Raw genomic sequence first — 72089 nt, 5'->3', positions numbered from 1 at the left:
AAAAGGAGTTACGACCCGTAACTCGACAACTAACCTCGGAAAAACGCCGGATATTTCTTGCGCATATCCGCTTACTTCCATGTTGCTTCCTCATCTGATGGTTTGACCATAATACTTTGACTAATCTTAAATCCTATGTTTGAGTACTTCTAACTTTACTATCAAGGATTCTTACAGGTCTTTCCTCGTAAGTCAAACTATCATCTAATTCAATGGTCTCAGGTTGCAGCACATGAGACACATCCGGAATATACTTCCTTAACTGAGATATATGGAAAACATCATGGACTCGACTTAAATATTTGGCAAATTCAACTTATATGCCACTTTCCGATCTTCTTTAACACCTCATATGGCCCGATATACTTTGGTTAACTTTCCCTTCTTCCCAAATCGCATCACCCCTTTCATTGGAGATATTTTCAACAATACCTTTCCCCAACCTGAAACTCTTCATCCCTTCGCTTCAAATCAGCATAACTCTTTGCCGTCTTGAGTGCTTTGATCTTTTCTTGAATCACTTTCACTTGCTTCACTTTCGAGGAACTCGGTCCAAGCACCACTTTTTCACTAATATCATTCCAGCACTAGACTTCTACACTTCTGACCATATAAAGCCTCAAACAAAGCCATACCAATATTGCATGATGACTGTTGTTGTAGGAAAAATTCTATCAAATCCAAATAATCATCCCACGAACCCTGATACTCCATAACACAAGATCGCAACATATGTTCTAAAGTCTGAATTGTTAGTTCTGTTTGCCCACCTGTAGCCGGTGAAAAGCTTTTAATAAACAAATTAGTACCCAAAGCCTTCTCAAACTCTCCAAAAGTTGGACAAGAACGTGAATCACGATCAGAACAATGTCCTTAGGCACACCATGATATTTCACCACCCACTTCACATATGCTTTAGCCAATTGATCCATCGACCAAGTATTCTTCATAGGTATGAAAGTTGCAGATTTAGTTAGACGATCTACCACTACCAAATTGTATCATTTCAGCCTTAGTTCTTGGTAATGCAGACACAAAATCCATTGATATAGAATCCCATTTCCAACTCGGAATATCCAGAGGTTGAACCTTCCCTTGCGGCCTCTTGTGCTCAAACTTGACCTTTTGCAATGTGAGACACTTAGCCACGAACTCTGCTACCTCTGCTTCATGTTTGGCCACCAGAATTTCTTCATGTCCTTATACAACTTATCACCACCTGGTGTACTGAATAAGGTGAGCTATGAGCTTCTTCCATTAATTTCCGCTTCAACTCTTCTCTATTACTTGGTATACACACCTCCCTTGAACCGAATACTTCCATCATCGGCTATCTGGAAATCCGACACCTAACCATCCTGGATCTTCTCTCGAATCTTTTCTAAGTTTTCATCCTAATCTCATCATAGATTGAGGGTTGAACTGACAAAGAACCCAAAATTCTTTAACACTCTTCTTCTAGTACCTCAATGACATTTCTAAAATCGACACATAACTGACTTGGACACCATTCATTAACTGAATGACTCGACTTTCGACTCAATGCATGCAAACAACATTAGCTTTCCCTTCATGATACTGGATCTCAATCATAATCTTGATCAACTCCAACCACCTCCTCTGCCTCATGTTCAACTCCTTCTGAGTGAAATGTACTTTAAGCTCTTATGATCTGTGTACAACTTACACGTTGCCCCATACAAGTAGTGTCGCCATATCTTCAAAGCAAACACTATTTCAGCTAATTCGAGATCATGAGTTGGATAATTCACCTTATATGGTTTTAACTACCTAGAAGCATAAGCGATGACCTTCCGATTCTACATCGATACACATCCTAGCCTAAATTTCGAAGCATCACTATAAACTCATACTGCTGCTTTCATCAGGTAGAGCCAAAACAGGTGTTGTAGTCAACCTTTCCTTCAAGCGAAAAACTTCCTCACACTCTGGAGTCCAAACAAACTTACATTCTTTCTTCATCAGGCTAGTCATTGGTCTCGATATTTTGAGAAATCCTTTACAAATCTTCGATAGTAACCAGCTAACCCAAGGAAACTCCTTATATCAGACACCGTCTTCGGTGTTGGCCACTCGCGCACCGCTTGAATCTTAGCAGGATCCACAAACTCCTTCCTTTGAGATAACATGTCCTAAAAATGCAACCTCATCCAACCAAAAACACACTTAGAGAGCTTGGCTACAACTTATGCCTCTTAGGGTGGACAAAACTTCCCTCAAATGCAGCTCATGACTCTCCTATCCTTCGAATATATCAAAATATCATCTATTAACACAATCACATATTTGTCCAAGTATGACTGAAAAATCATATGCATTAAATCCATGAACACTGCAGGTGTATTGGTCAGACCAAACGGCATCACTGTAACTCATAGTGACCATACGCGTCCTAAACGCAGTCTTAGGAATATCACCCTCAGCAATCCTCAATTGGTGATAACCTGACCTCAAATCTATCTTCGAGAAAATTCCCGCTCCTTTCAACTGTCAAATAAATCATCAATTCTCGGAAGCGGATACTTATTCTTGATCGTCACATTGTTCAACTCCCGATAATCAATGCACAACCTCAAACTACCATCCTTCTTTTTCACGACAATACAGGTGCACCCAGGAGACGAACTAGGTCTTATATACCCTTTTTCCAATAATCCTCCAACTGAACTTTTAATCTTTCATCTCAGCTGGAGCCATTCTATACGGAGCCTTTGAAATAGGTCCGGTTCCTGGCATCAAGTCTACGTGAACTCAAGATCCCTAACCGGTGGACATCCGGTATCTCTTCAGGAAACACTTCAGGAAACTCATATACGACTGAGACCTCCCTATTCTCATCTTCATTTTCAATCCTCTGAATGCCACATAAGAATAACGGACACCCCTTCTTCACATAAGATTGAATTCTCATTGCAAACACTATCTTCATTCCATTCTCCTTCCCAAGCTTCTTATAAGTCACCCTTTCTTTCTTAGGCCGACTAAGGACACCTTTTAGGCCTCACAATCAATCTGAGCCTTGAATCTTCCCAACCAATCCATCCCCAAAACACATCGAGGTCTGACAACAAACTCAACTAAGTCGGATGGAAAGTTCACCCAACTATCACTAAAGGTACTTGACTATGCAACTAGTACAATTAAACATTTCCCCTGATGGCAATGCAACTAATGAAATAGACACTGGACTGCTTAACTGGAGCTTTTCTACTAAAGTGCTAGAAATAAATGAATGAGATGCTCCTGAATCAAATAACACTTTGACAGACAAGGAATTAATGAAAAAGGTTCCAACTACTACCTCAGAAACATTCTGAGCCTCACGGCGGTTCATGACGAAAACTCTGCCTTTAGACTGATTCCCATCCCTGGTTTAACACCAGCATTGGAAGAAACTAACTTTGTTGATCATTCTGAGGGCCTTACTACTCGGGTCAGGTTTATGCAGGTTCTCCACCAGCTTTTCTAAAGCACTCATACTCACGGTGCCCAATTTCTGACAATAATGGCATGTCACCAAGTTGCCTTGACAATCTTTTAGGGTATTTCTTATCACACCTTTTGCAGAAAAAAGGTTCTCTCGCTTTTCCATTATTTTGGTTCCCATTAGGCTTCCGACTAGGATATATTCTTTCTCAGTTTGGTTAAATCCACCATTGGCTTAGGCTTCTTATCTCCATTTGTTGGTTCCCATTGTTGTTAATCTTCCTCTTTTCTCCAGAAGAAGGTCCCTTCAACTCTCTTTTTAATCCCATATAAGTGAGCAGCTCTACCATAAATTTCATCAAGAGTCTCAAAAGTTACTCCTCCCACTTACTTTGGAGAGTTAAGGTTAACCCTTGCTCAAATTTGGGCCTTCAAAGTCTCAGATGGTACTATCTCAGGTGAACCTCATTAACTCCAAAAATTTGCTATAATATCATTAACAGACATAGTCCCATCTCAGATTGGTGAACTCCATAGCCTTTTGCTTCCTTAAGTACGCAGGATAAAACTTAGTCCTCAGGTCTTTAAACTCGTTCCACCAAAGTTCGGATCCTCTAAAAGATCATCTTTTCTTTGTTTCCACCATAGGTCTGCCTCATCTCTCAAATAATAAACACATTATTAACTCTAAGGTTTTCAGGGACACTATGGCATCAAAAAGCTTATCAATTCTCGATCAGTTTTCTAAGCTAGCTGGGTCTCTTTCCATGGTAAGTCGGAGGTTTGACAGCTGCTACCTCTTAAAGACCTCACCAAAATATAGTCTCACTCTGCTTGGTTTCTTGATTAGCTATCACTTGAGTGATGTTTTCAGTGATCTTTGCTAGCCTACTAACCATTGAACTTATAATCCTTCTCCTTCTTTCTGCCAATTTGCTAGATATAAGGGTGTTTGAGGATAAATTTCAACTAACATTCATAGAATATGTTAACTACCAAACAATTCAATAAACATGTAAGTATAACTATTCAAAACATAGCAATCACTTTCATATATCATGGCCAAATATTAGGCCTTACACATAACAACTACTAGAATATCTGAGTGTATCGAAATATTCTTAAGACAATTAAGCCGCTTCATGGCCAAAACTATTTATGTCTAGGTTACTGAAGACTTCAAACTCTGGTACGTAGTCTGTTATTCTCCAGCTCATCAATGGCCATATAATCAAACTGGCTTGAGTATTTTCGAGAGGTAAAAAAAAAAATACACATAGTACTACTATTTGCTCGCCAATGCAGCATGATTCTTGCTTTCCCATACATAGGGAATAACATAAACTTTTTCCTCAACTTGCAACAACAATCATATAAAAGTAAGAAGAATTGAGATATCACAAGACAACATCATAAAAGTAATATTAATATATGTTAACAAAAAATATATCAAAATTTGTACTAAATGCACCACTATGGCTTAAAATATTTATTTAAAAATTTTAAAGTGTACTTGATTTCAAGATATAGAATAGCCAAGGTGATTATAGCTCCAGGTAAGGAAGTTACCCACAGCGTCGGGGAGAGCCTTCCTAATCCTAGACAGAGCTTGTCACCAACATATCTACACCCTTCATCTTTCAAATAAAATAAATATAAATATTATATACCTTTTTGTGGACTAGCAAGATGCATCTATACAAATCGTCAAAAAAAAAATTAAACTTAACAAAAACAATTTAGAATGCAAATGCGAAACTCTATATGCCCATCTTATGTCTACCCATCAATTTTAATGTTCAACTTTTATCTTTTCAAGACCTGAAAAACTGATACCACTTTGTAACACCCCCAAATTACTCACTTTTAAATAAATAATTTATTAATAATATATTGAGTAATTTAGGAGTATTACCGCCACGTGACTAACACGCTTTCGGCAACCAACTACTAACTAACCAAAATAACTTGCAGCGGAAGACTTTAACCAAAAATAATAATACTTCTTTATTAATAAAGTAAATATTGTCTCAATACTCAAAATAAGAAACATCTAATCTAGGTGAAGATCCCTTCCTAGTATGCTCCATGCACATCCAAAATTCACCTGCAAATCTGCTTACCAAAAAGGTAAACAGGGCAAAGCCAAATAGGAAAAAGGAAATACGCGTCAGTATAAAACTGAGTACGAAATGTACTAGATAAGTAACACATTTGTTAGTTCGTAATAATTTTTCATTTCGAAAACTCCATACCAATAATTCAAGAATAACTCTTTAAGAATAAACTATTTTCAAACACTTAATAATAATTCAAGAAAACATTTTAAGAACAAACTCTTTCCAAACACTTGAATAATAATTCAAGAACAACCTTTAAGAACAAACTCTTTCCAAACACTTGAATATAATTCAAGAATAACCTTTTAAGAATAAACTCTTTCCAAACAACTTGGATTAAAAATAATCCTGAAAACAATTCCTCTTCTTATCTCCCCTTCTATTTTGCTAAGTGTGCACACCCCCAAGCTAGTCATCCCATCACGGAGCTATATCAAGGGTAACTATAATTGCCAACAAGTGGACTTTGAAGCTCTTGATGTTAATCAAGCGGAAATAATAATGATATGACTTGTAAGTCATGAATAAACCTCCTTCCTCATAAACAACTTTTTGAACATTCAAAGTTCATAAAAACCAATCAACCTTTCCTTGTAAAATAATTTAATTTTCCAAAAAGGATAACAAAACTTCTATATAAAATGATTGATAAAATCATTCCTTCTTTTCACTTTCAAGAGTGAATAATAAAATTGTAACCATTTTAAACCAAATTTCTAAACCAATCCAACCAATAAAATTAATAAACAACTTTATCATATAAACCACATTTTAAAAGATCTAGCTACATAACGTACCTTGATCTTGCACAAAAAGTATACTAGTATCTTCACTTATTCTTATACTTGAGCTTTCTCATAACCAACCAATAAGCAATTTACCACATGAACTTAATCATGAATTTAAACATGAATGACTTATCATGAGCATAATATTTTTGAGTAAGAAATATGAAAATATTTTTCTTAAACAAAGAAAATTGAAACGTGAATAAGAAATATAAAACTAGAATAGATAGGAAGAGAAAGAAGAACTTTGAAGTAAGAGAATATGCATTCTTCAAAGTTTTTGTGTGGAAAAGATGGCTTAAGGTATGGGGTATTTATAGGAGTAGAATAGGTAGTACTTAATTTCAAAAATTAAATAGTTTGTAACCTTCACCATAAATTAGGAGATTAAACCAAGATTTGTAACCTCCATCATAAATTTGGAAGTTATAGGAAAACAAAACTCCTCCAATCAACCATGAATCCCGTAGGAAATATGGCCCAAAAAAAATTTTTTTTTTTTTTTTGGGTTTTCTGAATTTTTTGACTAGGATTTTATATCAAAAGCTTAACAAATCCAATTTTGGTGCCATATTCCCGCCAAAATAATTAAAAACATTAAAAATACTAAAATACCCTTTGCTTAAAATATTTATTTTAGAAAATAAATATTTTATTATTTAAATAAATACTAAAAATATGGGGTATTACATTATATTTCTATATTTAGCACATAGCATATCACTAAGTTAGAGCATATTACATTTTAATCTAAAGTAACTATTCTAAGAAATTATAAAATAGAACTTCATTCTTGATTCTTTTTTCTTCAAAGTCTTCGTTTATCAATTTCTTTCTTCATGCATCTGTTGCAACTGTTACATACTTTCATGCTATAACATATTATATTATTTTTCATCATCAAAACAGAACATGTGCATATAACATAACATGTACATAACATGTGCATAAAACATAACATGTTCATGCACAACAAATTCCCCCTTTTTGATGATGACAAACCATAAATATAATATTGTTAAATAAACATTTGTTCCTCTTAAAGTATGCATATGGTCTTTTGTTCCCCCTCAAAGTATGCATCATTAATCACATTAGGGAAAGTAACATAATATCATTCACATACGTTTTCACAAGTAACTTGGTAACCAAGATAATTTCATTCAATAGTCTAAGTATTATACCCATCTTCCCCCTTTTGACATTATCAAAAAGGATAGCATCAACATGTTTAGCGAGTCAAAGTGAGATATAGTCAGTAAAATACTTCAAGTAGCTCAAGCAATAAATACTAAGGATGCTGGTACTATGTCATAATCCAACTCACAATCCGAAGTCATTAAGCAAAAATATAATCCAACTCACAATCCGAGTTTATGATGCAAGAAATAATCATGAAGGATCATGGTTAATAGCTAAGAATGTAAGATGGAGATGGGTAATGCAAGCTTAAAGATTTGAAATGGCAATTGGCTCAACAAGTGCTTAAACCCCTTTTTTTTCAGATTTCCAACTTCCGCACATAAACATCATATGACTTTCTTCATTGTGGCACTGTGTGTGGCACTGTGCTACTGAACAGTCTATTTCCTTTCCAATATAATAATCTTCGAATATACTGGAATCCAAAATGATGATCTTCAAACCTTTGATAATATTTTTTCCATCTATGAATTGAACTCTAAGATTTATCTAACACAAGTGTCTTACTCTTCTTTTCTTCTCTTCTCTCTTTTTTTTTATTTTTTTTAAGAGAGTCAGACCATACAATATTACTAGAGTCAATCAATAAGATATCAAAGGTGAAATAAGTTAATTCGAACCTCATTTTCTTCAAGATACATCTCATGGCACTGTGCCCCACACAGTTTGAAACAGTACTTTCATTCTTTCAAGCATTTGTGTTTCTTCCAACCTTTTCATGTTCCCCCTTAACTAATGCGTCTTCTTCTTTCACCATCTTATCAATATGTCTATGCTCCATATACCATGAATCAAGATTAAAAGCACTTGTTGAACTTTGGATGAATGTGTGAAGAAAAGAAGGATAATAAAAGGGAAATGAAGATAAGGTGGGATATATGAAAAAAATAATGATGAGGCACAAATGTCAAATTCATGAATAGAAAATCACAATTTTGGGCTAAAAATCAAGCTCGCTATAGGAGAAAGAATTTGCATTTCATAGCTCAAAAATTCGGCAACATAGGATCATATAGCTTATTAGTTCGGCAACTTAGGATCATGACATTAGGACAGCATCATTAGACCATTACGAGTCCTTTTATATCAAGTGGATCTTTACTCACAAAGCTTCACCAAGACATGCATCAATAACACTCTAATTAACATATTTAAAGGAGGACAATAGGCATAATACTCAACTAATTTCCAGAAATTAATCTCAAAGCCACGAGTTATCTTGTAAAAGGTTCATGCATGACATTCAACATAATTACCTTGATCACATAATTACTTTTCAAACCACTTACCACCATCACATTCTTTATGCAGTGTGTTAAAGATTTGTCGACATTTCAAATACCAATTTATCCTTTTTTGTTATTAGTGCCAAATATAACACACCCTCCATGGTAGGCTACTAGTGAGAGGAATTGAGATTTATCACTAGTCATATGTCTTGAGCAGCCTTTGTCAAGATACTATAGGCTGCTTCCTCTCACATTTGCCTACAAAAGAATCACTTGTTAGTTTTAGGAACCCAGATTTGTTTGGGTCCCTTTTTCTTACGCTGAGCATCAGGTATGTCTTTCCTAACCCATATTTGAGTAACACGTTTGATATTCTTTGCAATTCGATTTTTCTTTTTGTTGCAGTCGTCAATTAGATGACCATTATTTCCACAAAATTGCAAATTAGATATTCAGGAAGGCCCACGTATTTTCTCTTTCCAAAGTCTCTTTCGAAGGTTCTGGCACTGAGCCTGGCACTGGGTTGCTGGTTAGTATATCCTAATCCAGTTTTGTTCATGTTGTTTGTGGTGCAAGTTAAGTAATTTAGAGCATTCATCCCATTAGTCCATTTTTCGTGCATCTTTCGAGCAATAGAAAGTTGTGATTCCAAATATTCAACTGAGGTATTCAAATCACTACTTCTTTTTTGGGAAATCTCTAAGTCCTTTTTAACTTTATCCAGTTCTTCTCTTATCTTTTCATCACTAGGCAACATGAGTGTAACACTTCTAGATTGTTGTCTTGAGTTCTTAAGTTCATTCAACTCGTGATTTAAATTTTCAATTTGTTCCTCAAGACTGGATTTTTCAGCTTCAAACTCAGTGACTGGCACTGAGCTATTTACGAGGTTCTCAACTAGAGTATTTTCTTGTTTTAGTGTGTTTATCTCTATGTCTTTCTCGTCAATCCTTTTCATCAGAGTTTTGTTTTCTTTCAGTAAATCCTTATATTCTGTTTCTAATCCAATTTTTAGCCTAGTCAAGTTTTTTATTTCCTTTTTCATGATATCAAAATTATCATTCATGTTTTGACAATCATCAATTACGTTTCCTAGCAATGTTACAAGCTGACTTTTTGAAAGACGATGAATTGAAGGTTTTAAAGAAGTTAGACTTACCTCACTGTCTTCTTCCTCTTCAAGAGGGTTCGAACTTTTAGCCATTAAGCATAGATGTGAGTCGTCAGGGCACAGTGCCGTCTTCAGAGTTGTCTGTACAGCATTCAGACATAATTTGTCCTCGTGGCACTGTGCCTGGCACTGATCTTTGTCAGAATCCGAGTATCCCCAGACTGCCGCAATCATAGCTTTCTTGTACTCTTTCTTCGACTGCTCTCGTTTTTCCTTAGGCTTTTCTTCAATCCACAGAGGGCATTCTTTAATCCTGTGATCGAACTCACCACACTTGAAACAACCAGAGTTAGTAGCACTTTTCTTAAGGTTAGAAGTAGTGCCTTTACCTTTGAAGTTTTCACTTCTCCTGAAGTTGTTTCTCCTGTTCTTTTTTAAGAAATTTTGAAACTTTCTAGTTAGAGACGCTACTTCTTCATCACTTTCACTATCATCCGTTTCTACTTCAGTTTTTAAGGCCAACCCTTTATTCTTTGGTTCATTTGATTTAGGATCTAAAACAAGTTCATGGGTCATTAAAGAACCAATTAGTTGTTCTAGTGAGAGTTTTGTTAGATCTTTAGCCTCTTGAATAGCAGTGATTTTGGGAAGCCATTTATTAGTCAAACTTCTTAACACTTTTCTAACTAAATCTTCAGAAGAATAGAGTTTTCCTAAGGATCTTAGTTCATTAGTTATTAGTGTGAATCTGGTAAACATATCTTTAATAGATCCGTCCTTATTCATTGTGAACAATTCATATTCATGGACTAGTAAATCTATCCTAGACTGTTTTACCTCATTTGTACCTTCATGGGCCAATTCCAGTTTGTCCCAAATTTCCTTAGCAGTAGTACACGCCGAGATTCTTGAATATTCATCAGGTCCAATCCCAGATTGGAGAATACTCATAGCTTTGTAATTCTTTTCGGCTTTTCCATAGTCAACAGAATTGTACTCATCTTCCTCCTTGTCGATCAGGTTTCCTTCATCATCTTTGTTTTGAATAGGAAGAGGTCCAGTCTTTATGATTCTCCAGCATTGACAATCAGAACCTTGAATGTAGATCCTCATCCTAGTATTCCACCATCCATAATCTTTCCCGTTGAAAACAGGACACTTGGAATACTTGTCACGATAGTCATCTTGCGTGTTCATGATTTCTATTCTCTAGATGTTAGTCTTACGAGAATAGCCTGCTCTGATACCACTTGTTGGAACACAAGGTGACACTCAAGAAGGGGGGGGGGGTTGAATTGAGTGGTGAAATCTAATCGATTTTCGCAAAAATCCTTTTGTATCTCAGTGCCTGGCACTGTGCCGAACACTCGTAAATCGCTGATTTGAGTTTTTGCGAATAATAAACTAAAAGATATTAGATTTGACACGTAAACACAGGATATAACGTGGTTCAATCTCACCTCTGAGACCTACGTCCACAAGAAACAAAACTCTTTATTTCTTTGAATCCTAAAATATCAAACTCTTGATACAATAAGATTCCCCTCACTACTAACCCTAGTAGTGACCCCTAACACTTAACTCTAAGTGTTGACACTCTCTATAATGATAAAGTTACAGAAAAAGAACGATCCTCAATGATGTGCTTCTTAGTCAAGCAAGTAGAGGACAATTACAATCGTATAATAGTAACTTAAATCTGACTCGCTCAGTGTTATGCTTAGTGCCGGAGGAAATAGTTTTCAGCTTTTAATAAACTCGATTTTTCTCTCTGAAAACGTGAGATTTAAAAGTGAATTCAGATTCCCTTTTATAGGGCTTGGTTAGGACGAAAATCACTTAAAAATATCTTTATCTTTTAATCCTTGATTTAAGGGATAAAACTTTATCTTTTTCTATCTTTATCTTTTAAACTTAAAAAGATAAGTTTTCCACATCAGATTTTCTTTTTCAACTCAAAGTCTGTTTATATCTAAAAAGTATTTTTCCAAATCCTTTTAGAAAATCTGAAAACATGTTCTAATAAAATTCTGTTTTATAAAAATCTTTTGTTTGAAAACACGCTTTTATCAAAAACCAATTTTTATTAAAATCTTTTCAAAAACTCGTTTTTATCAAAATCTGATTTTTATTAAAATCTTTTCAAAAACTCGTTTTTATCAAAATCTGATTTTTATTAAAATCTTTTCAAAAACTCGTTTTTATCAAAATCTTTTAGAAACTCGGTTTTACAAAATCTTTTTCTAAAAACTCGTTTTCCTTAATCCCTTTTTATTTCTGATTTCGAAAATCTATTCCCTTTTATATAGATATATAATTTTAATATAATTATTTACTTTCTTAACTCAAAGAAAATGATAATTATACTAGCTTTATATTTCTATATTTAGCACATAGCATATCACTAAGTTAGAGCATATTACATTTTAATCTAAAGTAACTATTCTAAGAAATTATAAAATAGAACTTCATTCTTGATTCTTCTTTTCTTCAAAGTCTTCGTTTATCAATTTTTTTCTTCATGCATCTGTTGCAACTGTTACATACTTTCATGCTATAACATATTATATTATTTTTCATCATCAAAACATAACATGTGCATAAAACATAACATGTACATAACATGTGCATAAACATAACATGTACATGCACAACAGTATGCCATTAGTGGGTACCCCTTGTTGGTAAGTTCCAGTTGCGTGAGCAAATGGAGCTTGATTAGGGCCAAAACCTGGGACATTCTCGTAATTAGACGTCCCAATGATAGGTGGTTGGTAAGGCATATAAGTAGTAGATGAAGGGTTCCCAGCCATAGTTGGCTGATTTAGACGCACATATGCATGGTCTAGGTTTGTGTGTGTTATCTCCAAACTGTCCACCACCCATGAAAAAAGAAGGTTGGTGACGTCCTGACGCCTGGTGCCAGCCTGGCTTCACGCCTGTTGCCATTTCGTCACTTCTCCTAAAATTTCCACGACCATTCTCTCCAAGGCTTAAAGGACTTGCCCTTGTTTGACGTCCCTGAGAGGAAGTTTGTGGATCATTTGAAACCAATGGGTCTCTATTCTAGACATGGGAAAAATGTACCCTTGCTGGATAGGCAGTTGGGAGATCTGGCGTTATTCCATGATCCCCTTGTGGTCTATTTAGTGGGACTTCTTCTAAAGCCTTAAGCAGTTTCTCATTGAGTTGATAATGTTTCTCAACTAATGGTTCTAGACGAGTAACTACTTCAGTAGCAAGAGATGTTGACATTGTCGTAAAAGTGGCACTCATAGTATCATTAATATCTACGAGTATTCGATATATCTGCCTAGAGTTAATATCTCTATTTTCTTCACTTATCCTTTGAAGGATATCTGTGAAGACTCTGGCTAACTCATGGGCTAAATTTTTGTACTTAGAATCAAATTGTTGTCTTTGACTCTCCATGGCCTCTAATAGTAATTGTTTCACTATTTCAATGAGCTTTCCATATAATTGGTGCACGAGTGCGCGACCAGTACTACTTGGAGATGAGATTTTCCTTTGAGGAGTATCTCCTTGTGATTCTCTTGAGACTTGATGAATTGGTTCACCTTCATCTTCAGGTACCCTTGATTCTGAATGTATCGAATTATTATCTTTCATATTTTGGGAGATTGGTTCAACTCTAGGACCTTCTCTATGTCTTCGAGAACGTGTACTCGGCATTTATAAAACAAGAAAGAAAAATTAACAATAGCTACTTCAAATAAAAAGGCTAGTTTAAATAATCAACGAGGAAAATTTTACAATTTGATTATGAATATTTTTCCTCCCACTGTGGTCGCCAAAAAACCTGTTGGTGCAAAATCAGTTGGATGACTTTGCAAATAAGTCAATGCACACCCAATAGTTAGATACTGAATGTCACAGGAGTCTTAGTCCCTGGGGGTTATCGATTTTAATTAGATGAAATCTTGCTAACGTAGTTTGTCATAGGCTAATGTAAATAAACTATAACGCCTAATAAATTCAGGTGATTAATATTAAAGAAGTCAGTTAATGCAATAATTAATCTATTAATTAAAGCTGAATATTCCCACACATATCACAAACTTCTAGAAAGATTCTTTTATAACACACAGGAAGATAAGCCAGGCTGGACAATTAAAGGATAAACATGAAGATGTATACCTCCATGGTTTTCGACTAAAATTGGAGATTGAACAAACTTGTAACTCAATACATGCTCTAATTCTAGGCTAAGGACTAATTATAACTCCTGAAGGGGGTTGGCTAATCTAGGTTAAGCTACCTAGAGAAGAAAGTAAATTGCATGTTTGTTGTGTGTTGTGTTTGTTATCTTGTTATGATATTCCTTCTTGTATTTATACTACGGAGATGTGTGTAACTTCCTTGCTTCTTGGAGGGAAGTGTTTTAAATCATTTATGATTCAAATCACAACTGCCATCTTCTAGCGTCATAGTAGTTTAATCCTTTTACCCAAGTTCTTGCATGCTTTGTAATCAAGTTACCTTTCCAGCCACGTCTTCGTCTGTACTTTGACGTCGCTTGACTTTCATCTCTTGACCATTCTTGAATGTTTGACTTTCCTTTATGGGCTACTAAATGTTTCACTTTTATTGACTATTTATCGTGGGCTTCATTGTATAATTGGGCCTCAATGCTTACACAAACATTAAACATCAAAACCCTCTGGGGCTTGATACAATGTATCACAATAAATGTTATCTTAAATATAAAAATGATAGTAACAGGCATACACTACTCATGTATCTGCAAGAAAAATTCTTTTGATATTAAAAACATATTGGAAGCAATAGAAATTATATTGCTCATGTTTTTCAAAAAAAAAAATAGAAAAACCTTTTTTAACTTCACTATCATTGTATAATGGTAGAAAAATTATAAAGTCAGTCATTCCAATTATTGTTTGTCTCAAAAAATGGTAGAAAAGTTATTAAGTTAATAAATCCAATTATATAATGGTAGAAAAATTATTAAATCAATCAGTCCAATTATTGTTTGTCTCAAAAATGGTAGAAAAGTTATTAAATTAATAAATTCAAATATTGGTTGTTGCATTGACATTGAATGAATGAGAGTTTCAAAACATACCTTTTATTAATTCACTTGCTATATCATTATACATCTAAGTCGCCATGTCATGAGTGTTGCTAACCCTAAGGGTTAGAGAAACATATTCCATCTTAGAAAATGTATTAAAGGCTACGACCTACCTATAACATTTTCCAAAAAAAATACCTATAACATTTTCCAATTTTTTTTTGTAAATAAGCCTTTTAATTCAATATAAATAAGATAGGTGCGGAACCAAGATATTGGCCCTTCATGCTCCCTATTTATTGGCGCACGCTTCATATCTCCTGACTCCTCTTAAATCACAAAGAAAGCACGGAAAAGATTGACTACATATATTCTTCTTTGTTTTTTTCCTTTTCTTATACGAGTTCTTGCTGATTTCTTCTTATGATAAAGATGGCTAAAAGAGCAATGCTTGTGTTGTTGATGGTGCTTGGACTAGGACTTAGCCATGGAGTTAAAGAAGAAGAAGAAGCAGACCGGATAACATCCCTACTTGGTCAGCCTAAAGTATCATTTAAGCAGTTTTCAGGCTATGTTACGGTTAATCATATTGGTGGAAGATCCCTCTTTTACTGGCTCACTGAAGCTGTTTCCAACCCTCTTTCCAAGCCCTTGCTTCTTTGGCTCAATGGAGGTACCATCCCTCATTCCTCTCTCTCTCACACACTTACTCATTTGGTTCTATTCGAAAATATTGCTCTTTAATTACTTGTCCACCAACTTTTATGTGACCTAAACTTATACTTCATCCATTTCCAAGAATTCTTACTAATTTGACTATTTCGTCTCGCAAAAAGATTCCAATAGATTCAACAAAAGAAAACAAGTAATATCTGGGCAATGCTACATCTACCGGTGTCTAATTAACCCACTAGACATAGAGCATTAAAAAACTATTATTAGAATTGAATGGATTGGATCCCACTATTTATTTATTTCTATTAGTTGCGGATCAACGGGTAGATAAAGTTTTTTTCACTAATATCGTATTGTTAGGCGTTAAAATTTATATTCTTTGAATAACAAGAACTCATTCCTTAAACTATGAGCTCCTTATACCGTAAAATTATTTCGACATCACAATAAATTATTATAAATTCGTATTAAATTAGATTTTGTGTTGCTTTTTGTAAAAATGAATTTTTATAGCAAAATGCATATTCTTCATAAATATTTTTGTCTAGGTTGGTTCAATGAAAGTGGAAATGTACGTAATAATAAACAAACATCAATATGCATAAGTTTACCTGAAGTAAGAAGATTTTTTGTAATTATAAAAAAAAAGAAGAATTTTTGTTTTGGTGGAGAGTAACTTTTTGTTCACAGGTAGAGAAACAAGCCTTTTTTTTTAGTCGTCTTCAGTAGTCATTGATTGTATATTTACTGGGCTTTTCCTAAATTTTTGGCCTTTAGGGTAGATAATTATACCTTTTAGTTTACTTTCTTTTTTGCATGCTAGGAATTGATTCTAATACTTTTATGCATCATAAAAGTTATATAATTAATTTTAATTTCTTTTACATGTTGACTGTTGAGGTAGCTAAGTTATTGTTACATCGCGCGCATTGAAATACGCTCTTCTATCTATTTCTTTTACCTTTAAATACAAACTTTAACCAAATACAAATACTCCAGATAATTGATGTTTTAATATTTTATACTATAAACTTGAGGTTTTATTTATATATGCAAGGAACTAAGGAACTAGCCGAATAGTTATGAATTTTTCTTGGACTCAAACAATAATGCCGGAGAGTCTAGACTTTTGTTTTCATTTATGTGCATTCGCAAACGCAAAGTGTGTCACGAGTGGTTCGGTGTTGGTGTCACAAGTTCAGCCGTGGCGTCCGTTTGATAATTTTGTCAAATCTGTATTCAAGTTGTGTAGTCAAAAGTTACTCATATACAACCCTAAATATAACACATCTATATAGGTTTTAAACTTCTAACAAAGTGTTACATGTTCAGTTTGTATCTACATGCTCCATTACATTTTCCACCATCTTATAAATACATATGTTATAGGTGTTTTACTATTATCCACATAGTAAAAGAATTAGGATTGGTTTAAGAATTGAGTTTTTCCATCTCCCCTAATAAGCAATTTGCTTGGAATGTAACGGAAAATATGTTAGATATGTCTGGCTTGTATAGGTCTCTAGATAAAGACGCTCACTACGAAATAACCAAGATGATTTCTTCGTTAAAAATAATATAACCCCATAGCAGGTTTCGAAATAAAATCGGAGGCCATAGACAACTCTTTGTGAGTTATAATTCATTCGCAGTGGACAATCCTAGATTAGTGCTACCTACGAGTAGTAAAAAGGAAAGGGGAAGAGTGCAAATCTGTCCCTACCTTTCGCTCTTCTTTTTTATCACATGTAGAGCATCAGCGGTAAACAATTCCAATATTTCAATTCTTGACCTTATTTCAACTTCTTTTTGATGTACATTATTGAAGAGGTAATTTAGGAGCCAGACCAAGTCATTTAACACGATGCATGTTTGAGAGGGAAACCAACTTCAGTGGCTTTTTCTTTTTACTAGTTTTTTATAATCATATACTATAAAATCAATATCAAAGTTGTCTACAAAATTTATGGTTTAATTTATAAATCAGATTTCAAATTTTTTTTCACTCTGATGGATGGAATTGGAAAAAAATGTGGCCAATTTCCTGATTTATAAACGTTTTTATATTAAGAACGATGAATTGGAGTATTGTCTAATCTGTAATATGAAAACTAAATTATAACTTTAATTATTATTAATTTCATAAAGATGAAGTATTTATGTTATGGTATTAATGTATTATTGTATTTGCACTTGATATGAAATGATACCTTGATGAACATTTATAACATAAGTGTATTTAACTAACTAAGTCGTCTATATTATTTTGGCGCTTTTTTTTGAGTTTTGAGTTTTAATCCATTAGTAATAAAAATATTTTTCATCCAAAAAGAATTTTCGCACCAAAACATTGCAAACTAATTTTTAGAAAAAAAAGTAAGTATATTCCTTGGATTAATGGTTTTTCCAGATGTGTTAGAATCCAATCCTCTGACCACATGAATCATGGTGAGCATCTTTCCTTTGATATCTATAGGTAAACTGGTGAAAAAATGACTATCTTAGAGAAAGAAGCATTTTCAAGCAAGACCCTGCTTACCTTACATAAAAATGTCACAAAAGACAAAGCTTAGTGTTTCTAGGATTTTACTATCTCAACAACAGATAACAAGTACAAGAAGTCTTTGTTGTTTTTTTATGTCACATCATAAAAAAAAAATAGTGTAAACATTAAGGTATCATAAATCATAATAATGATATGTCCTAGGCCCGTTATTTTTTAAATTACAAAATGTTGACTTTATAATATTTTATGTGTTTCACTCAACATTGATCATAGTTTTGAGGGTTTTTCTTGGAAAGGGCCATTAAAATAGGTTTTTGTGGAGAAATACTATTTAAAATTATTTTTGGAGGGAAGGATCAATTAAAATACTTTTGTTGACAATTTAACACAGCATTATGATTTTCAGGCTAAATTGTCAACTTTCCGGCGTTGACAATTTTTTTCCCTCCAAAACCTCGTTATTTTTGTTTTATTTTGTCTTATTTTCCCTTCTTACTATTTAAAAGCCCTAATTTACTCAGATTTTCTAACTTTCCTCATTTTATTGAAGTTAAAGCTCTCATCCTCAACTTCGAAGTAGGTAGTAGTACTAGTTAGAGAACTCGGAGCAACTACACTCGTCCGAGTTCGTAAAGGAGAAACGGGTGAACCCAGATCTAAAATCAGGCTTGTTGTTATTGTTGGTAAATGAAATTCTGGAACAATGTGAGTGAGTCAGTGATTGTGTGAGGAGAGAGAAAGAGAGAGTGTTAATTAGTGAGAAGATGGAGAAGTGAGTAATAACAAGAAAAAGACGGCATAAAGATTTTTGAGAGAGAAAAAAAGATGGGTATCTCGTGAAATAAAGAGGAGAAAACAAAGAATGTTAGTTGACAAAAGAACAAAAATCAAGGTTTTGGGGAAAACCAATTGTCAACGTTAGAAAAATGACAATTTGGCCTGAACATTGTGATGTGGTGTTTAGTTGTCAACGAAAGTATTTACTTGATCCTCTTCCTTCTAAAAAAAAATTTAAGTGGTAGGTGTTTCCCCACTAAAACCTTATTTTTATTGGTCATTCCCCACAAAAAATCCTAGCTTTATCAATTAAACTAAGTACGATATATGTTAAATACTAGTTTGGACATCATTTTTAATTTATAAGCTAAGTATTTATGTGTACTAATATCTTTTTCTAAATAAATGCAACTGCATTTATTAGTATATCTAATCATGTATTTGTAAAAGTTATATAATAAAGTTGATATTGTGAAAATATTTATTGAAACAAATTTAATAATATTTTATATAATCATTTTTGTCTTCCCTTATATATTAGTAAAAAATGATCAAAATGAGATGAGTGAATAGTGCAAATTAAAAATTAAAGGTGTTATACTTAAAAATAAATAGAGTAAGTATGTATTAATAATCACTTCCATTTTTTGCAATTATAAAAAAAATCACTTCCATTTTTCAATTCTATAAGACTCTAATGGTTAATGTAACATTTTAAAATGAGATCCTTAATTGCTATGAATCTTCAGAAAACTATGCATCCATTCCCTGCTTTCTTTCTGTATCTCTCTAGTCTCTAGATCTCACTCAATGCAATCAAACTTGCATGTGTATAAATAGACAAAATCAATGCTTGCTGAGCAACCGAAAAAGCAGGCTCTCATTAATGAGGCCTTGACGTATGATGTTAATCTGACTGATGCAACTCTTTCAAGATGATCAATGCTTTAGCTGAATACGAACGTTATGTATTACCCAGCTACTACTCTCTACTCATAGCTAGCTAGCTTTATTTATTAGTACCCCATGTTTCTCGGAAATTATTTAGGTTTCATGGAGTTGGTAAACTGCTCCCTATCTCTAACAATGAGAAGCATATATATATATACACTCAAAAATGGATATGGTGAGATGAGGAGTTAAGAGTTATACCAATTCTTACTTAGAGTTATAGGCTTACTCCGTTCTTTTTCTATTGCAACAATAGAGTTTTCACGTTTGTCAATGTGCAACTTCAATTATAAAAATTTGATGTTTTGAAAGTATAGATCGAAACGAATCTAACAAGATCCCACAATGTCTATATTTTTCCTTACGTAAAAAATCACAATAAATAGTTAAAGGGTAGTGAGTGAATAGTGTAAAAACTCCAAACCAAACGCCCTTTATGAACATAATTGATAGGAAGCTTTACATCAATTCTCACTTACGGCAACAAACTTATAACAATTCTTCTTTAATGTTACACAATAATGACTTCAAGTCACCAGAGGAAAACAATATTTTGTTTTTTTATAGACTTACATCACTTGTTAATTAGAATTACCATTAAATCATGCATCAACCTAAATCAGGTTATACTGACTAACAATTTATGCACGTGATGCGTGCCTCACTTTTTTAGAACATAATTTATAATTTTGGGAATAAACAAAGGTAAAATTTGAACATCAGACATTTTTTTGTGCTACCTAAATTTGTTGATTAAGTCTATATCACTTAACCAAACCCGTTTTTTATTATTTATTTTATTTATACTTTCTTTAAGATTTTTAAAATTAAAACTGATGAGTGATTAAAGAATGTTACACATATTTATTAAGTATTACTTATATTTTTATCAACAAAGTATTTTGTTTTAATGAAATCATTTCACTTTGTTAATTGATTGTATTTTCCTTTCTGATTTACTACTTGATTGTGTATTGATTGATCAAATATTTGATTGATGTAATTTTTTTTTGTTAGTTTTTTTATGCTATATTTGAATATGATTTTCTTTCATATTTTTTTTTTTGGTAGAGCAGTTGATTTACTAAGGAGTAATTAAGTAAATTTATTTGGGGACATCATAGCTCTCCCCTTTTCTTATATAATAGATATTAATAATATACTTTTCATTTCAATAATTATCATAACTTACTAGTATATTCATTTACCCTTCATCTTGATCATACTACTCCATGTACTAGCCAAAGAACGTGGTCTTCTAGACATACAGAGCTGATAATATAAATGTTGGCTAAAATGGAAACTTCTGCTATCCAGGCTTTTTGCTTTCTCCAGGATAGGTAAAGATAAAAGCAGTGTGCATGATTCACTTTTTTCATATTAATTCTATGGCGGAGAGGTATATAGCTGGTTGCCTGGTTCTTGGACTACCAAGTCCCCAACTAGTTATAGAGGATTCATAATTGATCTGTCGAACTGATTTCACAAGCCCGGCTAAGCCAAAGAAGCCTAATGACGTGCGTATTAATTTTGTTTGGCAATTCAAATATTGCCCTCATTCCGTTAAGGTTTGGTGAATTAGAAAACTCATCCATCTTCTTAAATTTGCCAAAAAAAAAACTTTTACGCGTTTTATTTTTACGGAAAAAAAGCTTACAAAGCATTTTTTGCAAAAAAAACCAAATACAATTTTATTTTTGCGAAAACAAAACTAGTATCATTTTCCGGTGTTGACCATAGAATTTCCGGCGTTGACCACCTCTAGCCACCACTACTAACACCTGCTCCCAGTCCCCCACCCACCCCTACAGCCCCCACTTCACCCCTAGCCTAGCCCCCACCACCTGCAGCCCATCCCACCCTCCCCAGCAGCCCACCCCACCCTCACCAGCAGCCCCAACCCCTCCCTCCACCCCCCTCAGGCGACAATAAACCCCCACCCTCCTTATCCCCTACACTCTCTCCTCTCCCTTCTTCCCTAACCAGTAAAAGAGTGCTGAGTAAAAGAACATGCAGCCCGATCACGATCACAAAAACCAATAAGTTGCATATTACCTCAAGGACGCAACACAATACCTTAACCAGGATTTCATTTTATATAACACAAAACACGAAGAGCAACATCCCAATGACAAACCTGTAGTGCAATAAGAAATTGAGATAGAGTATGCATAACATAATTTAACTCAAAAGGAGTAACAAACAGATAGACCAGGCGTCCAGCTAGTTGCTTATATCTGCCATGATGCGCATATGGAAGCCTTCAGCGAAAGCAAGACGATGATTCTGCTCCATAGGTGTGTCAATGGGTTTACAACCTAACATGTCTGCTTCTATTAACACATCCAACAAATATTTGTGTTGTGCAAAATATCATGCTTTCTCCTAGCAACCTCAATGCCTAAGAAATATTTCAATATACCCAAATACTTAATTCATTGAAAACATGAACTCAAATATTTCCTAAAGTGAACAATAAAATCATGAGATGAGCCTGCAATAATCAAATCATCAACGTAAACAAGATTATGAAGAGCAACATGTTCCGACATGTAACTGAACAAAGAATAATTTGTAGCAGACTATTAAAAATCATAGGACTTCAATGCTTGAGATAAACTTTGCAAACCACTGTCGAGGTGCCTGTTTCAAGCCATACAATGATTTTCTTAACCTGCAAACCTTTCCTGGAGGAGCACCACGATACCCAGGAGGAGGTTTCATATAAACTTGTTCATGCAAATCACCATGTAAGAAAACATTATGAACATCCATCTGATGTAATTCCCAATCAAGAGATACAACAACAGCTAAAAGTAAACGTATAGTGCCCATTTTTGCAATAGGAACAAACATTTTCATTATAATCAACACCTTCTATCTGGCGGTTGTCATGCACAACTAATCTACCTTTCAATCGCTCATGTTGAAGTGTATTTTATACAATACACCCAACCGCTAGTTTTCTTACTTGGAAGTAGATCCTCCAGACTCCAAGTACCATGCGCTCAAAGCTCCTCCTCCATGGCTTTGCGCCAACCAGGATGTTTCATAACTTCTTGAAAACTTTGAGGCTCTCTTTCTTTAGTAACAACTGCCAGAAAACCTTTATGTTTGACAGAAAAATTATTAAAATCAACATAATAAGCTATATCAAAAGGTGTACATGAATAATGAGACGGAGAAGGACACACGGTAGAGGGTTTGGAGTAGGGATGGAAATGGATGGGATTCGGGGCAGGTGGAGCATCACCCGCATCCGTCACCCGCATCCATCCGCTCCACCCGCACCCATCCATCTGCTCCACCCGCACCCATCCATCCGTCACCCACCGGGTGAAATGGGTGGGTCGGGTGATAAACGGGTGAAACCATGTAGTATATTTTCTAATGAAATTTGTGATATGATATACATGATATAAAATATTTCTATCAAAAATATAAAAAGTAAGTTTACATGTAAAACTTAATAAATGGGTGATGGGTTGGAGGTTAAATGGGTGATGGATCGGGTGACGGGTGAAAAAATTCTCACCCACCACTCGCTTTCCATCCATTTAAATCGGGTTTTTCATCCATTTAAAAAACCGGGTTAAACGGGTGATGGATGATCCATCACCCATTTCCATCCTTTGTTTGGAGTCAATATTTTCATACACCACATTATGAGTCACAAAATCATGAAGCTTGCAAGATTGAAGTTTAGTACGATGCCCATGTCCTAACAGTTCACCGGATGACGACGAACTCCTTCAATTCAAGAGGTGTGGAGGTGTCACACATAACCTCACCAATACGCACATGAGTCGGAGAAGCATCACCAACTTTGCTTCAAGTGGGGTGTGGAGGCGTGGTGACCACATCATCCGTACGCACGCCAGCATGCCATCAGGCGCACACACAACACCATCAACAACACTACGTGCACCAACATCACCAATAGGTGCACCAACATTAGTGCCATAACCACTATCATCAAACAAATCATCCGGCCAAAGGGATGTTTGAGAAAAATATAAATCCCATTGCTTTTGTGCCATATCAGAAAGAATAATAGGATAAGGAAATTGATCCTCAAGAAAAGTAGCATCCCCACTCACAAAAAATTCACACGTCTCAAGGTCATAAAGCCGCCACCCTTTATTACCAAACGAATACCCAAGAACTAATCAATGATGAGATCTAAAATCGAGCTTATCGTTTATACGAGAATAATTAATTAACAACATAGCATAGACAAAAAAAAAAAAACACGAGTGAAATCATAAGAAGGTGAACCACTAAACAAAAATTCATAAGGTGTTTTGCCATTCAAATTAAAATAGCAGCAGGGTTAATATTTATAAGATGAACAGTTGTAAGGGCACAACCCCCCCCCCAAAAAAAAAAAGATTTAGGTAACTTAGCCTGAATCTTAAGAGCCCGGGCAACATTAAGGATATGACGATGTTTGCGCTCCACCCTACCACTCTTTTGGGCAGTATGAACAGAAGATGTCTGATGAATAATACCCTTCTGGCGAAAGAAAGATGCAAGACTTAAAAACTCATGTCCATTATCACTCCGAAGCACCTTAATTTTTTATTAAACTAGGTTTTAACCATAGCATAACATTCTTGCAACAATTGTTTTGCCTCTTATTTGTCAATCATCAAATAAACCCAAGTAGCAGGTGAATAACCATCAACAATAGTAAGGAAATAATGAACATTGCTAGTAGACACAATAGAATTAGGGCCCCAAATATCACAATGAACTAAATCAAAAATATATGTAGCTTTATTATTACTTAAAGGAAAATTATTTTTTTGGATTGTTTACCTTTAAAACAAAAGTGGCAATCAAGAGAACAACCCTTATTAGAATTTTTTACTACTATTTATAACAGAAAAAGTGGAAATAACTTGCATAGAGAATGACCTAAATGATGATGCCATAATATACCCAAATTCGAAGCCTGGGCAATATTTGCTTGCAAACCACGAGCACAAACAAGTTTGAAAATATAGACTCCATTAAACCGCCTCCTCTCTCCAATCAGATTATTCAAAGTGCGGTCCTGCATGAAACAAAACTTGTTAGTGAAAATAATAAATAATAAATATTTGATTCTTGAAAAAACAAAATTATGTAACTTAGAGTAGCTCTGATACCATGGTAAGATTTGGTGAATTAGAAAACTCATCCATCTTCTCACTAAACTTTAGTAATATATATACAACCTAATATCAAGAAACCTTATTGAACTAGAAATTCTAACAACTTTGCAGATAGAATTACATACTGCACTAACAGAACAAGACTCCTTTTTTTTTTTATCCACATGAGCCACGAAGGCAGTACAAAGAAGGGGAGTGAAATTCGTGACCTATCATTCACATCACCTAAATCTTAAACCACTAGGCCATGACATCCTTGGCAACTAGACTCCTTATTATCATATATTGTTATCATCGTAATTTCGCTTAGTCTAAAAAAACATCGTTTTTTTGTTTTGATAGGTTAGGCACATATATATAATGACTTTAAATTTTGCATAGCGCAACCTTAATCATTAATATCTTTAACAACATTTAACAAAAGAATAATTTATGACTATTGCATGCAAATAATTATTACTCCTTCTGTATTTTTTTTTGACAGGTTCTGTATTTCTTTTTATCTTTCCTACTTTTATCGTGCGCGTTTGTCAATGTATATTTTTGACTTTAAATATCTTTTCCTACATATTAGTAAGAATCATAATGATTGAATATTAATATAGTCTTCATTACTATTTTTTTCTTATATATTGAGAATAATATAGAAGATTATTGTGAATAGTTTCAAGATTTCAGATGAGAAAGATAAAAAAATACAGAAGAAGTTAGTTTATAATTAGATAATATTTAGCAAAAAATCAAATTAACTCAAAGATAAAAAAAAAAACATAGAAGTAACTAAATATTGGTGTCTATTTATAAAGAACAATATATATAATCATTCATGTATTTTTTGTCTTTTAAAAATTTAATTAATTAACACATTTTTCTTTGGTTAATTTGCAAGGACAAAAATGAAACACTTCATAGCCGTAGTTAGATTAGACGACATCATCAGTTGAATGACAACACAAAGATGAAAACAACAGCTCGTGGGCCCCATGAAATTTAGGACTTTACCTTCCAGTTTGCCAAGTGTCCACATCCCTTCCCTTTTTTACTTTACTGCAGCAAAAAATTATTTCACGTGTTCATGAACCAAGTCATACTAGATTTTCGATTTTGGGCCCCTATAGAGTATGGGCCCTGGGCAATTGCCCTTCTTGCCACCCCCCAGGGCCGGGCCTGCGCACATGCATGAGCACAAACCCCATATATTGAGATGCTAGTTCTTCCCCATTTTTGCAGGCTTCACTCCTCTCAGCTTTTAAACTTGTGGAACCATTCACTTCACCAATCTTTTGGGGGTACGATCAAATTTTTGCCCTTTCATCCAAGAAAAATGGAAAACTTTCTTCTCTTAATACAGTTCATGCTTTTTCTTTATTTCCTTGGTACAAAGACGTCACTTACCACACCATACTTGTTATGTAGTGTAAAACTAGCAAACTTATATCACACTCCCAAAGATAGGCTCTTAAAACTGGAGACTTGTGCAACAATGATTAGTTCAAATCCCGATGCTAACTCCTGACCAGCAACCTGCAAAAAGGGACCCACCCTGGAGGTTTGGGTGGTATTTCCCCTCCGATGCTTAAGTCAGATGTCAGGGATGTAAAGGAACTTTTAGAGAGAGAAAGTAGAGAGAGAGAGAGAAGAATTTATGACAGAGTAACAGTACTATGCTCTGAAAACGTACCTTTCACCCTGAAATCAAGGACTATTTATACTGTTTGAAATGACTGTTGTGCCTTGATGTCACCCTAATTTGGGAGCATCTGATTGGCTAATCAAAGTAGTGGGACACGTGGCAGATTAATTGGTCAGACACCTCACTTTCATAAAAGGTGTAGATCATTTTACTGGGCCTAAGTACAATTTTTGGGGCCAGAGAAGGACCTTTAGTACGCTTTCTTCAGAGAAACGTACTTTTAGGCCTGTCACCTTCAGGCCCTTTGTACTTTACTCCCCTGCATATATGCCACATGTAGGGCTCTGATGAGGCCACGTGTCAGCGCAATAGCCGTTGATTTTTAGGCTACAACATTTGCCCCTTAAAAGAGGGAGTTATTATCTTCTAGGCGCCAAGACGGTTAATCTTCCTCTTTTAACCGACCTGGAACTGCCCTTCCCTTTTTCAAAAAAGAGGCGCGATTTTGCCGGTCTCCACAGGTCAACCCTATACATAACAGTTACTTTTTACCGGATGAGGGGTCATTTTCACCCCTCTATAAATATGTGCCTTAGTCGCTCCGGGAATCATTTTAACATTGCTGAGAAATTTTCTAGAGAGAGAGACTCTGCAAATTTTTACTGAACTTTTAGAGAGAAGAATTACTCCCGTCCAAGCCCTTGTAATTGCTACTTTGCTCGTCCGAGGTCTCAAGTCATCTTTGACGCTCGTCCGAACTCTTCCTCTACAGGTATATTCTCAACTTTCTTTCTTGCTTTCACACATATTTTAAGAAAATGAGCTCGTCTTCTTCATTCAACAAACCCGGCCGCTCAAGGGTTGGTACTAGCCCTAGAACAGAGGGCCTATCTTCTTTGGAATCTTCTAGAGTTGGACCCATCTTGGCCGGACATGCATTTTTTTTCTTTTCTCATGGCCAACTAAGTCAGACGACCCAGTCTTTACCTGTGCAGGGTAATCTGGCTCGAGTCAAGCACACAGCTCGTATCAGACAGGAGTTAACCTGCCGGCCTCCAGCTCGAAATGGAGGCATCTACTGGGCGAAATCCTGCTGACGGGGAGCGAGAAGTCCAAAGCGCTCGTCCAGCAGTTCCAAATCCTTCCCCTGAATATGTTCAGGAGGAACAAGAAACCAGAGGCTCTCCAGACCCCAACCCGTCCATACGCGAGACGGTCTCGGATGAGCCAAAGACGACCAGCTCTTCCAACCCTGCCAGCGATTCAGAAGAGCCGTCGACGACTTCGTCTGAAATAAGACGGCGGCTAGGTCCCTTTCTGACCCTAGATTCATCCTGGCCGATAACACTTGGCTGGGACGATTAGGCTCGGACCTTACCCTTTTCAATGGCCATGCCATGCCGGGCTACAAATTCGTTCTCCCTGGCCGAGAGGATACCATCCTTAGTGCCCCTCCGGCCATTTTTCCGTTTATCGGCTGGCATTAGATGCCGGCCTTCGCTTTCCTCTCCACCCTTTCATCGGCCAGTTTTCCTATTATGGTATAGGACATAATCAGCTTGCCCCAAACTCTTGGCAAAACATCCTTACCTTTCTGGCCGTTTGCAATTTTAAAGGGAAGAATCCTTCTCTGGCCGCCTTCACCCACATCCATTACGTTGCCAAGGTTCCTAGAACCGTCGAAGGAAGCTGGCTGAGTGTATGCAACCGTCAAGGCTTCTTGACGTCTTGGGATAAGACATCCAAGATGCACTCTTGGAAGGGTGAGTTCCTCTTCGTCCAGGCGCCCAGCAAAGCGGTGGCTAGTCGGCTTCGGTATTTTAGCCGATCTAACACTAACACTGGACGGATGGCTTCGTATCTGGAACTAGAGGATAGCTCTGCCGAGGAGATGGTGGAGTATTTCCGGATTTCGGAGTATTCCATGGAAGACGTCTCTTTCAAGGGTCCGTCCAATTGGATCCCTTTTAAAGAGATGTTTTATCATGATAACTTTCTTGTCGCTGCCGGCTTGCGGCAGGACGAGGACAGAGGTATAATTACTAATAATCCTCTAAGTAAAATTCCCGGCTTGATTATCATTCGTCTAACACCTGCTTTTTTCTCTTTTTGCAGATTCAGCCAGAAGTAAACTCAGGAAATCTTGGATAGGAGATATGAGTTCGTCCAGATTTGCTGATACTCTCTGGAAGGAATACAGCAAGTCAGGTGCTGAAAAGAGGGCTGACACCTCTGGTAAGATTACACTTTTTTTTTTTTTTTTTAACCAATCGTCCAAGCAACAGCTGGACGATGTTTATTCGAGAGGCAACTCATCCAGGCTGATTTCTGACGGCTGCTCTTCAAGGAGCAACACGTCCAGACATCGACTGGACGAGCTGCTCTTTGAAGAGCAACTCGTCCAGTTATGGCTGGACGGGCTGCATCTTCGAGGGGCAACACGTCCAGACAATGACTGGACGAGCTGCTTCTTTGGAGAGCAACTCGTCCAGGTTATGGCTGGACGGGCTGCGTCTTCGAGGGGCAACACGTCCAGACAATGACTGGATGAGCTGCTTCTTTGGAGAGCAACTCATCCAGATTATGGCTGGACGGGCTGCCTCTTCGTGGAGCAACACGTCCGAACATTTTATGGTCGACCTGCTTCTTTGAAGAGCCTCTAATTCTTTTACATTTCTAATTTCTCATAAAAATGCCCCAACATCAAAGGCCTTGGCCGAGAAAGCTGCAGCGAAGAAACGGCCGGCTGGGACCAGCGAAGCTCCCCCTTCTAAGAAGGCAAAGGGGTTTACCGCAAAAAAGAAGAAATCGACACGGCCGGTTCCCAAGGTCGTGATAGACATCCCGGCCAAAGAGGAGGCCAAGGAAGAACCGGTCGAGATCGGCCCCATGGCTCTGGTGACCTACGCTGGGCCTGCCGAGCAGCCTGCAGCCCAACAACCTGACGAGGTTGTTATTTTGGACGATGCGGGCCAATCTTCTCAGCCGGACGCGGCTGCTGACGGGTCTGCCTTCTCTGGGCCAGTAGCCAAGCTGGTAGACCAGATGCCTACCGCCTATAGGACGGCTTCCCGTTCTTCTGGTGAGTCTTATTATTCAAACGTAGTTAGAACACTACAGGTTGGCGGGCGTCCAATGAGTCCGTCCAACAAACAAGCCGTTGTTATTCCCATCAGATGTACTGACGAGTCTAATCTTTCAAATAAAGGGAAGGGTCCAGCTGTTGACGGCTCCCCTAGCCTTTCTGACGATGAATCTTCTCCGGCTTTCGGAAAGATGTCATCGTCCGACCGCGAGAAGCTCAAGACGGAGCTTTTCAAATGCTTTCCTGAACCCTATATTAAGGGGTTGAGGGGAGCATCATCTGGGCATGTAGGGTACATGTCTCAACTTGCTGCCGAGGTACATCCTTCTTTCTTTAGACGCTTATGTTTTCTACTTGGCATTTACTTCTTTCTTTTTTAACCGTCCAGACATACCCTCTCCTTTCATATTCTCAGCTTTTTGCTCGTAGCATGCTTACTGAGGACTGGGCGAAAGCGCTTCGAAAAGAAAATAAGAAGCTCGTCCAGGACGTGACCGCGGCCGCTGACCATGCTCAGTTCGTTATTTCCGAGCAAGAGGTGTTGCATCAGCAAACCAAGATTGCCTTGGAAAAACGGTCAGCCGAACTAGAATCTCAGATCAAAGTCTATCTCCTTCGGCTGACGGAGATGCTGGACGAACGGGCATCTTTGGAACGTGCCCTGGCGGACGAGAGGAACTCAGTCATGACAATGGCTGTGTTTTTTCAAAGAGAACCTCGTCCTGAAGGTAAAGAACCAAGCCCTTCGCGCTGAGGTTGCGGACACGGTTGCTGCGGCTAAGGAGGCTATGAACACCGTCATAGATACCTCAAAAGAATGGGCGGTGCAGGCCTTTGGTATGATGGCCGAGGAGGAGGATATCCCCAGATATGCTCGTCGGCTGGAGTTCCAAGAAGCCTTGCACAAGCCACCATATCTGGAGCGACCTCCCGTCTTTGAAGAATCTTCTGAGGATGAAGAAGGAGAAGACGATATGGAGGCTCAGGACGAAGAGGACAATGATCCTCCTGCCGCCTAGTCTTTTGTTGTATCTTGGCCGTGGGCCACTTGTACCTTTTTTCTTTCTTTCTTGTACTTAGTTGAATTAGGTTGTAATCATCTCTTTTACATTTATGAAAAGCTATCTTTTTCAATCTCTCTTTGCTTATGCTTTACTGTTTTTGACGTCTTACATTACAACCCATATTATACAAGTACAAAAGCAACTCGTCATAATATTTGGCCGATCTAATCAACTCTTTTGGCGATTACATTACAACCTTCATTAATATCCAAGTATAAAGTAATTCGTCAATCATTTTTTATCTGACCCAGTAGTCTTTTCTGGACGTTCATCACCAGATGCTCAAGCAAAGACTTGTTTTAATTTTTGGTTTCAAAAAACACCAAGTTAATAGTTTGTCCGGCCAGAACCTGGGTATCATTCGTCATTGGACAAAGACTTAGTCAATTTATAAATTATGCCCCTATATGCCCCCCTTCTTGGACGAGGAGTTTTTATAACTTTCCTGTTCAAGAAGGAGTTAAGAGGTAATTTTTAAATAACTTGGACGTTTTTCTAAGATGATTGTAACTCGTCCATCTTTGTTAAATTATGAAATAACTTGTTCCTTTACTAAGGTTGTTATTTCGAAGTTTTGTGGCTTTTGACGGAAAGTAGGAACCTTTACTAAGGCGTCCTAATCCAGCCGACCTTGTTCAGGAGTGTTCAACTCTTTAAGTAAACAACCGGCCAAATCTTCATATTTATCCATTTAAGGACGATAACATGTTCGGCCGACCTCCTAATGAAAGGTGCATTGTCTTTTTGCTTTGTTAAATTAATGACTTTGGACGATTGTATATAACTTTAACAAATAAATCAAACAAAGTCATAGAGAAGTAGAGCTGTATTATATGAAGTTTGCTTGACGAATAGTCAAGATACATGTATACATTCTACTTTTTCTTTGTAATGCATTAATAAAAGATTACAATTTAGTGGATGCCCTAAACAAAGTATTTCTTCAAAGTGTCAGAATTCCACGTCCTAGGAATGGACGTCCGTCCAACCTTCTAGACGAAAGGTGCCATTCTGAACTACTTCGATTATCTTGTAGGGTCCTTCCCAGTTAGGAGTAAGCTTGCCTAACTCTTTGGCTCGGCCGACCGCTTCCATTTTTCTTAGGACGAGGTCTCCCAGCTTTAACGGACGCTTGCAACTCTTTTGTTGAAGTCCTTGCCATTCTCAACTTGTATAGTTGCATCTCAGCAAAGCATTGCCCCTGACTTCAGGAACTAAGTCCAGAGCCGTCCTAAGAGCTGCCCAGTTAGCGTCTTCTGAGTACATCATTACTCTTAAAGTGGGTTCTTCAACCTCAATAGGAAGGACGGCCTCAGAGCCATAGACCATCATAAAAGGAGTCTCTCCTGAATGTTCTTGGCCGTTGTCCTTATTGACCATAAGACCAGCTGCAATTCTTCTACCCAAAGCCCCTTTGCATTGTCCAACTTCTTTTTATCCCGGCCGAAAGAATCTTGTTAAAAGCCTCAACTTGCCCATTAGCCTGTGGATGAGCTACTGCGGCAAAGTGAGCCTTGATTCCTTGGTCAGCCAACCATTGACGGAGCTTGGTGTTCAAATTGTGGCCCATTATCAAAGACGATCGACTGGGGCATCCAAACCTTGTAATCAAGTTCTTCCAGATGAACCCTTTGACGTCATTAGTGGTGATCCCCTTAATGCTTCAGCTTCAACCCATTTTGTAAAGTAGTCCAAGCTACTATTACAAATTTCTTCTGGCCGGCAGCAATAGGAAAAGGCCCAAGGATGTCCATCCCCCATTTAGCAAAGGGAAGAGGAAAGAGAATGGGAGTCAAGTAATTGGACGGCTTTTGATAGATATTACCATGCTTTTGGCAACTATCACATTCTTGCATAGCATGCTCTTCTTTTAAGGACGGCCAAAAGTAGCCCGTCCTGAGAGCCTTTCTGCCAAAGCTCTTCCTCCAATGTGGAAGCACAAGCTCCCTCATGCAATCCTTAAAACGTCCAGACCTTCCTTTCGGCTGATACACTTGAGAAGAGGCCGATTGTAAGATTTCTTGTATAGAGTCTCATTCCACAACTCAAACCACTTGTCCCTTGCTTTCACATACTTGGCTTCAATTGGGTCAAGAGGCAGACGGCCAGTTTTCTTGAATTCAATGATTGGACTCATCCACTCATCTCTCGGCTGAGAAACAGCACTTCTCCGGCCTCAATGCTCTTGGCCGCCTTTACTTCCCAGAAGACTGTTCTAGGAACTCTCCTCAGCCGAGCTGGCCAGTTTAGAGAGGGCATCAGCTGATGGTTCTCTGATCTGGGCACCTGATCTAGGACGAACCTCTTTAAAGACTTGATCTCTTCCTTGACCAAATTCATATACTTGCTCATGGACGCTTCCTTGCATTCAAACTCACCATTGACTTGACTGACGACCAGCAGAGAGTCAGTTTTAGCTTCAATTTCCAAGGCCCAGCCGCTTTGCACATTTTTTGCCGGCTAAGAGAGCTTCATACTCTGCTTCATTATTGGACGCCTGGAATTTGAACTTCATAGCATATTCAAACTTTCCCCTTCTGGAGATTGAAAAATGATTCCTGCCCCACATCCGTTAGCAGTTGAGGATCCATCCACCATAAGGGTCCAATGACGCCTTTCCGTCCGCCGGTCTTGGACGCTTTCTAACGTAGGCCGAGTAAGCTCTACAATGAAATCAGCCAAAGCTTGGCCTTTGATTGCCTTTCTAGGCTCAAATGTTAAATCAAACATATTAAGCTCAACAGCCCATTTTAACATCCGGCCAGATGCATCCATTTATGCAAACTTGCTTAGCGGCTGATCAGTATATATAAGAATGCTGTGGGCTAAGAAGTAAGGCCTTAACTTCCGGCGAGCCATCAACAAAGCCAAGCCGAACTTCTCAATGGGCGAATATTTGCTCTCTGCATCTTTCAGTACATGGCTCACAAAATAGACGGGAACTGCACTGAGTCTCTCTCAGCAAGAGAGACACGCTTACTGCGAAGGGAACAGCCAGATAAAAAACATTTTCTCCCTTCGGCGGACTGATCAATCTGGCACTGCCGAAATGATCTTTACTTGCTGAAGCGCCACCTCAGCTCTTCCGCCACTCAAACTTGGCATTCTTTTTAATGTAGCAAAGAAATGGTGACATTTGTCTCCTGATTTTGAGAGAAACCGTCCAAGAGCAGCCAAACAGCCCGTCAACGCTGAACTTCTTTGACCTTGGACGGCGAAGACATATTCATAATGGCTTGAATTTTATCGGGATTTGCTTCAATCCCTCTCTGATCAACCAAAAATCCCAGAAATTTCCCAGCAACTACACCGAACACACATTTTGTGGATTGAGCTTCAACTTAATTTCTCAAAGTGAGGAAGGTTTCCCTCAGATCGTCCAGATGATCTTTCTCTTCTTTACTCTTGACGATCATGTCGTCGATATAGGCTTCCATATTTCGCCCAAGCTGTGGCTGAAATACCGTATTAATGAGCCTCTGAAATGTGGCTGGCGCATTTCTTAGGCCGAAGGGCATCCTGAGCCATCCATACAATCCTTTCTCAGTAATGAAGGAAGTCTTATCTTGATCATCCGGCCACATAGGAATCTGGTGGAAGCCAGAATAGGCGTCCATAAAACTCAGCAGGGCATGGCCGGCTGTGGAATCCACCAGACGATCAATTTTAGGCAACGGGAAGCTGTCCTTAGGACAAGCCTTGTTCAGATCTGTATAATCAACACATTCTCCAGTGCCATTCGGCTTTGGAACCATCACAACATTTGCTACCCAATCTGGGTAATATGTTTCCCGGATGAACTTAGACTTGAGCAGCTTTTGGACTTCTTCATCAACGGCCTTATTTCTGGCCGGCCCAGAGTGCTCTTCTTCTGCCGAATAGGCTTTTGCCCCGGCTCAATGTTGAGCTTATGGACGGCCACTTCAGGTCTATCCCAGGCATCTCTCTACAGCATAGGCAAACACATCTTCGAATTCTCGCAGCAACGCAACTAAGGCGTCCTGAATCTCTGATCTCAAAACTGATCCAATTTTCAATGTCCTTTCCGGACGCTTCTGGATTAAGCAAATCTCTACTGGACTTTCCACGGTTCTGGACGTTCTAGTCCCAGACCCATTATAGCCATTATCTCAGATGAATGTTTTCTTCTTTAATTGCCAAACACTTTCTCTTCTTGCTAGGCAAAAGCATGGACGGATTGCTTCTCAGGAGGAGGCACTCTTGAACCTTCTCACTTCTTGCCTTAAGCTCAACAATCTGGCCTTTAACCTTCTTGGCCGAATCATCTTCTTGAACCTTTGGGCACTCTGCCTTTTCTTTCCAAGATGATGGTTTGAGTGTGGTGAGATAGCATTCTCTGACAGCTTGCTGATCTCCATAAAGGGATCCAATCTTCCCTCCATCACATTCAAACTTCATCAGCATTAAATGGGTCACAATGACAGCCTTGATGTGATTTAAGGTAGGTCGTCCGAGAATGACATTATAAGCAGTCAAGTCTCGTACTACCAAAAATTTCACAAAAAGCGTCCTGGCCGCATCTTTTTCTCCAACCCTGACGGGCAATGTGACGGTTCCCATAGGGTGATGACCCTCCGCCAAAACCATTATAGGATGATTACGGCATCAAATCATTTTTTCAAATTTAACGAGACAAACAATCAGCACTGATTATATCAGTGGAGCTTCCGTATCAATCAAATTCGCCTAACCCTAAGGTTGGCAATCTTCATTTCCACACCAGCTGGATCATCATGCGGCGTCCTTATTCCTCGGTCCAGCTCGCTGACCACTATTTTTGGAAAGGATCAGACTCGGCCTGGTTGATGAGCATAACCTGGCTGAGTTCCCTCAAATAGTTTTTGTGGCCACGATTTGTTGGACCTCCAGCCGCAAATCCTCCTGAGATGACCATTACTACATCATCATCCGTGCTATCTCCGTCCATCTTCTTCCTTGACGGTTATCCCTTTTCTGAAACTTCCTTCCTGACGAGGGTAGGTAATTGTTCATTTTTCCTTTTCGAGCCAACTCTTCTAGCGCTCGCTTCAAATGCTTGCATTCATTGGTTTCATGCCCACAATCTTTGTGAAAGTGACAATACTTGCTCTTTCTCTGTTACGGTAAGGCGTCTTCATTTCGGCCGGCGCCTTTAGCTCATGCTGATCTTTTATTTCCATCAAAATGGAATATTGATCTTTGTTGAACTCTATTGGTTCAGCTGAGGCCGCCGGCTCTGACCGCCTACTTCTCTTGGACGAGGTGGTCATAGAAGTCATTGCCCAAGTCTCAGCCTTCTTGGGCGGATTCTTTTTTGGCTGAACAGCTTCTTCACTTTCTTCACTCTGGCTGTTTGCTTCAGCACAAACCTCTGTGGCATGAATGAATGCTTCAGCCTCCCTCAATGCTTCCGTAAAGTAGTGATTTTCTTCTTCACCAAATCAAACTTAAAACTTCCTGGCCTTAGGCCTCTGATGAAGGCGTCAAACGCCACACCTGCATTCAGATCTTGGATCTGCAATGCTTCTAGATTAAATCTCTTCACATAACCTCTCAAGGCCTCCTTAGGACCTTGGATGACCTTTCCCAGGTGCATGCTTGTTTTTTGTTCTGACGATTAGCCACAAAGTGACTGGTGAATAGAATGCTAAGTTCAGTAAAATTGTTCACTGAGTTAGGCGGCAAGTTGTTAAACCATTTTTGCGCTACTCCCTTCAAAGTAGCTGGAAAATTCTTACACCAAGTAGCATCGTCCACTCCTTGGACATACATCTGATGCTTGTAAGCTGATAGGTGATCGTCCGGATCAGTAGTTCCGTCAAAAGGTTCAATGGTTGGGAGCTTAACCTTTGGGAAAGGAGGGGACTCCATGATCCTGACCGAGAAAGGAGTGGGCCAATTGATCTGGAGTGCCGCCACCTGCCCTTCAATGGGTATGTGCTCCTGACGGTACTCTTTCAAAACCGGATTAGATGAGGTGTTAGCTAAGGCTTGACGCCTGTACACCATAGGCTGCAAAACTGTCTTCTCCTGCCTTGGCTGGAAAGCTGATGGCCACGGCTTCGTGCCACTGTTCTGGACGGGAGCTTAAGGACGGATCCTTCATATATGGGTGGAGCCAGAGGCCGAACGCTGCTGGCTGCCGCCCTCTTGGCCTCCAGTACTCCCTGACATCAGTCTCCATCATGTGACCAGTAGGAGGGATATTATCGGCTGGACGGACCACCAGTTTCCAGTCCATCTTCCTCCTAGAATCACTAACCGCTGGCTGCTTTCCTTTGGAAGGCGGCCTAGTCAACTCTGGCCGAGGTGGCCGACTAGGTCCTGGACGACCCTCCTGGGATCGCCCTTTGAGCGGCAGCTGCCTCTCCTCCCGGACTCATCTGAAAGAACAACATATTGTTCTTAATCTGCTCTTCCATAACAGCGGCCATTCTTGCCTGGAAGTCATTCAACACATTTTCCAAATGACCAGCTGTCACTGGACGGTCAAGATTCTCTTGGATGACTGGAGTTACAGTCCTACCCTCTAGATGAACGGCAGCATGGCCATGATCCTCCACGAGGGGTCTCTCGTCATCAACGGTAATCCAACCTGAACTCTAAAACTTCTGTTCCTTGCGACATTCGATGAATGACAATCCGTCATTGTTGCGTCTCCCCACAGACGGCGCCAAATGTTATGTAGTGTAAAACTAGCAAACTTATATCACACTCCCAAAGATAGGTTCTTAAAACTGGAGACTTGTGCAACAATGATTGGTTCAAATCCCGATGCTAACTCCTGACCAGCAACCTGCAAAAAGGGACCCACCCTGGAGGTTTGGGTGGTATTTACCCCTCCGATGCTTAAGTCATATGTCAGGGATGTAAAGGAACTTTTAGAGAGAGAAAGTAGAGAGAGAGAGAAGAATTTATGACAGAGTAACAGTACTATGCTCTGAAAAACGTACCTTTCACCCTGAAATCAAGGACTATTTATACTGTTTGAAATGACTGTTGCCTTGATGTCACCCTAATTTGGGAGCATCTGATTGGCTAATCAAAGTAGTGGGACACGTGGCAGCAATTAATTGGTCAGCACACCTCACTTTCATATAAAGGTGTAGATCATTTTTACTGGGCCTAAGTACAATTTTTGGGGCCAGGAGAAGGACCTTTAGTACGCTTTCTTCAGAGAAACGTACTTTTAGGCCTGTCACCTTCAGGCCCTTTGTACTTTACTCCCCTGCATATATGCCACATGTAAGGCTCTGATGAGGCCACGTGTCAGCGCAATAGCCGTTGATTTTTAGGCTACAACAATCCTCCTGGAAGATTTTCTTTACTCCATTATCATTGATTCTGTATGGCAAATAGTCACTAAAAGTTTAAAAGTTTTCCCCTTATTTGGGGTCGGATTTCGAATGTTGAACATATATGATGGAGTTTCTTCTTCTGTTGTTCTTCCTTGGTGTCCATTGTTTCTCCCTCTAAAGGTGTGCTCACCATGATTTCTCGCTTAGTTATCAAATACAAACCTTTATCACCAAACAAGTCGTCCAATTGGTAATAAGAAATTGTTCTTACAATTCATTGTATACGAACTTTACTAGAAAGTAGGAATATAGTAAAATTAGAATCATTATGAGACATACTTTCTCTACATGATGTCGACAACCTATAAATTCTTTTTTTTTTTTTTGACGGAAACCTATACATTCTTGCAAAAAAAAAATATAATGCATAAAATAGGAGACATTCACATCTAACTAAGATGTACTCTAGGTTCTTTCAGATATCTATCTATATGTGCATGCCGTGAATTATGGTTGTCCATCCCTCCTATACTACTATGATTTGCATAATCACACGCTTGAGGACTTTTTGTTTAATGAGATGTCTCTAGTTTAAGCTTTATATACATAATAACAGTGTAAGACTGGTGAGGAGAACTTTCCCCATATCGATTGAGACCAAACTCCAGTCCAAAATAGTGATACTCTAACATGTATGCTCACTTAGAATATCGGTTGTTGTACCAAAAAAAAGTTATGTGGTACATTGGCCCACAATAATAGCAAACAACGAATAGCAAACAACGTGCAGCCCTCTTCATAAATGTCTCAATAATAGTTAATTATTGTTATTTTTTGGTTTTATTTGATCAGTGGTACAATAAGTACACAGTAATAAGTAGTCCCTCCATTTCATAATTTAGTTTTTTTTTTTTCATATAGTCTTCAATATAAATATTTGAGACGAATCTAACAAGATTCTGCATACATATGTTTTTTTTACATATATAAATGAGAATGTGTGGTCAAAGATTTTAAAGTTTGACCTCTAGAGAAAAATCAAGTACTATATTATGGGACAGAATGAGTACATTATTGTCCTTCGAAAAGAACACCACATTAATTTTAGTTGATAATACTCCTTTTTATAAACTTTTCATTTTTGTTTACAATTTTCAAAACACAATTTAACTATTTATATCTTTAATTATGTCTTCCCAAATATTATAAAAAGTTAATAGTAATTCAAATTTATACATTATTATTAATCTAGCAAATTCTCACATGTTTTTTTAGAAAAATAAAAATTGTATATTATTAATAATTTATCATTAAAATGATACTCTTCTCTTAAAAAAAAAAAAAAACTTTCACTTAGAATAAGAAAGTAGATCACTAAATCGAAAATAAAAAAGTATTAGATAAAAAGTTAATTAAGCGACGAAGAGAATAGTAATTATTGATTGATTGGATTAAAATAGGACCAGGATGCTCGTCAGTGGCGTATGGTGCATCGGAAGAGATAGGGCCATTTAAGATAAAGAAGTCAGCGACAGGATTATACATGAATAAGTTCTCATGGAAGCAGGCTGCAAATCTCCTTTTCTTGGAAACTCCAGCAGGAGTTGGTTTCTCTTATTCCAATAAGTCATCTGATCTCTTTGATACCGGTGATCGTCGCACTGGTAAGTGGTAATGGTAACTACGGAAAAAACTTGGTTAACCCACCGGGTAGACTACCCACCTCATAATATAAGGTTGTGGTAATTATGATAGTGGAATCCAACTAGACTTAAATACCAATATTTTAATTGTCTATTAGTAGCGGGTAGTCTACCCAGTGGGTTACTCAAGCAATGTCCGGTAACTACCACTATTACTCTTTCTCTTTTTTACACTATTAATGCTACCTCTTTGTTTTTGGTCCACCTTCCTTTTATTTCTTCTATGCGATTTCTCAACTGTCCCTTTGCTAATGTCATAAATATAGTGATGATAATAAAATTAAGAAAAATGTTACACACTTACACTTCTAGCTGATAATGGGGTCGGTTTGATGAGGTTCTTTGTTTTGGGCCTGGTTAAGGTCTAATCCATTCACGTTTAGATGAAGCTTGCGTTTATGTTAGTTGAGTCTGAATTATAGGGTCTGGTTGAGTAGGGGTGACATTTTTTGATTTGAAGGAAAATAAAGATTGACATTGAGGGGATATTTAAGGAAAAGCCCCTTTTTGTCTAATTGTCCCACATAAAAAAAGAAGTATGTTGATTAATAATAGAATTTTAAGCCACTTGATTTTACGTGTAATTACACAGAGTTAAATATTATTCAATTGTTTTATCATTAGTGGAAAAATATATAAAGGTTGCGGTCAAAACAACCCTAAGTTGCGTATTTGGCCAGCAGCCCTTCAGCCAAAAGAAAGGGTTGCAGTTTCTAATAAAACCGCAACCCTTAATTAATTAAGGGCAGCTATTTAGGGAGAAAAACAGCAACCCTTCATTTTTAAGAAGGGTTGTGGTTTATGCCAAAAAGCCCAGTCCTTTTCCAATTTTCGTTTTTTTTTTAAAACAATACCTGCTGCCAGCCTCCCTTGCTGACCACCCTAACCTATCCACTTGCCCACCTGCACCCCACCTTTGCCCACCTGCACCCCACCTCTGCCCACCCCTGCCCACACCCCACCCACCTGCACCCTACCTCTGCCCGCCTCCCCACACCCCTACCCACCTCCCACACCCCAGCCTGCCCACCCACCTGCACACCCTCTACCCACCTATACACCACCTCTGCCCACCTCCCCACACCCCTGCCCACCCTTTGCCCACCTCTCACCCACCTGCCCATCTGCCACAACCCTACCCCACCCCCTGCCCACCTCCCCACACCCCTACTCACCTGCCATACCCCACCACAACCCTGTCCACCCACAGACCACTTCTCACCCCCACCCACCCACCTGCCCACCCACACCACCTCCCACTACCCACCTCCCACACCCTCTTACTTTGGGTTTTTCTCAATAGTGGAAAAATATAACCGAAATGCGATTAAAAAAATAAATTTAAAATATATTGAATTAATATATAAAATGTACATAAATTGATAAAGTGTACATATATTAGGAAAAATAATCCTCCGAAAATGTTCATAAACAATCGTCACATAGGTAAGTCACCAACTTAACTCGAACTTCATTTAACTCCTCCATGGTGAAGCCCTTCAAAGTACTATACATATAAACCTTGCAAAACAACCAAGGAAAAAAACACATATATAAATATTCAATCATTTACCGTAGTCTAAAGTTCTAAAAATTACATATACCTTCCCAAAAATTCAACCAACAATAAGTTGAAGGTTCAAAATCTACACACTAGTTATATTATACCTTATATAGTCATATTCACAAAAAACAATTGGTGTTAAATGACTCAAAATCTAATACTTGGACGTGAACTGGCCAAAATAGGCCTAAAATCACATTTACGTTCCCAAAATTCGACCAACAACTAATGCAAGCCTAAAAATCTAGACAATAGTTATATTATACATTATATTATCATGTTCAAAATGAGTTTGGGGTTAAATGACTCGAGAAATACAAATTGGACACGAATTGGCCAAAATAGCCCTAAAATCATGTTTACGTTCCCGAAATTCGATATACAACAAATGCAAGCCTAAAAATCTACATACTAGTTATATTATACCTTATATTATCATGTTCAAAAATAGGGAGTACACTAAGGGGAGGGGGAGGTGGGCAGGCGTGGGGGAGGTGGCCAGGGTGGGGGCAGGTGGACAAAGGGTTGGGGGAGGGGTGTGCAGGGGCTAGGTGGTGGGGGAGGGGTGTGAAGGGGGTGGGGAGGTGGGTGGAGGTGTGCAGTGCAGTGTTATCTAATTCACCGCGAATCTCAAATTGAGAAAAGCGAATTATGGTCAGTTTTGTTTCATTTTTGGCTCATTTTGGGCTAATTGGCGAATTAAAAAGACGAATTTAACAGCGAATTAGGTAACACTGGTGCAGTGGGCAGGTGTGGGATGGGTGGGGACATGTGGGGTGGGTGGGGGTCTGCAGGGTGGGCAGAGGTGCAAAGCCCACCTCTGCTGACCCTGCACACACCCACACCCACCCCTGCCCACCCCACACCTTCCCACTCACACCTCCCAACCCCACCATCCTCCCCACCACACCACTCCCCCACCCCTTCCCACCCCATACCTCCCCACTCACACCTCCCAACCCTACCATCCTCCCCATCTCACCACTCCCCCACCCTTGCACACCCCTACCCATAGTCGGGAAAAGGCCAAAATATGCCTAAAATCGCATTTAAGTTCCCGAAATTCGACCAACAACTAATGAAAAACTAAAAATCTACAGACTAATTATATAATACCTCATATTATCTTGTTTAAAAGGAATTTAGAGTTAAATGACTTTAAAATTCCAAATTGAACGAAAAAAGGAGTAATAGGCCTAAAATCACATTTACATTCTCGAAATTCGACCAACAACTAATGGAAACTTAAAAATCTACACACTAGTTATATAATACCTCATATTATCATGTTCAAAAAGAAAATGAGGTTAAATGACTTCAAAAGTACAAATTGGACAGGAAAAGGCCAAAATAGGCCTAAAATCACATTTACGTTCCCGAAATTCGACCAACAACTAATGCAAATCTAAAAATCTACACTCTAGTTATATAGTACCACATATTATCATGTTCAAAAAGAATTTGGGGTTAAATGACTCCAAAAGTACAAATTGGACAGGAAAATGCCAAAATAGACCTAAAATCACATTTACGTTCCCGAAATTCGACCAACACTAATGCAAACCTAAAAATCTACACACTAGTTATATAATACCTCATATTATCATGTTCAAAAATAATTTTGGGTGAAATGACTCTAAAAGTAGAAATTCGACGGGAAAAGACTGAAATAGGCCTAAAATCACATTTACGTTCCCGAAATTCGACCAACAACTAATGCAAACATAAAAATCTACACACTAGTTATATAATACCTCATATTATCATGTTCAAAATGAATTTGGGGTTATATGAATCCAAAAGTACCAATTGGACGGGAAAAGAGCTAAAATCACATGACAACTTTATCTAGCTCATCAACAAATCAAACAAAAAATAAAGCATGCAAAGAAATTAAACTAGTTACCTCTTAACACAAGTGATGAGAAATGAAGAGAGAAGAGACAGTTGAAACTTTATTTGCCTTGCTTAGTCTCTTAAAAGCACGTGACATTTGTTTTTGTTATTGAGTCAAAGTTCATTTATCCTTATTTTTTATATGAATTACAACTGAATTTTTTCTTTTTTCTATGAAAAAAAAAGTGTCGAAAAAAATTTTCCCGACACTTTTTGTGTTAGACGTGTCTAAAAAATTGGTCAACACACTCTCTTGACCGTGTCGGAGTATTGGCCAAAATCTTGGAGTAGAGTGTCGGATCCTCCGATCTCTACTCGAATACGACATCTATATCCGTGTTGGAGTAAAATAGATATCATTAACACCAATAAAAAGAGGATCTTTGTAAGCATTATCATATGAAAAGAAACAAGAACAGTTTTGCTTAGAAAAGATTTCCAGATTTTCTATTTGATATACTTATGAAAACATGACAATGTTTTGAGGAAAAAGACGACTACTCTATCATCTATCTACATTTATACGAGAAACAGAAGATTAAAAACCTACCTAAAACCCTTGTGTTGTACAAGAAGACAAGGAAAGAAAAAGACCAAGAAAAACGGCTGTAATTATTCTAGAATCAGCCACAAAACTCCTAGGTACATAGACCAAGATAAATAAAAATACTACTCTATGCGAGGGTGTAAGGTATAAGCTGTACACTATGAATAAAGTTATGAACCATAAGTTACAATACATTTGTCGTGAGCATAATTGAAATTCCGAATCACTTGGTACATGTTCAACATAAGTGGTACATGTTCAACATAAGTTCTTAACTGATCATTAATCAATTAATGAGGTATGTACTGATTGCATTAATTTGGTAACAAATGTGAACAAGTACTTAAATTGATCTGCGGATTCTCTAATTAGCATCATTGCTTTACAGTTTGAATTAACTCCAGGGCAATTTATGTGGACAAACCTCATAGAAATTAAAACTTCAAATGCACTAATATTTGTGTGCTTAACAATTTGCTAGTGGTTCAAACGTTATATAATTATGTGGTTTCTTCAATTTGATATTCAGCAAAAGACTCCTTGGCATTTTTGATCCATTGGATGAATCGTTTTCCACGTTACAAGCACCGAGAATTATACATTGCAGGCGAGAGTTATGCTGGACATTATGTCCCTCAATTAGCGAGAGAAATTCTAGCCCACAATGCCAAAGCCAAGCATCCTCTAAATCTCAAAGGAATTATGGTAAATGATCTTTAAGCATATCATTATTTTCTCTTTTATTACAAAAATGTCACTCGATATATCTTACATGTTTATTAAGGAGATCAACCAAGCAGTACCTTCTGGGTCCTCGCCATTTTTAAGTTGTAACTTGTAAGTGAAACAAATGTATTTTCTGGTACTGATTGATACTGCATATTATATGCAGGTAGGAAATGCAGTGACAGACAACTACTATGACAATTTAGGAACTGTTACATATTGGTGGAGTCACGCCATGATCTCCGACAAAACCTTTCATCAACTGATTAACACCTGTGATTTTCACCGGCAGAAGAACTCTGAGGAGTGTGAAACTCTGTATTCGTATGCCATGGATCAAGAATTCGGCAATATCGACCAATACAACATATATGCACCACCTTGCAATAACTCTGATGGTGCTACTAGGGGTTCAAGTTCAACCCACAGGAACATGAAGTTGCCTCACCTTCCTCATCATGTATGTTTTAGTTTTACCTAACTTGGTAAATCTTTGATACTTATGTTTTTTTTTTTTTTTTTTATCAATTTGGAAATTAAACTAATCTTTTAACTTATATGTTCTACATGTTTCAGATATTCCGAAAATTTTCTGGGTATGATCCATGTACTGAAAAATATGCTGAGAGGTACTACAATAGGCCAGACGTGCAGAAAGCTCTCCACGCCAATACCACTAAGCTTTCATATAAGTGGACTGCATGCAAGTAAGTTTAATTCAGTTGTTAAGCTGCATATCATTTGTAACATATAGTAGTAATACGGAGGTAATTTATTGGCTTTTCTTGATATACAGTGAAGTTTTGAATAGGAACTGGAACGATACAGAGGTCTCAATTCTTCCTGTTTATCGCGAGCTAATGGCAGCTCGTTTGCGAATTTGGGTTTTCAGGTAATGTTGGGTTGCTAATGTTGTAGGTGAGTACGATAGTTTTTCTTTTTCTCAGATTTTTGTGTATTACTGTGTAGTGGAGATGTGGATTCAGTGGTGCCAGTAACAGCTACTAGGTACTCTCTTGCACAACTGAAGTTGCAAATTAAAATCCCATGGTATCCTTGGTATGTTAAGAAACAGGTTAGTAAATATAATCAACTCCGTCTTTTCCAAATATAATTTCTTCCTCTAAGGGGATTCCTATCTAGCAAGTACATGAGCAATAGTGTTCCCTGCCCATCTCATATGCATTTCAGCAGTTAAACATGGCGAAAATGCAAATTATAACAAGAAAATAGGACTAAGTTAATAAATATTATAAAAATAATTAAGCTATGTGTTGGAGTTTAAGATTTAGTCATTGTTGTTAGGTTGTTAAGAGTTTACTAATATTGTTAGTTAGTTTGTTAGATAACATTAGTTTGGTTACCTATTGTAATTAGTATAAATAGGTAGAATGTAATATTCTAACAACTTACTTCTTTTACTCCTTACATCATAATAATACATGTTTCATTACTCTTTCTCTCTACGTTCTTCAAGCTCTCTCTAAAGTCATCAATGGATGACCTCAATCTTTTCTCCTTTCTTCCTCCCTAAACAAGAAATTTAACATGGTATCAGAGCAGGACGAATCCTAGCTCAAATTCTTCTGCAAATTCTCTTCCAAATTCACAAAATTTCATCTTATTTTCTGCGATTTTTCTGGGTTGCGATTTCTTGTTCGATTTCGTTTATCAGATTGATTGTTCATTTAACTGGGTTTTCTTCTTCCGCAATTGGAGAATTTCTTCCGCAAGTTTTAATTCCGCAAATATCTTCGATCAACAATTTCTAGGGCTCTTGTTTCTCAATCTCCATTTTTCTCAAATTCGTGGCTCGTTTTCCCGGAAAATTTCTCGACCAATTCTTGTGATTCTGACCTCGATTCTCGAATTCTTGCACTTGTTCGAAGTCTAGTAATCTCCCACTTGTGTTTCGTATTTGAATTCTTGAGATTAATGCAAATTCTTCCTCAATTTTTGGCGCTGATTTGGGGATTTCACTCGAAGTCCTTCGCTGAGTCATTCTTCAAACATTTCATTCCTACCATTCGATGGTTTGAGGTCTTCCGCTGCTCCTGAATTTCTGGTGGTTAGTTTTTCTCGTCATCTCGTCGGTATGATTCTGGTACTTTTCTTGATTTCTCGTTTATATTCTTTCGTTGTGGGGGTGAAATTTGGTGAATGATTGTCGCAATTTTTGGTGAATTTGGGTTTGTTGAAGCTGTGTTGGTTTGCTATTAGCATGTTAATGTGATAATGTTGTTGTGATGATGTTGGATTGGTGAATTTTAGTTGCTGATAGATGTGGTTGTTGTTGTTGTTCTGCTGGTGTCGTTCTTGATTTGTTGTTGTGTTGATGTTGCTGGTTATTCTTAGATGATGGTAGTGGGATTGGTGTTAGTTGATGATAGTTATTCTCTTTTCTTCTTTCATTATTTCCAAATTCAATTCAATACAATTCCATTCAAATCAAATCAATCAAATTCGATTCAATTCAACTGAAAATCAAAATCAAATGTTTCTTTTTTCTTTTCTCATTTCTTAGCCCATAGTTGGCTCATTTCTCATGATCCATAGGATCGTTTTTTTTACGACCCATAGTTGGTCAAGTTTGCCCAAAGTGGCTTGTTATGCCCATAGTGGCTTTGTTTGCCCATAGTTGGCTTTGTTATTCCCATGGAGGCTTGTTATTGCCCATGGAGGCTTGTTTTGATGCCCATAGAGGCTTGTTTTGATGCCCATAGAGGCTTGTTTCGCCCATAGAGGCTTGTTTTGACCCATAGATGGTCTTGTTTCGACCCATAGATGGTCATTGTTGTGACCCATAGAGGTCAATTTTAAGCCCATTGAGGCATTTCTTTGAGACCCAAAAGTGGTCATTTCGTATTTCTCTCATTCACAAATTCCTAAACACATTCCTCTCGTTCACTTCTTACACACTCTCAAGTTCATTCCTCTTTACATCTCTTTTCTATGGTTGTTCTTCTTCAAGCTTAGAGTGCTTTTCAACCCCTCTAAGCTTGAGGGGGGGATATGGTGATGATGATTTTATCATATCGTTGATTGGTTTAGAAGTTGTTTGTTGATGAGGTATTGAGATATATGGTTGTTTGGTGTATTGGTTTGGTACGGTACATGGTGTATTGGTGAGTTACCTCACAAGGTTGGTGTAGTTGATGGTATGTTGTGGTGTGTGGATTGGTATGCACATCATTTGCTGAGTGATGGTTTGCTGCAGTGGTCACTCCAAGTCTTCATCCTTCGTTACCACAGTTGAAGTGGGCTCTTGTTACCACAGTGGAAGTGGGCTCTCGTTACCACAGTGGAAGTGGGCTCCAAATGTCACATGCTACTGTTGATGTAAGTTCTCTGAATCAAGGATGGTGCATTAGTTGCTCTGTATCAGCAAAACAACATTGGAATCAGTTTTGAAGTTTGTTGGACAGTTGAAGTTCAAACTGAAAATGATTCTTCAACCATTAGTGTGATCCCTGATGCTAAAGTTGCTGCATTGTAGTCATTCTCTGCTGTACCCTCTGTTGCTGTTATACCCCCTTCTAAGTGCTCTCATTTGGTTTGGTCCAAACTGGAATGGTCATTCCCATTCCAGTTTGAGGGGGGGTGTTGGAGTCTAAGATTTAGTCATTGTTGTTAGGTTGTTAAGAGTTTACTAATATTGTTAGTTAGTTTGTTAGATAACATTAGTTTGGTTACCTATTGTAATTAGTATAAATAGGTAGAATGTAATATTCTAACAACTTACTTCTTTTACTCCTTACATCATAATAATACATGTTTCATTACTCTTTCTCTCTACGTTCTTCAAGCTCTCTCTAAAGTCATCAATGGATGACCTCAATCTTTTCTCCTTTCTTCCTCCCTAAACAAGAAATTTAACACTATGGTCGCTTGTTGAGGTGTTGTTTTACCAATATTAACAATCATTTTCTAGTCATCTATTAGGAGTGAGTAATCGACTTAGTGGGTAAATGTAATTGATAGAATATAGATCTATTTCTGGGACCTCAACCATCAGCTTAAACTTTTGGTTGAGTGAGTTGGTCCTTTTGCGTGAGGGGGCGTGATAGAGTTAGATCTATTCTTAGGGCATCAACCATCAGAGTAAACTTTTGAATGATGGTTGAAGTCTCAGGAATATATCTATACTCTACCAGTAATTATGTATGTAATTTTGAATAATGTAAAGTTATAAGTTCAGTTTATTCATATATTAATTTTTCGTTAGAAAATTCATACATGTGGAAATTTTTCTGTAATTTTGATAAAAGGTTGGAGGGTGGACAGAAGTGTACGAGGGGCTAACATTTGCAACAGTAAGAGGTGCAGGACACGAAGTGCCGCTATTCAAGCCAAGAGCATCCCTTGAGCTACTCAAAGCATTCTTGAGAGGAAAGCCTCTCGCTAAGTCATCATGACTTTTCATCATTTATCTTAGTTTAGCAAAAACATTGTTGTTGACTTACATTTAATATTTGCCAAAATGAGCGATACAATTTCGGAATATTATCCTTTTTACAAATCTAAAAGGAAATTGTTTTTAATATCTTCCTCTGAAATTGTATGGGAAGAATATGTTAATTGTTAGGAAGATTAGAAATTAATGTTGGGGAGAACTGGAAAGGTCTTAATTTCTTTTTCAATGGAGTTCATATGTTCAGTTGGTTTGAGTAAGATTGCCCGTACAAGTAACTGAGGAGTTTTATTACAACGGTATATCAAAATTGCACAATTGATATAAATGGTGGGGTTTAATCCATAATCTTTTAAAAATAGCAAATATTGCTACCGTAAAAATCAATACTGACCTGAGTCACATTTACATTAAATATATTGTTCCTAAGGAAACTGGGCAGTTTCAGCCCTCCATCTAAGCACGATGATCTCAGCCAAACGATTGTTTTTTTTTACTTTCTTTCTATTCGTTTCTCGTTGTCTCTCACTATGTCTTTCATCTTTCTCCTTCTTCACTCTCCTCTCTCCTCTTTTGCTATTGCTATGGAGTGAACAAAATCGTTCTTCTTCACATAAAGCAAATGTTTCACCTTACTTGCTGATAAATGAATTTGATTCGAGTGTACTTTCAACCCACCTATGAAGACATGATAACCAGAAAAATTCTCCAAAAATCGTTCTTCAGATTTGATTTTAGGATCATTTTTTGGCTACCATCTCTACATCTACTCTCAACCCATCGATGTCAAGGTACTTTTCATTTTCCTCTCTTGATTTTTTGTTGATATTTTCTAGGTATAATAACGTATGAACATTGTAATCATTTTATTTAGGAAAAATTGATTATAATAATCCAACCTCACTTTTGAGTCGTTCGCTCAAAATAATTCGACCTTTTGATTATTATTTAATAATCCGACCTTTTAGTTGTATCTGCTCATAATGATCCATGAAACCGGTAACCTGTTGAAGTTGTAAAATTAATTTTTTTTCCCCTATTTCTTTTTTTTCTCTAACCCCTCCATCCCTATCTCTCTTCCTCCCCCTTACCACCCTTTACTCATCACTTCACCCACCCCCCCTCCCCTCCCCTCCCCGACCCCACTATTAGCACCCCCTCCCCTCCCCGACCCCCACTGTTAGCACCCCTCCCTCTACTGCCCTTCCCGACCCCCACTGTGAGCACCCCACTAGCCCCCTCCCCCGCAGCAGCGCCTCCCCATCCCGCTCCCCCGCAGCAGCGCCTCCCCATCCCGCTCCCCCGCAGCAGCACCTCCCCATCCGCCCCCGCATCCCCCTTCGAATCCTCCTCCCCCTCCCCCGCATCCCCCTTCGAATCTCCCTCCCCTCCTTATCCCCTTCCCGCATTCCCCTTCGAACCCCCTCCCACTCCCCCACAGCCCCATTCGAATCCCGCAGCAGCGCCTCCCCCCCCCCCTTCGAATCTCTCTCTCTCTCTCTTCTTTTTGCTGATGCCACGCCTCCCATCTTGGAATTTTGAATTGGGGTGGTGAGGCAGATTGTGCAAAAGATTTCGTGGTGGTTGGTACTGCGATTGTGTGGTGGTGGTGTGGGTGAAATGGGGGTTGTTGGCAGTGGTGGTGGTGGGGGGGGTGTTGTTTGGTGGTGTGATGTGAGGTACTACGATTGTGTGGTGCTGGTGTTGTTTGGGTTGGGGTGAAATGGGGGTTGTTGGCAATGGTGGTCGTGTGGGTGAAATGCGGTTGGCAGTGGTGGTGGTGTGGGTGAAATGCGGTTGGCAGTGGTGGTTGGTACTGCAATTGTGTGGTGGTGGTGGGGGGTTGTTGGCAGTGGCGGTGGTGGGGTGAAATGGGAGTTATTAGGAGTGGCAGTGGTGGTGGTGGGGGTGGGGTGTTGTTTAGTTATCTTAATTAAGATTAACATTGATTAATTAGATCACAACAAATCAGAGCAAGACACGTGTGCAATTAACTTATTCTAATGGTCACCTACCTGTTTCAACAGGTCACGGTGCATTATTTGCAAATCGCCCTAAAAGGTTAGATTATTAAATAATAATCAAAAGATTGGATTATTTTGAGTGAACTGCCCAAAGATTGGATTATTATAATCAATTTTTCCTTTTATTTATTGTCAATCTTGTCTTAATGTTTCTTCATCAAGATTTATCTTCCACTTTCCTCCGATCTATCTTTTTTCCTGCTTATTTTTTTTATTGAGAATCCCAATCTAATTAGAATTTCAATGCTTTCTTTGTTTTAGATTTGGCAACCTACGGACAAGATCGGAACTAGCAGTACAAATTCATCTCCACTTTCATTCCATCTTTTAGATCTACAGTGTATTTTTCCAAAAAATAATAATATATGCACGTGCGCAGTGTTGTGTGTTGATGGTTTGATCTCAAACAATTTACATATTTTTGGATTTTTTTAGGTGTGTTATGTAGAAATTATGTCGAAATGAGGAAGTAAAAGTAGACATTCAAGCATAGCTCATAATAAGCTTCTTGTCTCTTGGTAGTTTTTTTTTTTTTTTGATAATTTAGAGGTTTTTATTAATAATCATCAACAAGGGGCTTACAGTGATTCCATTTAAACATGAATTGAAATAGTGAGACTACATCATACATCAGACTTTGGAGCAAAGAGACTAGACTAAAGCCATGCTATGAATTCCGCATCACGACGAAGCCCTTGTTTTGCAAGGCAATCAGCTACTTGATTGGTCTCTCTTCCTTTGTGAATTATTGATAAGTTAGGCCATGTCTTCCTAGAGTTTCTTATGAAGTTTAGCGGGAAGGCTAAGTTCCAAGGCCCCCCAGACTCTTCGAGGCACCATTTAACCGCATTGGCCGAATCTGATTCGATGATGATGTTTGCTCCTTTGATTGACTCACTACTGAGAGAAATTTTAATTGCGCGGAGGATTGCGAATATTTCGGCAGAGTTAATCTCCATCTTAGGTATTGGACTTGAGAAAAGAGCCATGAAGCGCTGATCTGCTCCTCTTAAAACACCTCCAACTGCTGCGTGGCTTAAACGGTTATCAAATGACGCATCCACATTCCATTTGACCCATCCAATGGGTGGAGGCCCCCATGATTTTGGCGAGATTACAGAATGCAGCGGATTTTTTGACTTGAGAATGCCAATAGGCTGCCATTGAAGACAACATGGATTTCGTACAATTTCATCGGCCGAGAAAGGAAACGGGTCATTCCAACCTTTAATCCACCACCCTAATCGGAGGAGAATCAGATCCCGAATTTCAGATTGAGAAGATGATTTACCGCCAAATACTCGAGCATTTCTTTCCTTCCAGATTGACCAAATGATTATGAAGAAAATGGCACTCCACACTTTTTCAAAGAATAGGCCATGTTTTTTTTGGGGTCTCCATTGAAAAAAAGCTTCTTTAATGCAAAGGGGGAATATCCATTGGAGACTCCACATATCAATCCACCAACACCATAGGAGACGAGAAAATTCACAGTGAATAAATAAGTGATTTACCGATTCGATATGTGAGTTGCAGAAGACACACAAAGCCTCAGATTGAGCAATGATTCCTTTGCGCATCAGTTTCTTTGGAGTTGATTCTCTCTATAAGGACCAACCATGAGAACACTTCGATTCTGTAGGGAATAAGGCCTCGCCAGAGGCATTTGAAAGTTTCTGGGTTTGATGGGCAAGAGGATTTATCTAACTCAAAGGAAACAGATTTAACTGAGAATTAACCCGCTTTACTGGGGGCCCAAATTTGCAAGTCCTCCTCAAAAGGAGAAAGGGCGACTTCTTCCAAGGCATAATTGAGCTGCTCAAGCTCTTCTATATCTCTGGGCCGAAGAGATCGGGCCCACTGAAAAGACCATTGCCACACAAGCCCATTCCAAAAACCAAACATAGCAATGGACGCGTTTGGGGCTGAGGAGATAGAGAAGAGTCTAGGGAATTGGGCCTTCAAGGGAGAGGGTCCAAGCCAAATTTCGTGCCAGAAAATAGTGGAGGCCCCATTACCTATCTTTTTTCGGATTTTTGAGTGTGAGAATGATTTGGCAGTAGGATGGGAAAGGATAGTTTTGCATATGCTACGCCAGGGGCCTCCCTTATTTGGGATTTAGAGCTCAGTGATCAGCAATGATGGGGGATAATTGTATTTTGATTGAACCATAGTTGCCTCCATAATGACTTAGGGCTTGTGAAATATCTCCAGACCCACTTGAATAACAGGGCAATATTGCGATGCAGGAGGGAACCAATGCTGAGACCACCAAGTAGCTTAGGAAGGGCGATTTGACGCCACGCTACCAATGGAATTGACCTTTTTTCTTCGGAACCACCCCAAAGAAAGTTTCTTTGGATCTTGGTGATTTTCTCAATAATCCCTTTTGGCATAGGGAAGAGGGACATGAAGTATAAGGGTAGGTTTGCCAGTGCAGACTTGATTAGAGTTAATCGACCGCCAAGGGATAATAATTTGCCCTTCCAAGAGGCCAATTTTTTTCGAATTCTTTCAAGAACCGGCTCCCAAATTGTCGCCTTGCAAGTGGAGCCACCAATAGGAAGCCCAAGATATGAAAAAGGAATGGTGCTGCGATTACACATTAAGATTTCCGCTGCACTTTTAAGCCATTCATCCGAGACATTGACCCCCATGATAGAGCTTTTGTGGAAGTTCACATGAAGACCTGAAACAAGATCAAAGAGAATAAGAGATTTCTTGATGTTAAGTAGGGAAGATATATCAGGCGAGCAAAACAAGATGGTGTCGTCAGCGTATTGCAGATGAGAAATCATAATTTCATCTTTCCCAACTGTAATTCCTTTCCACATATTTTTGCTAATTGCTCGATGTATCATCAGATTTAATACTTCCACTGCCAGATCAAAGAGAAAGGGTGACAGGGGGTCACCCTGTTTGAGTCCTCGTTGAAGCAAAAACAGGATTGAAGGGGACCCGTTGACGAGGATAGATGCCGAGGCTGAGGTTATGCAAGCAGAGATCCATTTCCTCCATTGAGGTGGGAAGTTCATCTGTGAAAGAGTCCAATCAATAAAACTCCATGATACACTGTCAAAAGCCTTATGAAAGTCTAATTTAAAGATCACTGCTTCTCTTTTGGAACTTTTTAATGAATCAATGAGTTTGCTTGCTATTAGGGCACAATCAAGAATCTGACGTCCTTTGATGAAGGAGGACTGAAATGGACAGATGAGGTGATCCATGACTGATTGTAGGCGTCGAGCAAGGATCTTCGATATGATTTTGTAAATGCAGCCAATCATACTGATTGGTCTGTAGTCCTTGAATCCTGAGGGAGCCTCGACTTTTGCAATGAGGGCTATCAAGGCCGTGTTGCAGCCCTCTGGGAGAACTCCGGAAGACCAAAAATTTTCCACGATCTTGTAGAAATCATTTTTTATTATGTCCCATGCGTGCTTTATGAAGTAGAAGTTAAATCCATCTGGGCCCGGTGATTTTTGACTGTCACAGGAAGATACTGCTTGATCAATTTCTTCGTGGGAGACTGCTTCCGTGAGTTTCGCAGATTTCCATGGGAGAAGTTTCCTGAATTCCAGATTTGTGAAGGTTGGTCTATGGGGGATTCTTCCTGAAAAAGTGATTTAAAGAAAGATACTGCTTCATTCTTGACATCTGCAGGAGAAACAAATTTAGAATCTTTTGATATGAGTGATGCGAAATTGTTTTTAGTGTGTCATTAAGGCATCAAAAATCTCTTTCAAACAATATTTATAAAACCTAATAACACGTAATTACTAAGAACGTAGTAAACGCTAGTCAAGGGTCGATCCACAGGGAAAATGGGATTAATCAAAGTTTAACAAGTCTAAATTACCTACTTGAAGGATTTTTGGGGGTTTTGAATGATTTTTGCAACAACAAAAACTAACTATTATCAAGAATTAGGAAATAATACGAGATGAAAATATCAATAAGGAAGACACCAGAGTTAAGGTTACTAGTACGAATCAAAATGGACAGCGATCATTTATGCAATTGTGATTCAAAGGCGACGATTGTGCAAGGTTTAGTTTTCATCTAAATTACTTGAGTCGATCCTCTCTCGAATGGCCCTTAGAATAATCGCTTAATTAATCAACTAAATCCTCTCTCGAATGGTCTTCAGTCAATTGATTAAGAGATTCGATAAGTACGAAAAACCCCTAATACAAGGATCCCCTTAATTTTTACCCAATATTTTCGGCTAGAAATTAAGTTGATTCATGGGGATGATAAAAGAGTTTAAAATTCGATTAAGAACATTTGAATTCAGAATACCAAAGTATAAATTTGATTAATAGATCCTAAGGCCTCAAAACACCAAGATGAACGCATAAACATCTTTAGATCATCACAATCATATTAACAATACATTTAAACCCTAATTCATAATTTCACCCTAACCCTAGATAGGAAACTACTCACTAATCATGGATTCTAAGCAATAAAACATGAAATCTATAACTAATCTAGGACAAAATATGATTAAGAGATAATTAATATAATGAAAATAACAATTCTGAAACTATAATAAAGAAGATCTAATGATATGGAAGAACTAAGAATAAATATGAAAAGTGAGAATAAAAAGTGAAAACTTTGAAACTAATTAAATTAAATGTACCTTCAATGTGTAAAATTCACAAGCTTTGATCTAAAATCTCAAATCTTAAACAAAAACTAAGTGTTTTTCTCTCTAATGTGCACCTTAATAATAGTCGTCTCTCCAATTAAAATAAAGCATAAGTCGAAAAACTAAACAAGTCTCTTGTATTAATTAGGCTCGAGCCTTATAATTTTTTGACAGAATTAGGTTGTGCGGGCACACTACTAAAGTGGTGTGGGTGCACCAAAGTTACTGATTTAGGTGTCCAATCTACGCAGGATTGGTGCGAGCGCACCATGAAATTAGTGCGGGCGCACCTAGCTGACTGACAATAAGAGTGTTGAATCTGTGGGGTGGTGCAGGCGCACCAATGTATGCGGGCAATTCTAAGGCAGTGCAGACGCACAAAGTTCTCAGCTCACGCTTCCTTTCTTCCATTTTCGCGCGTGCAAACTCCTCGAAACTCCCGCCTATTACTGTATCTCCCAACTCTCGACCATAGAAAGGTTATATCTGCAATCAAAGCATGGGAAAACATGGTAAAAACAAATGTACTAAAAGTCCAGTCAAAATAGACCGAAAATCCAGCACAATGTCACTATGATCAACAATGATCAAGTCAAAGAAATATAGAAGGAAATGAGGAAGAAAGAGGGAAGAAAAGAGAGGAAAGAGGATCAAACCAAGCTAAAAGGATCTCATAAAGTGCGTTTGAAACGCACTTATCAAACTCCTCCAAGCTTAGCATTTTACTTGTCCTCAAGTAAACCAAGAATGAGAAAGGAGAGAGAGAAGAGGTGAAGGGGAGAAAGATGAGTTCATAACAAGATTTAGGGGACCAACCAAACACAAGAGGAATATGACTAGGAAGCACAAGAGTGGCTCAAGAGATCCAATCCATCGATCAATCGATTCTCCTTGAAAAATAGGCTTTCTAAGAGTGATTTCTCACTCCTCTCCACTTCCAAGTCCCGAGTTTGACTCCTCCTTAGGGATGCTCAACCATAATAGCTCGCCTCTACCACATTTTGATGACCTTCATCATGACTTGCACAAAATCTAACCTGCCACTACTAAAATTGACCAAGTCCATTCTAGAAGTCAAAAGAAACTTTATTAAGGTTGTAACGGGGCTAGGTTAAAGGTGTGGATGACAATTTAGGAATGTGGTGCAAAAAGGGTAAAGCGGGGTACAAATTAGGGGTAAAAACTCCCCCAAGCTAGTCCTAACACCAACTCAAATCGAAATTTAACACACAACTTTGATTCTCGCTTTCATTTTGACTTTTCGAACATTGATTCTCGCTTTTTGAATATATTTTGCATTTTTTTCATGAATTTGGTCTCTTTTTCTTTTCTTTTCAATAGAAATCCAAATGAAACAATAAGAGCTTTCTTTCTTTCATTTCTTTTGCCTTTTTTTTCTGCAATTTTTTTCAAATTTTGCAATCATACACGCACATTAACTTACTTTCAACCAAAGACTTAGTATCAGAATAACTCAACACAAACTAGACATGTACTCCACTTTGGGGAAAGTTTGGCCATAACTTATTATGAGGGTTAAGCAAAAATAGGATAGAAAGACTCAAATGGGTTGAGAAGCGGATAATTATGCCTGTAAAAAAGCTTTTTGACTTTTGAGCTCCTATTTCTAGCAAAAGAAAATGCCCTAAATCATTCTTCTATAGACTCGGTCTTATGCAATCTTGGGGAGCTAAAATGCAAGTCACAAGTTAGGCGATCAATGGTGAGGGTTCTAAATGAGTCTTATGAGGTTCTTGGCCCTCCTTCGGGGTTCACCGCACAAGGGACAAGGCAATCCAATCAACCAACTCCCCTTATTTCAAAAAGTCTATACCAAAAGTTATCGTTCTCAAGGATCACTTAAAGTCATAACAAGGCTTCCAAAACCATTAAGTCGAATGCGGGGAAGGTCTTCCAATCAAGTTATGAACATTGTTAGCCACAAATCATGCATGAAACCAAGCTACCCTTAATGCAGAAAAAAAAACATTTTTTTTTTGCAATGCAAACCTACCGAAAACAAACTAGAAACAGACTACCAAAAGCAAGGTATACAAGGGTGATTTAGAAGAAACAAGGGTGGGGGCTTAAGACTAAGAAGATATAACCAATCACCAACTTATACCCAAGACCGATAGAACCCTACATCACTAACCACCTATGACCCTGAACTCCCAAAAACATAGGCATACATGCAACGCCCCCAAGCTTAAGCGAAACTCCATGCTCGGACTTGCAAAGGAGGGAGAGGGAGGGGGCATCATGAATAGCACCTAGTAGTCCCACCATCGCCCCCATCGGGAGGGGGGTTAGGAGGGTAAAACGCACCTGAATACCCGTTTGGGAAGTAAGACAGGTAGTGGGGGTAGCGGAGGAAAGGAGGCTCCTCAAATGGCCCTTCACGAGGGTCAAAGGTATGAGGGTAATAGGGGTAGTTAAGGAAAGGTGGCTCATGTCCGGAGCAGACATTGGCGAGATCAGTTCGCCAAGCCACCTTAGACACATGGTCAAGGTCAGTGCGGATACCGTCAAGAGTAGTAGTGACCGCACGATGATTAGCCTCTTGAGTGGCCTGCATCTGGGCTATGACCATCATGACGAGGGCCTTATCAAAGGACTGAGAGGAGGAAGTTTCGGCCACCTCACTCACAGGAATGCGGTGGTCCGGCCTTGGAACCCTCAGTACCCTCTCCACAGTGATGGACTGAAGGTAGGTCATATCAGAGCAGTCCTGAGGGTTGATAGGGGTAGGGGGAACTTGCCATCGGTTATCACAGTCGGCGGGGAGGGGCGGGGTCCAGATGAACTCATTGTTCATATAACAATAGGGTCTGCCTCCACAAGCCCAATGTAGCGAGTCGTCATAAAACAACGCAAAAATTTCATCTGTTGTAGGACCGCACCATCCAATAAGTTGGACTGACCAACAGAAGGCACGCTTTCCTCCAAGTGGGCCAAGTCTTCATCCAACTCGAGGTAAGACGCTATCGGGTGATCATTGCACTACAAACGATCTCCCTGGATACCGTAGTACCCCCCACCCCCGAATCTCTTGCAATCGGTTAAGAAAGAGAGCTGCAAAATTAACTTGGGCTCCATGGTGGACCCCATCAGTGGCCAACCAGAGAACCAAAAGCTCTTCCTTTCTCAATTGCCCAACTTCCTGCTTAGGAAATATGGTATAAACCAACAACCTATGAAAATAGTGGAGAGCGGAATGGATTATGTTTGAAGCTTTGGACGAGTTTGTCCGAAATGGAGTGGTGCCATCAGTAATCTTGGCCCACCACTCCTACTCATTGTACCGCTGCCAAATTGTTCCTAAAGGGGAATCACAAGAGGCACTAGAGTTCATCCCAAATGCGTCATAGATCTCGTCAAAAGATAGTGTTCTGACTTGATTAAAAAGACGAGCTTGGATAGTCAGAGCACTGAATTCCAGCTCCCAACTTATGTTCAACGTACTTAAGAAATCAAGAGTTAGTTGATCATAAGTAGGCTCACAGACGTTAAGGAAATCCAACAACCCTAAAGCAATTGTCATCTGCCTTACTATCGAGTCGATAATAAGGTGATTGCAAGTACTAGTGTAACAACCCCGAATTGCCACTTTCTTTATAAAACATATTAGAGTACAAAGCATTGGCAATTCAAGAGCTGTTATGTCGCGGTTATTAAACATTTAATAACAGCAAGGGGAAAGGTACTACTACTAATACATAAATTAATTATAAACTATTACAACGAAAAGAATATGTAATTAATTAATACACTCCTATAACAAACAATAATTCTAAATTATTGCAGCGGAAGTCTTAACTTTAATAAATCTACACATAGGTGAAGTTAACGCTCTCACCCGAATATAAACTAGTCACCATCAAACCCTGCACATTGAAGACATATTATATCAGCCAAAAGGCTGAGCAAGATTTCATACCAATAACAACTTTCAACTATCCAATGTGCAGGTGGAATACATATATAGTATTCCACAAAAATCATTTCACTTATACAACATTCAACTTGAATATAATAGACAACCTTCAATAATTCAAATCCACTTTACTTTCTTTCTAAACCATTCTGTAAAACTTTCAAATATAACTCTTTTGAAATTTATGAGTAGGAAGTAATAAAAATCCAATAAGCTAGCTAGGCTACCTAGATAAGGTAAACACCAAAGTCCCTAATATGTATACCCCTAACTTGATAACGTATAAAGAAGGAAGATGAATGGCAAGAGTATTGATCAATATACTCCCAACAACTAAAATAAACTGTTGAGACACTATTAACTCAACATACTTCCGTACTCGAGGAATACCGCTTACCGACAACCCCACAATTTATACAAACTTAATAACAATGAGGAACTTCCTCCTTTTAATAATCTCAAATTTGTCTCACGATGAATTTCCTCCTTTTAACAAACTCAAACTTGTCTCACGAGGAACTTCCTCATTTTAATAATATCTTAAATAATCTGATTAATTATTTTGATATAAACGTCGTCAAAATAATTAAAAGCTCCATAAATAGCATCGTAAAAACGATTCTGAACTCAATATAAATCACAAATCAATATGAAATACTTTGTGTAATAATTGGTACAAGCTTAGTACGAAATCTTACCTTATTAGCAAACCACTGTCAACCAATCTCAATTACAAGTCAAAAAGGTTCTTCTACGAACCCGCGATCTACAATATAATATAATATGGTATAAATCACTTGACTATACTTTACATAGTTTACACATAAACAACATAACCTAGTTAATGAGCCTTGACTACCTTTAAAACCAACTCACTTTAAATTTAATCCAAAAAGCTAAGAATACACCAAAGTCAATAAAAGTCAAACTGGTCAACAAAAGTCAAACTGTAATTACTACTAACTACATGAAAATAACATGCATTATATTTAATTTCAGCAGAAACTTAAAATAGGGATAACTTTTTCCTATGAAGTCCAAATGAAATGTTTCTTGAGCCTATCTTGGGTGAAATTTCGATACGAACAACTTTTGTGAAATACTATTTTGGCTAAAAATGCCATAAACTGACGAAAAACATAAATTACGAATCTGAACTGTAATTCCTACGAGTTAGAGTTCTTGTTGATAAATTTATTATTAATAAGCAAAATTCCTTTCAATCAAGCTACACCCAACACTCATTATCAAAAACCCCCAATTCAATTTAACTCAAGAACCCTAAACTAACAAAACTCCAAATTCAGAAAAATTAACACATACTAAAATTAATATATGGAAAAAAACCTTACTTGATTAATAATGCAATTAGAATGTAGAAAAGTGTAAAAAGACCCAAAATTTCGTCTCCTTGACCCGATTTTCGACCCGAAAATCGTACCCCAAAACCTTATTTCTCCTCTTCGAAACTGTCCCCAAAAACAAGTGAAGATGGATGATGGACGATTGGTATGCAATAGCTTAACAAGTATATGCTTTAGGTATAATCTTGAATCATAGAAAGGAAAAGAAAAGAATAAAGGAAATGGAGGTTGTAGAAAAAGAAAAAAAAAGAAAGATGGATGAAGGAGTACAGACAATAGAGGGAAAAGAAAAAGAACGTGGGCTCTGCCCCAAGTCTAACTTTCCTCTTTTTTTGTTTTTTGTTTTCTTTCTTTTCTATTTCTAATTTTATTTCTCCCTATAACATAATATGATAGGTTTTGGGTTCTAACTTAACCTAGTAAATTTAGGAATTAACTTTTGACCCTTCTAAGATAAAGTCAATAAGTGAGAAATAAAATATATTTAATAAATGAACATTTTAAAATATTTTTTTATAAACTAAAATTATATAATTGATTACTAAACAGGTATAAAAAAATACGGGGTGTTATAATCTACCCCCCCCCCCCCCCAAAATAAGTTTCGTCCTGAAACTTAAAGTTTTACTCAAATGACCAAACTCACACTCTTGTTTCTAAAAACAAGACATTAACTCTATAATCTATTATCACTCTGGATAACATCTCCAACAACCAAATCATTTCGAAGAACATCTCCGGCAACTAATTCACTTTCTTATAGATCAATTCAATTGACCACCTTTATAACCACAATCAGTCCAACTAATATATTCATACATAACAAGTAGAACCAACATCTCATTGATTAATTAATTTGATCAACCTTGTAGGCATACAACCATTTCAACTTAAAAAATGTTCATACTATAAGAAGTAAAACATGCAACATATTACAAGGTTTACAGTAAAACTTCTAATCATACTCGAATTAGGTATACTTTAGACATTAAGGTATACATCACATATAAAATCATAACTTTTAGCATCAAACATACAATTGGCACGAATTCTACCCCCCTAAAAAGGAAATTACGCCCTCGTAACTAACAAGAGATGGGGACACATCAAATATATGACATCCTGGTCTTACGAGTAGTTCCTTGGTGTTGTGGTGTGACCACAAAACATTTACTATCCATTTCTCAACCCTACGAGTCTAACAGATCTATTGGTTTAGAGTCTCAACTACAACTTCAACTATCACCATGTAAAGAGTTACTAATACGATGTCGTAACTAAGAAACATGGAATACATTACATATACAATCAACTATCCTTTCAAGGATCACATATGCACCGATAAACTTGGGAATCAACTCCCTTACTAAGGCTTAGACACGGCGGAAAATAATCTAAGTCAAGCTAAACCGAACCACTACCGTCACACTCGTTGGACTATGTCGTAGAGTGTGAAATTCAATTCATAACTACACTATTGTGCACAAGTGCTTTAAATAATTACATAGAATTTTCTGAAAAATCCGGCAGAGTTTCCTTTGTAAAATGGACAACTCGAAATGAGAAAAGGTGTTTTAAACCTGTTACAATCACAATACCTAAAAGCATTTCCATGTTTAGTAATTAACGCTTTCGCGGAGCAACAACTAACCCGAACCGAGAGTACCATCTCTCTTCAAAAAAAAAAATTAGAAGTAAATACTCAAACAATATGAACCCACCATTACATGGTTGGGCGTACTCGCCAAAAAAACGTAAAATAATTCACAACTTGACAGCTAGAACTTCAACTTAAAGTTATTATAACACTCACAATCACCACGACATACCACAATTGGAAAAACTACTTTGACAATCGCATCAACATTGGGTGGAGTCCTAACCCATTCATAGCACGTGTTTTGGAGTTTATGGCTCTCACGTAATCAATGACACCACAACAATTACATCAAAGCACACTAAGCATTTACATAAAAAAAAAGGTACTTAAATAACCTTACGCTTGAATATGGACACAACCAATTTTTCTTTCGTTCAGAAGTATTCTTTATTGGAAATCCAATAATAAATTACCCTTTTATAGAACTCTTGTTTTGCAAAAACTTTGCTCAATCATTCTTATTGTCACAATAGTCTTTTAGACACGAAGTAACAACATGCTAAGCTTTATCGCTTCAAAACAATTTCTTGATGGGGATCCAGTAAATCCAAATAATAAGGCATATATTTCCGATACTAGGGTATTGAGGCTTGGAACCCCTGAAAATGGGGTCAAATATAACTCTGACAACAAAGGTGGAGTTTATAATCTCCGGCATGGTTTGACTAATAGTCTTAACAGTGGGGGCGTGGAGGCTTGAAACCTCCAGCATGGGGCCGGCCATTCAACTATGTGCTTTACTTGGATTTAAACCTAGACAAGTTTAAAGCGCATAAAACGATTCCAAAAATTCTTTACTAAACACCAAGTCTCCTATTACTTGGTACCACTCAAAATACATTCTAGAGCGGTAGAAAGCTCCACCGAGAGACCTTTAAGGCTCACAATCCGTGGGAGACTTGCCCCCTTTCAAAACCTTTTCAACAACGTGTTTTTTTAAAGAACTTTTTCCAAAATTCACTCAGATCGTTGTAGAAAAAACCTTTCTAGATCGATTCGAGAACGAATCCACATCCTTAATTGAAACGTATCTAAATCACTTTCACACGCTACACAAACAAATTGAACAATCTCACATAGTCTTTGGTAGGGTAACTTACTCGTTGACCAAACAGGGCCAAATCGAGCTACTAAGATACTACAGAAAATTATATGCTCTATTTACAAGAAACTAAAGCTACTTTATACAAAACTCCTTTTTAGACCATGTCTCAACACTAACACACATTCATAACACATCATAAACCATTCACACACTATAGTTTCACGAAATAAAAGTTCAAGTCATGCAAGGATACGTGAATCACATAAACTAACGACTATATCAAAAATAATAGTGGTATTACCCTTGCATACCGATACTCAACACTCCAAACATAGCAATCAAGAGTTAACTTAAACTCAGTTTTCAAGGTTCGTGAAATAGATATGGTCCAGTATACTTCCGCAGTTTCTATTGAATTCATTAATTTCGACTCAAACAACTAGTCATTGACTTGCCACATGATACACTTAACCCTTACTCACATAAAACTTAAATCAAATTAATCAATTACACACTTTAACCACTATAATAACTTAGTCTCATTCTGCGGACAAGACTTAAGTAAATTGAGTTTGAGCACATTTAACCATTCCTAATAGCCTTTAGGTCATTAACGACGATTTGTTCAACTTTCAGTGGACGTCTAACGCTCCAGGGTGACACAAAGGATAGCTTGTTATAAATTATAACCAAGCTATCTCGAGGTTCTTAACCCATTAATATGGTACAACTATAACTCTACAACTACAATCATTTCATTAAACAAGTGCAAGAAACTGTGGAGCTTGTAGCTTGTCATTTAAGGTTAGTGACTACCAATCAAGAACTTTGCAATGACTTTAAACCGAAGACTTAGATTACTTTAACTTATACTCCTAACATTAAACTCAATGAGAAGAGACTCTCTTTGTTAAACCTGCCTACATTAGACTCGCTAACCATTTTAGTGTTATTAGACCTTGATCACTACTAAACAAATCACATAACGAGAAACTATGCGTCCCACCATCGACATGACTGGAGTTGACATTATGCCTTATATATGTCACCACTCCATAGCCTTACTAGGTACATGATAGTTACTAGTTGTTCTATAATGATCTCATACCGACTCATTGACACCGGCAAATAAACAATAATACTTTACGGTTGACCCTTAACAAGTTATGAGCTGACTTTGACTAGTCACGGGTATGCTACGAGAAATCGACCCACTTGAACTAATTCTGTTTTACGTTAGCTATCCACTTCACCGCGAATACTCCATGAAAGTCAACAGAACACGACAACTTACAGTGATAGTTATCTCATGACTTGCTAGACTACTTTAAACTCACGTAAACAATATCTATAGGCATGGCCAAGAGAGCTAATAACTCGAGTTTCAACTCTTGTTATAATCTCAACACACAATCATACACTAACAAGTCAATTTATAGCACTTAGTCAACAAGACTAGCATATCCAAGGCATAATCAAACCCTTCCCTATAAGGTTTTTAATTAACAATTCACACCAACTATAGTTCGTGCATGCCATCACGCAACTCAATCAGTTTGCAATTCAAGAATCAAGTAGTTAATCACTAAACATTCTCAAAGCTAAAAGATGGACAAAGTACGGGAGGTGGGTGGGTCTAACACTACAAGACACATAAGAGAAAATATAAAAAATAAAAAGGAGTGTCACTTTGAATGGAATAAGGCTCATCCTTATCCACTATAATAGTTCGTCCTAATGCGAACACAACAATCGGCGAGCTAATACTTAAATGAAATAGGTGACGATAGAAATTAACATTAATACGGAAGGTCACCTCAGAGTTCCATTATGCGACTCAAACTTGAGCTTATTATAACAAACTTTCGACTATGCACCAACTTAATATCACAACCCAAACAAGGATATACTCGAAATGGTTTACCTTTACTAGCCAATCATTCTAAACATGGAAGCAAGCACAACTTAGCTAGAGTCAAACATGAAACTCAACTAGTTCCACACTTACCAAACTCATTGACTTTATCAAGTCAAACATCTACATAAAAGGGATCAACAACAACTACCATACACAACAACTACATGTAATCCCTTACTTCCCAAATCTCAATCTTACCTCGACTTTTCAAATTTTAGTACTTTTATTTATTTAGTCTTACTTAAGGTCACAACCTCAAGATTACAACTCTAAGAACACCTGCTAGGTCACAAAAATCTACCTTGAGGTAAGGATGGATCCAACTTCCAATCAAAACAATGATTAAAACTTTCGTAAATTATTCTTCATCATTAACACGCACCCCGGCCACTAATGGTCTTAATGGTGATGAATAATCCACATAGGGAGAGATACTTTCACCTAAAACATAGTTTTAAAATAATCAAAGGAATTTGGAGATCCCGATAGGTTCAAAATCGATGGTCACAACTCTAGGTCTCAATCCTAAACAACAACTCAAGGTTAACCTTTAGGGCTAACCTAAGGCCCTATACCTTGGCACTAAACTGGTGGCTAATCCATATAGACCACTCTAAGCTCAACTAACTATAGACTCTAGCCATAAACTCGAACCGTTGGCTCTGATACCAACTGTAACAACCCCGAATTACCATTTTCTTTATAAAACATATTAGAGTACAAAGCATGGACAATTCAAGAGTTGTTATGCCGCGGTTATTAACCATTTAATAACAGCCAGGCGAAAGGTAATACTTCTAATACATAGATTAATTATTAACTATTACAACTAAAAGAAAATGTAATTAATTAATACATTCCTATAACAAACCATAATTCTAAACTATTGTAGCGGAAGTCTTAACTTTAACAAATCTACATCTAGGTGAAGTCAATGCTCTCACCACAATATAAGCTAGTCACCATCAAGCCCTGCACATTCAAGACATGTAATATCAGCCAAAAGGCTGAGCAAGATTTCATACCAATAACAACTTTAAACTATCCAATGTGCAAGTGGAATACAAATATAGTATTCCACAAAAATCATTGCACTTGTACAACATTCAACTTGAATATAATAGACAACCTTCTATAATTCAAATCCACTTTACTTTCTTTCTAAACCATTCTGTAAAACTTTCAAATATAACTCTTTTGAAATCTATGAGTAGGAAGTAATAAAAACCAATAAGCTAGCTAGGCTCACTAGATAAGGTAGACACCAATATCCCCAGTATGTATACCCCTAACTTGATAACGTATCAAGAAGGAAGATGAATGGCAAGAGTATTGATCAATATACTTCCAACTACTAATATAAACTGTTGAGACACTATTAACTCAACATACTTCCATACTCGAGGAATACCGCTTACCGACAACCCCACAATTTATACAAACTTAATAACAATGAGGAGCTTCCTCCGTTTAATAATCTCAAACTTGTCTCACGAGGAACTTCCTCCTTTTAACAAACTCAAACTTGTCTCACGCGGAACTTTCTCATTTTTAATAATATCTTAAATAATCTCATTAATTATTTTGATATAAACATCGTCAAAATAATTAAAAGCTCCATAAATAGCATCGTAAAAGCGATTATGAACTCAATATAAATCACAAATTAATATGAAATACTTTCTGTAATAATTTGTACAAGCTTAGTATGAAATCTTAACTTATTAGCAAACTACTGTCAACCAATCTAAATTACAAGTCAAAAAGGTTCTTCTACGAACTCGTGATCTACAATATAATACAATATGGTTAATGAACCTTGACTACCTTTAAAACCAACTCACTTTAGATTTAATCCAAAAAGAATACACCAAAGTCAACAAAAGTCAAACTAGTCAACAAAAGTCAAACTGTAAATACTACTAACTACATGAAAATAACATGCATTATATTTAATTTCAGCAAAAAATTAAAATAGGGATAGCTTTCTCCTATGAAGTCCAAATGAAATGTTTCTTGAGCCTATATATCTTGGGTGAAATTTTGATACGAACAACTTTTGTGAAATAGTATTTTGGTTTAAAACGCCCATAAACTGAAGAAAAATACGAATTACGAATCTGACCTTACAGTTCTTGCTGATAAACTTATTATTAATAAGCAAAATTTCCTTTCAATCAAGCTACACCCAACACTCATAATCAAAAACCCCCAATTCAATTTAACTCAAGAACAGTAAACTAACAAAACTCCAAATTCAGAAAAATCAACACATACTACAATTAAAATATGGAAAAGAACCTTACTTGATTAATAACGCGATTAGAATGTAGAAAAGTGTAAAAAGACCCAAAATTTCGTCTCATTGACCCGATTTTCGACCCGAAAATCGCACCCCAAAACCTTATTTCTCCTCTTCGAAATTGTCCCCAAAAACGAGTGAAGATGGATGATGGACGATTGGTATACAATAGCTTAGCAAGTATATACTTTAGGTATAATCTTGAATCATAGAAATTAAAAGAAAAGAATAAAGCAAATGGAGATTGTAGAGAAAGAAAAAAAAAGAAAGATGGATGAAGGAGTACAGACAATAGATGGAAAAGAAAAAGAACGCGGCATCTGCCCCAAGTCTAACTTTCCTGTTTTTTTTTTCTTTTTTTTTTTTTTTGTTTTCTTTCTTTTGCTCTCTTTCTTTTCTATTTCTAATTTTATTTCTCCCTATAACACAATATGATAGGTTCTGGATTCTAACTTAACCTAGTAAATTTAGGAATTAACTTTTGACCCTTCTAAGATAAAGTCAATAAGTGAGTAATAAAATATATTTAATAAAATAACATTTTAAAATATATTTTTACAAATTAAAATAATATAATTGATTACTAAACAGTTATAAAAAAGTACGGGGTGTTACAACTAGGGTCATAGAACTTCATGGGATGAAGTGTACGGTCTGAAAGCTGTGTAAAAATCTGACTGTGTGCTGCATTTGGGAATTTGACAGGGTAGATGGGTGGGGGATTAGAGCTAGAAGAGGGTGCCTCTGAGGAGGACCCTGTTTTAGCTCTCTTAGGCCGGGAGGATGATCCTGTAATAACCAGAAAAAAAAATATATTAGTAAGGGATTAAAGGTTAAAGTATTATTATAAGATAAACTAGTCCCTAAGATCTTATATACATTATTTTGTCGTTTATATGATTATTTTAGGTGAAGTTATGTGTTTCCTTGGCTTTTGTACATTTGCTAAGGAAAAGTTATATGTGCATACATATATCATTTATATTAACTACAGTTTATAAAGTACTTTAAGGGTCAAAGATTATTAAAAATTATCAATTACTAGTTTATGAGCTTATAAATATATCTAGTAGGATTTTTAGTAAGTACCACATAAACCTAGAACGCTCCAAACTTATAAATGATTAACCTAATGACTAACGTTATTTAGTTTTTAGAATCGTCACTAATAATTTTACCTAAGGACTGATAATCGCTACCCATTTTCAGACAATACGTAAAAAAACAATATTTTTGGGTTTCAAATTAAACACACCAATAACACTTGGTTGTTGTTAAGCGAGTTACTTACCTTTGCTATGGTGATAATATCACCATACTTACGTAGATGGTGATGCTTCATATCTTATCTTGGAATAATTGACTTTGGCCACTAAATTTTAGCACCTACCTAGCCTAGTTTTACTAGATTGCTGAATTATAATGTAGAGAAGAAAAGAAAAAAAAATGTAGATCTCAACAGCATGCTTGCCACAACTACATAATGTAGTCAACTAGCAAAAAGGATAGACACAGGTAATTCATAACAAAATTCTCTACGTAAGTTGTTTTTGCCGCCATTACGCCGCAATGCATAAAGTATAAATAGCCTACTAACCTTAGTATCTTGGCAAGAGAGCAGTAAGGCAAAACAATAACAAAGAAAAAAAAAAGAGAAAGAGAAAGAGAAAGAGAATGTGTGAGAATAAAATTAGTAAGTTAAAAATTGGGTACCATCAATATTATCAGGTACATTCTTGAATACCCTTTCTTAATGTTGTTTTGCTACAATGTGTTGTTAGATTAACTTTTTTTATTAGATAAACAATTAGTAGAAAAATCGTAACACCCCAAATTTCTCTGAAATTTTCGCGCGTTAATTATTACTTTTGAGTATTAAATTATATTTTATTTATATCTTTTCTGGTAACTATATATATATATATTTTTACATCTACATTTTTAGTTCGATAATATTTTTTTCATATATTAATATATTTATAACGTGTTGTAAGTGTACCATTGTTTAGTGAGCGTATAATGCTTGTACTTGCGTAAGCTATGTTAAACGGGCAATGTAGCGCTCGTGCTTGTGCAAAGTATAAAATGTGATTGTTTTGTGATATCGTATTTATATTACGTTAATAACTATAGTTTTTAATTTTAAAAATACTTACTTATATATAATTATTTTAAACGATTTACTTTGTTTTTGAAACGTACATTGTACTAGCCTTTACGCGCTTTGTGTTACTTGTTTAAGGGAAGGGGTCCGAAAATTCTATTTTTTTTATTGGGTTTATGAAGAGTCCTGGACAGCTATTTTAATCCCTTGTAACGTCAAGCCAATCAAGAGTCACCTCTTCACTCACCCTCTTTTAACACCCCTTTAATCCCCCTCACTTCACCTCCTCTTTGACTGAAAATAAAGTCAGAAAATTCACACCTCTCCACTCATCCATTCACACGCCGAGTACAAAAAAAGGGGAGGAAAAGTTCTACTTCCTTCACATTTCTCACACAAAAATCAGTCCCGATTACTCATTTTCAAGCTATTTTTGCACCGGTTTTCAAGCACTTGTTGAGTTCGTTGTGATTGTGTTCGTAGGACACGAAGGTGGTGATATTTCACAAGACGTTTAGACTACAATCGAAGCGTTCTACTACTTTCCTCTTGAAGAATAAGGTAACTAGCGTTATTCTAGTTCGATAGAGAATAAATTTTTGAACTTAGGTTGTTATAATCGCGTTAGAGAACTTAGAATCATGCTAGGTGGAACTCAGGTGATTGTATGCTTGTAGTTAAGCGTAGTATCATGTTGTTAGTGTACTGTTACTTTTCATGTGTTAGACATGTTGTTATGATCATATTATTAGTCTCGATAATTAGTTTATCATTTTGATGTTTTGTTGTTGTATTGATTTGGAGTCACTTTGGTGATTATTGGATTTTTGAGTAGATAGTTGTTGTTAGTGATGTTTGGCCTCATGATTAGGATGTTAGTGTTGTAATTGGTATGATTTTGGCTGGTTTGGATGTTTGAGATGGGACCTAAGTGTTTTGGACAAGGCAAGGGCGTGCGAGCACAACCAGCAAGCCACGAACTGCAGCGGCTCGCGACTCGCGACGGCCAGAGGTCGCGACTCGCTACAGTCGTCGCACCTCGCGACGAGGGCCTGTTTTTCCTTGGTTGCGTATTTTGATTAAATTCCTATTTTGCTTACATCATGTTTGATTGTTGTTGGATGGGTTTCTGTATGTATGTTAAGCATGTTTGAGTACGTTTGGGTTGGTTTACGCTATTATATTAAGGGTATGCACCCTACTTTGTTGGGTAGCCTATGTTTGTTCGGTTTGGAGTGGGTTAAGAGCCTATACCTTGTCGCGTATACTCATTTTGAACCTAGTCGGTTAGTTGGACTTGATGTGCTTGTATACCTTGCCGTGTATACATTTGAATGTTGGATTAGATGGATTTTGCTTATATACCTTGTTGTGTATACATTTGAATTTTGGATTAGATGGATTCTGAGTATACCTTGTCGTGTATACATCGTAGTTGGTTGGGTTTGATTGATTCTATGGACGGCATGGTCCTAGGAATTCGGGTTTGATTATCCTAAGGGCGGCGTGGTCCTATGAATTAGTTACTTAACCCTGGGCGGTATGGTCCAATGGTTCACTCACGGGTGGTATGATCCGTTGAGTTTTGCTATCTGAAAAGGGCGGCATGGTCCTTAGATATGCAATGTAGGCCTTGGGCGGCATGGTCCAATGAGTCTACTCACAGACGGCAGGGTATGTTGTGTTGATCTTGATAGTTTGACTGCGTTAGTCGCATGGTTTGACTAGGTATTGTTTAACATTGAGCTTTCCTATTTGTTGCTTAAGACTTGTTGCATTCTCGTGGTAAGCATGTGATCTTGATGTTGTATTTCTTTAGCGTTGTTTCTAATTTCTTTAAGTTTATTATATGTTCCTATTTGGGCTCGGAGAACTGCTAGTTACTCCCCACTGATTGTGGAAGTTGTTAATTTATTATGCAGATGGTGATGCTGTTTAGGATCGTTACGGTTTGGACCGGGGTTGTGCGGTTTAGCCTTGTGAGCAAGAAAGTGGTGCTAGTTATAGTGGACGAGCATTTTGAAACAGGGATTAGGACTAGTTACTTAGTGGGTCTTAAGTAGCTTTCCTTTATGTTTTTTTCGTATATTTGAACCACGGATTTTGGTTTGTCATTTGGATTTGGATTACTC

The 72089-nt window shown here is 37.5% G+C and overlaps 1 protein-coding gene across 1 annotated transcript; it reads left to right on the top strand.

The window, feature by feature from the left end:
* Nucleotides 1-39534: 39534 nt before the first annotated feature.
* LOC104887360 (serine carboxypeptidase-like 25) lies at nt 39535-49442 on the top strand (the record flags this gene model as incomplete). Its single annotated transcript, XM_057392893.1, has 7 exons — nt 39535-39763; nt 44339-44514; nt 44702-44995; nt 45112-45242; nt 45332-45427; nt 45505-45610; nt 48804-49442. Coding segments are annotated over 7 exons (1179 nt in total), but the record flags the coding sequence as incomplete, so codon positions are not given.
* Between the last annotated feature and the right edge of the window lie 22647 nt (nt 49443-72089).

Source organism: Beta vulgaris, chromosome 2 (assembly GCF_026745355.1).
Source record: "Beta vulgaris subsp. vulgaris cultivar EL10 chromosome 2, EL10.2, whole genome shotgun sequence".
NCBI classification, from domain to species: Eukaryota; Viridiplantae; Streptophyta; class Magnoliopsida; order Caryophyllales; family Amaranthaceae; genus Beta; species Beta vulgaris.
Note: the sequence above shows the minus strand (reverse complement) of the source record. Positions and strands in the feature narration are given on the sequence as shown.